This window comes from Haliotis rufescens, unplaced genomic scaffold, assembly GCF_023055435.1.
Source record: "Haliotis rufescens isolate VD_foot unplaced genomic scaffold, xgHalRufe1.0.p SCAF_13, whole genome shotgun sequence".
Taxonomy (NCBI): Eukaryota; Metazoa; Mollusca; class Gastropoda; order Lepetellida; family Haliotidae; genus Haliotis; species Haliotis rufescens.
The window spans coordinates 8,574,068-8,628,245 of NW_025963813.1; the positions used below are offsets into that span (position 1 = coordinate 8,574,068).

General features: G+C 40.5%; 3 protein-coding genes and 1 long non-coding RNA gene across 8 annotated transcripts; 1 reads left to right on the forward strand and 3 right to left on the reverse strand.

Moving 5' to 3' along the window:
• Positions 1-3,422: 3,422 nt before the first annotated feature.
• LOC124149278 (cytochrome P450 3A29-like) lies at positions 3,423-26,830 on the reverse strand. 3 transcript variants are annotated; one of them, XM_046520748.2, is made up of 14 exons: positions 26,599-26,830; positions 23,250-23,346; positions 20,569-20,618; positions 19,670-19,766; positions 17,681-17,797; positions 16,232-16,320; positions 14,918-15,069; positions 12,954-13,090; positions 10,792-10,894; positions 7,818-7,975; positions 6,826-6,914; positions 5,216-5,353; positions 3,851-4,007; positions 3,423-3,506 (listed from the first exon to the last, which is right to left on the reverse strand). In XM_046520748.2, the coding sequence occupies exons 1-14, from the start codon at positions 26,667-26,669 to the stop codon at positions 3,429-3,431; spliced, it is 1,533 nt and encodes a 510-aa protein (XP_046376704.2). In that variant the 5' UTR covers positions 26,670-26,830; the 3' UTR covers positions 3,423-3,428. The 3 variants fall into 3 exon arrangements, with proteins under 3 accessions (XP_046376704.2, XP_046376705.2, XP_048250100.1); XM_046520749.2 differs by lacking the exons at positions 23,250-23,346; positions 26,599-26,830 and adding an exon at positions 20,729-20,803; XM_048394143.1 differs by lacking the exons at positions 20,569-20,618; positions 26,599-26,830.
• A 7,027-nt stretch (positions 26,831-33,857) lies between these two features.
• Positions 33,858-37,937, reverse strand: LOC124149265. Its single transcript, XR_007220498.1, has 3 exons — positions 37,857-37,937; positions 35,893-35,943; positions 33,858-33,900 (listed from the first exon to the last, which is right to left on the reverse strand). It is a non-coding gene; the product is annotated as an uncharacterized LOC124149265 (long non-coding RNA).
• Positions 37,938-39,259: 1,322 nt separating this feature from the next.
• LOC124133729 lies at positions 39,260-45,652 on the forward strand. Its single transcript, XM_046498231.2, has 5 exons — positions 39,260-39,495; positions 40,508-40,832; positions 41,194-41,410; positions 41,751-42,013; positions 42,347-45,652. Exons 1-5 carry the CDS (start codon positions 39,395-39,397, stop codon positions 42,854-42,856), a joined length of 1,416 nt encoding a protein of 471 aa, XP_046354187.2. The 5' UTR covers positions 39,260-39,394; the 3' UTR covers positions 42,857-45,652.
• Positions 43,641-48,048, reverse strand: LOC124133758. 3 transcript variants are annotated; one of them, XR_007220329.1, is made up of 2 exons: positions 46,657-48,048; positions 43,641-46,389 (listed from the first exon to the last, which is right to left on the reverse strand). XR_007220329.1 is itself a non-coding variant. In XM_048394144.1 (2 exons), exons 1-2 carry the CDS (start codon positions 47,952-47,954, stop codon positions 45,227-45,229), a joined length of 1,365 nt encoding a protein of 454 aa, XP_048250101.1. In that variant the 5' UTR covers positions 47,955-48,048; the 3' UTR covers positions 43,641-45,226. The 3 variants fall into 3 exon arrangements, 1 of the variants encoding a protein (XP_048250101.1); XR_007220330.1 differs by having other exon boundaries at positions 46,633-48,048; XM_048394144.1 differs by having other exon boundaries at positions 47,753-48,048.
• Positions 48,049-54,178: the final 6,130 nt, after the last annotated feature.

Sequence of the window (54,178 nt, forward strand, 5' to 3'; positions counted from 1 at the left end):
TTGCCAGGTTGAAACGAGTGCCGTGAGGCTCGAGAAAGCTGCTTTCTAATAGGCTGATGTCGACTTCTTGTTAGTCGTTTCAGTGGGAGGTCAATGTTAGCGAAAGGTCGTTCTGACGTGGCCCTTAATGGGATGTCCTCAGATCTTTGTTTAGCGGCAGCGAGAACTTAGATCTGATTTTAGTGAGATTGCGATATAACTAACACTCTGTTATACATGGTATACCCTATGGGAATTGCACACTTTTGATACATACGGAAATGACAATTTTTCTTGGCTGTGGTTTGTGTACATATTGGAGAGAATACTGGTAAAGTAAGAGAATGTCCCAGTTGTGTATATTGTGTACATATATCATGAAATGGAGAAATATATGCTTTGTTTTTTATTGATCGATGGCTGTGTTTTTTGTTGAAACAGTTACATTCTGTGAAGTTGCAACATTACTACCAGTACTTGTCACTCAGTATTTTGTCTTTGTCACTGGTTCGTGTCCAAGATTGACAGAGACACTAACTCAGTAACCATGGTAACCATCAGAGACTTTATCTGGTAACTTTTAAATGCAAGTGTTATTCATATGAACAAAGATATGGAAGTCGAAATTGTAAATCAGTATTAAGCAATTGATTTTCATCAAATTTTGTGAACAGTTGACTTAAATATCAACATTTAATATTATAGGGAGCAACCTTTGTATTTTCAGGGGTGGTTCAATGTCGTTTCATGTTGAGGAGCTCAATTATTTATTCCAACATAAACTGGTGCTAATTATTTTTTTAATTCTTTGGACATTAGTCTGCAAGAAAAGGGTACTTCCTTTCTGTTCTACAACGGGAGCCACAATAAAAAATTGTTCGTGTAAAACAGTGGTTTGATTATTTTCTTAGAACACACACACATGAAAATTATATGGTTGCTCCCATATGAAGAGTGAGGAGGTTAGACTGTTGGCTTGTCAGACCATACACCTGGGTAGTCTGTGTGAAGACCGTTCATGGTTTCCCTCTGTTATTTTGTCGGGTCATTGCGAGGTGTGGTACAGGCGGGTAATGGCTCAAGGGGAGACAACTCGAACCTCTTGGCTACCCTACCGCCAATGATGAACATCTGTGTATGTACAAATGGGGGAGTATATGTGTTGTTTGTGGTGTATATGTACATGGAATAAAGTGTTATTATGTGAGGAGCCAGACTTCTTTTAACTTCTAATACTTATACCATGTATACTTTTTCATGGTATTCCCATTTCAAAATTTCATATTTGCCAGCTGATAACATTATTATAGCTCGCTTGATAGAAAATTAAGCCATTCTTAAATTTTGACTGGACATTATCTACAGTTAGGACTGAGCTGTTCGTGTCTGCATTTGTAACACAATAAAGATTATCTACACTGACAAGCTTTTATACAGCGGCAACACATCGATAGCCAAGATATCAGAACCCATCAGCCGATAGATGATACGGGAAAAGTATGGCCTTGTTATTATTAATATTTATATTTATATATGTAAATAAAACAACAAACAACATGAATATCAGTGTTTATATTGTTTATATATTATGAATACGTAACAACTTGTAATATGTGTGAAAAATCATACTAAAACACGCTTTTTGAAGGGGTTTGGCCTAAATGCAAATGTCCAATTGGGATTTTAAATTTTCCGGACCCCAGATCCAGACAGAAAAGAAAGTAGCCTTGGGATAATGGGCAGGCGTTTATTTTGCTTAGTGGTTAAAGCATTTGCTCGAGTTCAATTCCCCACATGGTCATATATGTGAACCCATTTCTGGTTCCCCGTGTGATATTGTTGGAATATTGCTTAAAGCAGCATAAAACCTCACTCACTCACTCACTGCAGTCACAAACACAACATAACTATAATTAGTCTACCCAAGGGACACCTGTAGGGCTATCTTTTTGTTTTTCTATTCGAAGAAATAAGCAAACTCCTAAACATGCTGAACATACACCGAACAAATGTATTTACCCCTCGTGATAACTTGTTTACTATTCATGTCAGTATTTGACACCGCAAATTGTGGCGCCTTGTGCGACAGAGAGCAATTAAACTAAGTCACAGAAATAATGATCGTGAAGCATATATTTCACAGCATAATTGCCGCTTCTATACATAGAATTTTCAGCAAAGCTTTTCAAACAAAAGAATGAATTATTGAATACACAATGCCATTTAGAAAGTTGTCAAATGTAACAAATATTATATTTGGGATAACACTTTCTTAGTAAAGTACAGATTCTAGTACTTTTTGGGGGGTTGAGTCCCATCCGGGATTCGAACCCACACCTGCCAGGGTGAGGCACCTAATCGCCAGCACACAAAGTCAGCGATCCAACCCACTCATCCACCGAGGAATAGTGGGTAAGTGAATTTGGTCTAAAATCGGTTTGAATAGAATTCATCTATTTCACTGTTGGTTGTGGGAGGACATCCCAAAGAGATGCAGTGTTTATTACCGACAAAAACCACGAGACTGCCTCTGAGGTCTAGCAGGAGAGCGTCCAGCCCGGAGAGCAGAAGGTCTAGAGTTTGATCGCCAGCTGCATCATACCAAAAGACATTAAAAGATGGTACTTGTTGTTACCCTGTCTGGTGTTTGGCATTTAGGGGCTAAAACAATGACTGGTCGGCTCGGAGTCCGTATACTGTGTCATGTTAAACTGCGACATGGTACCTATACCTAGCACTATAAATTGGCATCAGTCCGGACCAGTACCAGCAGCCACACACACACATGCTCGTTGCTATATAAGTGCAATAATCTTGGATGCGACGTTAAACCCCATTAATCATCCAAAACTGGCTCCCACAGGAGATATCGCTTGGATGAGATCAAGCGATATCTACACTGTAGATATCGCTGCAATGAAATTACATCACAATGCTTTGCAGACCATTGTGACATCACTGGTTACCATGACGTCACAATCAAATGACATCACTAATGGCTCTGCTACTGAAGCTGTTTGCAGTACTCTTTACACTGAAGACACTGCTAATTACTGTCTACAAATTGAAAAAGTTGAAAGAATGATTTTGGATGATAAATAAAATCTCTATTTCACCTCACCTCACCACGAGTAGGAGCAGGGTGTTGACAAAAATAAACAAATAATCAGGGCTATAAGTTTCCGGCTACTCAGCACAGGGCATTGTGGCACATAAGACAACAGAGGGAGCTATGATAAATAAAAAATGGATCCATATTTTGCATGAGGTTTTGAAAAATAAAACCATTTTTGTTGGCTGGACATGCCTCCCTACAGAGAAAGTCATCATGTGGTGAATCAGTGACTGCAAAGATGTTCTGTAATTACAATAATGTTCTTCACTTGGTCTTCTTGTTTACGCAAATCAAGAAAATGAATCTCAGTTATTGTTGAGTTCGCAGATCTCAATCAACGGAGTTGAACTTTCAGCTTGAGTGGTTTCTTTGGTGCGAAAACGCCTGTGACGACAAATTCTGTCAGCTCGTCCTGCAAATGACAAATTTTGGACAGTTATATTTGCCGAAAATATAAGGTGACGTACATGTTTTTCAGGTGAAATAAATCCAGTAAAATCCGAGGTATTTATTTATATTTGTATACTTATCCTGCATTAATCATTAATGCATTTACTGCTTGTTCTTGACAGATGATGCCCACGGCAAAAAGTTCAATGGAAGGTGTTTTTCTAAACATCACAAATTAAATTATAATTACCAATTCACCTTTAATCCTTAAAAGAAAATAGTTTAGGTTTAAGACCTGTCTTCTGATATCAAATATATCAACACGAGTAATAAAGTTTTAAAATAGTTTGTTCCAGCTGTTCTTACCGGTGTGTCCTCCAGTCTGACAAACTGGATCTTCCTCATCAGATGGATGAGAGCGACCTTCACCTCTATCAGGGCGAGCCTCATTCCGATACACTGTCGTGGTCCATGGCCAAATGGCTGATAGTGCATAGGGTTGATCTCAGACGTTTTTTCCCATCTGAAAAATATGTGTTCTGGTGGAATTAGGAACAATTTAATACAGATTGGAAGAGTGAAGTTGGGATTGATTTCAACCTCTATATTCTTTCTCGGCAGCGGTGCAGAGTATTCGTCAAGCTTGGTTTCACTGATACTACAGGTTCCAAATGCAACTTAAAGAGTGAGTGAGTGAGTTGGGTTTAACACCGCTTTTAACAGTATTCCAGTCATATCGCGGCGTGTCAGCTTAATGTGGGAGGAAAGCCTGAAGTGATGCAGATTTCAGACGTTTACCACTTTGGTGAAACCCACAAGCACGGGTATGGTGCTGACAAACCTAGAAACATAATTGGGGCGAACAGGATTCGAACCCACAATCATAGGTTTCTGGCGTGACCAAGGGACGCAACTCTGCACAGCGAATCGCAGCGCCTTAGATGACTGGTCTACCCATGCCCCCGCCACTTAAAGATGCAGACGGAAAGAGTAAGCATCTTTGAGAATAAACACATATTTAGCCTGTCTATATGTGGCGAAGCAATATTGATAGTAAGTTGTTTTACTGGGAAAACATAATTGGTCCAAAATTATATTGCCATTAAGCATTTACAGAGAAATGGACCGAACACTCATGTAATAAAGGACAAGCTTTTGTACAAGAACAAATAAGGGATCTATATTTTTACGAATAAAGTGCTTGTTTGTTGTTTAATGCCTCACTCTGCAATAATCCAGCTGTAGGCTAAAAAAAATAGTCTTGGTTCTCAGGCACCGCCCGCATCATCATAAAGTTTGCCGCACATTTCGTTTTTATTTCCCTTGTACATGTATTCCAGTATTTTACTCATCAAGGAATACATTTATGTAGGGAGGCCCTTTCCCAGATTGATTGTACACAACTGTTTATTGGTTACATACTACAGTTCGAACAACCAAAAAAGAAAAAGACACCACCCCCTGCACTATATTTTTAAAAACCATTGCCTGAGCACCAATTCTTTTATTTTTTTAAGCCTTATATCAGTCTGTTAATAATCGTGTATGGACCAGACAATTCAGTGATTGACATCATGAGCATGGATCCAGGCAATTGGGATATGATGACATGCAATGTACCGAGCCTGACCTCCTTATCCATTCAGACATCATGGGTAACTAGGGACTTATTCTTACCCAGAATCCCACGGGTGTATAAACGTAGTGATTGCTGCTACAACAATGGCCTACCTCTCAGGTTTGAATTTCTTTGGTTCTGGGTAAACCTCTGGGTTTCTGTGCATGACGACGATGGGGATGTTGATTAATGCCCCTTCAGGAAATGTCCATCCCTTGATTGTGGTTGTCTTGGACACGTAACGGTTAATTCTGATGTTAAGAAATCAAAATTCTTTGTCACAAGTCTTGTTTTGTTTGTTTGTTTTTTGTTTAAGGCCACACTCAGCAATATTCCAGCTATATGATGGCAGTCTGTTAATAATCAAGTCTGGACCAGACAATCCAGTGATTGACATTATGAGCATCGATCCACACAATTAGGATACGATGACATGCATCAACCAAGTCAGCGAGCCTGACCACCCGATCTCGTTAGTCGCCTGTTACAACAAGCATAGGCCCCTTTTACGGCAAGCATGGGTTGCTGAAGACCTATTCCACCCCGGATCGTCGTCACATGTCTTGAAAAAATGGGATATATTGGTAATATTACCATTGGGGCATGGTTATAGGTGAAAATATTTCCAGTAATTTTCCCTGGACATTATTCTGTTTGTTTGATTGTTTAACGCCACACTCAGCAATATTCCAGCTATATGACAGTGGTCTGTAAATGATCCAACCTGGACCAGACAATCCAGTGACTGACATCATCAACGTTTCTAGGTTTGTCAGCACCATACCCGTGCTCGTGGGTTTCACGAAAAGTGAAAAGCATGTGAGACCTGCATCACTTCGGGCTTTCCTCCAATATTAAGCTGAAACGATGTGATACAACTAGAATATTATTCAAAGCTGCGTTAAACCAACTCACTCACTCACTCATTATTTCATCATGTTTCTTTTGCTGCTGATAATGTAATGGGGCACAACATGACCCTAAAATAATAAAGTGTTATCTGATGTTATTAACCTGGGCCCGGTTCCACAAAGCGATCTTAGTGCAACGACTGTCATAAGCCTATGTTAAAGAATGTCATGTTGTCATCATCATCAAGCATTTTTGCATACAAGTACAGCTGGACCCTGTTCAACAAAGCGATCTTAGTGCAACGACTGTCATAAGCCTATGTTAAAGAATGTCATGCTGTCATCATCATCAAGCATTTATGCATACAAGTACAGCTGGACCCTGTTCAACAAAGCGATCTTAGTGCAACGACTGTCATAAGCCTATGTTAAAGAATGTCATGCTGTCATCATCATCAAGCATTTTTGCATACAAGTACAGCTGGACCCAAAGCTTTTCAACAAAGCGATCATACTGCAACGACTGTAGTAAGCCTATGTTAAAGAATGCGAGTTACGATCACCTTAGTGATACAATTGCCACGTGCAGTGGGTTTCAGATATACATATATATTAGGAAGGTGACTATATTGAGAAGAGGACACTGCAGTGGAAAGCAGCTTGTTTTCTGGTGTTACACTCGATATAGATCAAGGTGTGGAAAACCTAAAAGGTGACAAAAGTTGACTCACAATACTTCCTTGTTTCTTGAGCGTGATGTTTTGTATTCGCGTATCATAGTAATGTCTTGGAACTTAGATTTGCAGTGTTTCTGAGACTGTTCTCAGCCTAGGCCTTGAGATAATAAGAAACGAACTGTTCCATATACTTACCCTGGAACCACTGGGTAGAGTCTCAGGGTTTCGTTGATCACGTGATCCATGTACACCAATCCGTGGATATTGTCGTAATCAGGCTCGTTCTGAAAACAAAGAAACTGAACATGAACTACATGTATACTACTAAAAAAATGTTAAGTTCCGCCCGATTTCGGCATATTACTATAGCTGATCTGTCGTGCCATGCCATGACAGACTGACTATAGAAATATGAAAGAATCAAAAGGTCATAACTTTTTTTCAACACTGTACACCTATACCAATTGTCATCATTTTTACATTACATCACCAGATTTGTCACTTATGATGCATGGATAAATAACAGTAATACCATTGTCGATTTTCTTTAATAATTAACAATTTCTCAAAAGTGGAGTCTTGGCCATGACTTGTCTTCCTGGCTACTACGAATTATGTCCCTTCTAAGCCTCTCCTATGGACCAATAAAATTCCACCTCTCGTATCACTTGCATTTGCTTTGAACAAAATGGGGGCGCCCGGTCAGGACGATCTGATCGATGATCAAGCTCTATATTGTGATAAAACAATTACATCGCGAAATGCATCAAATCACGTGAGCACCGTGATTAAAGACATGAAAAGATGTGGAAAATATCTGTTGACGAGCTGGCGGTGCACATGCTTTGCAAATCCTGCAATAGACCGAAATCTACATGACAGTTTACGAACCGGATTTCGATTTCGTTGCGCGATTTTGATTGGACTATGCACAGACTCGTTAGTCCAGCCAAATTGTAACTCCATAATACCAGCCTAGTTCGGCAAGGTTGGAAACTGGACTTTTATAGTCAGTTAACTCTCTTGCCTCGGGAAGATGACTCTATGGATGCAATGACTAAAATTATTTCCCTTATAATGAATCCTAGGATTATGGTTCATGATAGCTCAGACAATGTTAATAAAATGTAGCTTTAAATTTTTTTTGCAGATATACTGGTAATTAAAAAGATATACTGAAAGCGTACATTTCCGAGTACTGAAGATATTTCCTCTGCAAGTTTGTCCTGCACACCGGGCTGTGTTGCCAGAATGTATGCAATATATTGCAGAGTGCTCGCCGTGGTTTCGTATCCAGCCAGGAAGAATACAAACGCCTGACCAATAACTTCATCCGTCGTCAGTGCTGGAGACAAATAATGTTATTGACATATCCATAGAGGTTATCACGCGAGTGTGTTTGGGGATGGTAAATATCCTGCATTAGGAATAAACATTGTATTTAGCGAGCCTTGGCGAGCTAAATACATAGTGTTTATTCCTAATACAGGATATTTACCATCCCCAAACACACAAGCGTGATAACCTCTTTATCATATAATGTCATTCTTTAGTTCTGTGCTTAAAAATCGCTTTCCCTCTCTCACAAACATAATCGAAACATTGCAAGTTTTCCTGCAATGCGCGCATTAATATTTATTACGTCAGAGGGTAAGTGACGTGTCAGTCGGACAGTGACAGTAGCCAATATAGTTCCAAATGAAATCTATTTCTTATACAGTGGCGAAGCGACATAAACGCAAAACAACAATTGTTTTTAATTGCCTTTTGCGGCAATCCATCGGTCTGTTCGCTAGAGTAACTGCCCTTTGTCAAAGGGAAGCTACTCTAACCCTAGTCTCTGAGACGTCACAGCCACAGACGTTGTTGACAGTCGGTCTGTCCTGTCATAACGTTAAGAAGTGTAGTCAGAAGTACACACAGCGACAAAACGCAACAAGGTAACAATTCACATATATTTCGGCCAAATCCAACTATTTTAATTTGTGGTGAAGGTTTCAAGCCGCAGAGGTCTACAAGCACAGATATGGCTACTGATCCCGCTTAGCTAGGCCTCGTGCCCTCGCAAAATTGTTTCGAAATTTATATCTCTTAAGTTGCCCAGACTTATAAAATGCCTTATCTACGTCACAGCTAGACACGGATTTTCAGTATATTAGACTGTTCTTTTGATAATGATAGCAATTATCCCTGTAGTTTATCCAGATTGCCGATGGTTAACTCTGACTCGATCCCCGAATGACGAGGGCGACGCCATGTTTGTTTATAAACAGTGAAAGTAGTCCCTACTTGACCTTTGATATTTGCATCTCTATCCGCATATGACCCCAACGGATATCGTTTTTATCCGTTGGCTTTATCCTGCCGAGAAACCTACCCGTTATATGATAAATGTAAATATTGGAACAGTTAGTGATTTCCCTTTATACATATATACATTTTATACATGAACCCTTATAGTGGAGTGGGGTTTGTGGGGGCTGGTGGTTCGTAAGTTCGCCACATGAAAAATAAACTGTCCGGCAAACGCCCATGTTTGATGGTGGCTATAAAAGAAACTAACAAGAAATGTTTTTTGATGGTGATGTATTGTATTCGGGTATCATCGTTATGTTTTGCACCTTATGTTTGCAGCTTTTCTGTGACTGTTTTCAGCCTAGTAATGTTTTGATAATGTTGATAAGTTTTTTGTTGGTCAAATCCAATTTTCCAGTGTGTATTTTCTTTTACCATGCAGTTTAATTCTCAGTGACTAACCATGTGTTTGTGACTGGTGTACCATTTGTTCCCGTGATTGTTCAGATGAACACTTGCCTTGCCGTTGCATGTGTTTGTGACTGGTACCACTGGTGGGCAGGATATGCTCACTTTTTCACAAACACGTGGTATCATCACTGTTTGACAGTGATTCATATGCTTATGGTGTCAGAATCGTACACTTGACTCTGACATCAGCAAATATCTCTAAGGATTATGGAAAAGGTTTTGTTGCTTGTATTTCATGAATACATCAGATCACACTATTAGCATTTCAAGCAAACCCTCCTAAAAAGTACCAGTCGTAATCTATCGAACCGTCATTCTGGCTATGTTTCTGACAGATCGCGATCTGAAAAATACTATCATGAAAGTGTATCCCGTGGATAAACCGACCCCTTTCTACAGAATCTTTTTACTGGTCCTCAAAATTTGGCTTATCTGTGGACATATACAGTAACATACAATGTAACCTCTTTAACCCTGACGTTATCATTTCCAGTTCAGATTAACAACTTTACCGATTAACCAGTCATGGATACATTGTTATGTCCCTTTGGAAAGGCTGCATAAAAATAAATGTTTACCAGGCACATGTTTCTCAAAAGTGAGGAGAGAGAAAGGACTTCAAAAAACATTTTTTTTATGAAAACAAAAGTGATGAGGGAGGAATATGCATTTTTTTCACCAAGAATACCAACAAACACAACCAGGCACAAACTGAAGTCAATTCTTTAATATAATGTCAGAGTTTGTTTTATATGAAGGTGGAAAACTTGAAAAATATTGTTTATTGGCATCAAAACATGAGTTAAAAAGATACGCCAATGCCCAAGATTCATTTCCAATTGTCTTATAGGGGAGGTGGAGTAGCCTAGTGGGCAAAGCATTCGCTTGTTGCGCCAGGGTTCGAATCCCCACATGGATACAATGTCTGAAGCACATTTCTGATGTCTGCCACTGTGATATTGCTTGAATATTGCTAAAGGCGGCATAAAACCATGGTCACTCACTCACACAATGCAAAGGGCTACAAACAGTAGTCATCAGGTGGTTGTGCTTGATTGGTTTGGTTTGTTGTTTTACGCCACACTCAGCAACATTCCAGCTATATGACGTGGTCTGTAAATAATCAAGTCTCGAACTGACAATCCAGTGATCGATATCATGAGCATCGATCGATTGGGATCGATGACATGCTTCAAACCAAGTCAGCGAGCCTTCCCACCCGATCCTGTTAGTCGCCTCTTACGACAGGTATAGTCGCCTTTTACAGGAAGCATGGGTTGCTGAAGGCTATTCTACCCTGGTGGTTGTGCTTGAGGACGAGTAAAGTTTCACCACTGTTCTCCTTACCAGCAGATATACACAAACAACTCTCACTCCATGCTGAATTATTCTTACTATTGGCTGATTTCTTTGTTGCTTCATCTAAAATCTTGGCGCCATCTTCATGTCCACCATCATCCTCTGCATTTAACATGAGCTCCAGAAAATCAACCCTCCTCTAAAAAAACAAATTCGACTGTTAGGATATTATATGCCTTACAAACAAAATCATAAGGTTCCAATTAATGCATGGGAAGACATTTTTACAAAATTTACCACGAACATGTTCGTGACTTTCATTTAATTCAATGTAGCTTGCTTGATATTTATTACTGATCCTATTAAAGTATCGTCGAGTGCCCTAGTTTTGAACAACACCTATTTTTTAACACCCGTATATGATATTGCAATCTCATTAAAATCAGATTCTAAGTTCTCGCTTCCGCAAAACAAAGATCTGAGGACATCCCATTACAGGTCATGTCAGAACGACCTTTTGCGAACTTTGACCGACCACAGAAACGAATAACCAGAATTTCGATATCAGCCAATGAGAAAGAAGCTTTCTCGAGCTTTACGGCATTTCAGAGTACGCTTGAAAAATATGTTGACACAGTTTTCGATTAAAATTTTCAAAACTGAACAAACGAACATTCTGGAATGTCTAATATATTGTTGCGATTGTATTGCAGAACTTCCCACGTACTGTGCAACGCCTCCTCCGTTCAAATGTTTATCCCGCGGAACCGAGAGATAGACGATAATTTTGACAAAATCAGTCCGTAACTGTCGTTCGGAATACCCCATGTTAACGTTTTCGAGGTTGCATGATTAGAAAACACATTCCGACTGTCACTTTCATGATCTGGTAAGTGACACTTTGATCACATGACTTCACATGACTACAATGTTGACGGGGGCCGAACACGTGCATTCTCAAGTTGCCAGCTTTGATGACGTCATACCTCTCTTTATAATGCGATCAATTTCATTAAAATCAGATCTTAGTTCTCGCTATCGCTAAACAAAGATCTGATGACATCCCATTAGGGGTCATGTCAGAACGACCTTTCATCCGACCAATCAGAGTGTCGTTTACCTGATCATGAAAGTGACAGTAGGAATGTGATTTCTTATCATGCAACCTCGAAAACTTTAACACGGGGTATTCCGAACGATAGTTACGGGCTTAACGACTGAATCCATACAATCTAGACCATGTATTAGCCATTCTAGAATGTTCTTTTATTAAGGTTTCAAAATTCTTGTTATTCATTTCAGTGGTCGGTCAAAGTTCGCGAAAGGTCGATCTGACGTGACCCGTAATGGGATGTCCTCAGATCTTTGTTTAGTGGCAGCAAGAACTCAGATCTGGTTTTAATGAGATTGCGCCTTTTATCGAGGAGGTTTTTTTCGGAATGTAGCTGAATTCTATTGTTGAAGCCGTCACCTACTGGTATGAAGCAGAGTTTTGAATCACTCCTCTCTCGAAATATCAGCAATGCCATCTTAACTGTTCCAAAACAGGGTACATCAGGATATATCAACAATTTCGTTCAGTGTGGACAGGGGTTGGGGCACATGTGGACTCAATAGTTTCTAGGCTGTCATAATGAAGCAGCATGTATTTGCTCACAACATTCACCTGGGATTTGTTCAACAACATGGGTATAATGTGTGAAGTAGGGCTGGGATGGGTAACTCGGGTACCCGGGTCGGGTGGGTACTGAGTAGGACCTGGGTACCCACAGGACTACCCAGACCCGGGGTTAGTCACGTGCTATACTGTTTAATGACAAAAAATATCTGGAACTCTATTGTTACACTACAAGTCACTAATGTCAACATTTCTTTCTGACTAGGCACCCATTCCTTCTGATTTCTCATATGATTGAATAAAGATATAACTTAATTCAACTTCAGTGTATGAATGACCAGATTGTTTAATACGTGTATATAAATACGTTTTGCCAGGGCTATGCTAAAAATGTTCCCAATCGGACATTTTGAGACATCTCCTGAGACCTACAGCGGGTACCGAGTAGGGTAGGGTAATAGGGTGGGATGGAGTGCGGGTACCCGGGTAGTAAATTTGGATTCGTCCCAGCCCTTGTGTGAAGCCCTTTATTGATGTCCCTCATTGTGATGTTGCTGAAATATTACAAGCAGCAGCCTAAAACCCAACCCACTCACTCACTGCCTGCTCATACTAACAAGATGTGGAAAGGCACACTGACCTCTCTCTCCTCTCTTGGTTCATCTCTCCTCTCTTTGATCATTTCTGTGACAGCTTGTGTAAAGAACTTCTTGGTTGACTTCGGGAAAGCACTGACCCCGAGCATCTTTGCCAGGGGAGTGAGTTCAGGGAACAGCACTGAAAGTATTTGGTTCATGTTGCAGACAAATTCAAATACAGGTGAGCTAGGAACTACTTTTCGTGAACACCGTCACTCAGTTATCCACTCATATAATTTTCATCACTCTCTTGCCTTTTGCGCCCAAAGATCGGCAGATATTTATCAACATTATTCTCTGGCGCTGCCGTTTTGAATGACATTGATTTCAGGTCTTTTGGATAATTTTCTTCTTTGCAGTAATTTGCAATCTAATTTCTATGTTAGTTTTGTTCTCTTCTGCATATCAAAAAAAATTTCTTTTACAATTATGTCAACAATCTTTTATTGACATATATTTTTTTTTTTAATCTTTTGTTTAAGAAGCAATTATAAATCATGATACATGGTGGTTCGTGATGTGTCTGATCAGAAATAAGTAAAATTTAAATATTTTTTACATTTGTAAACTTATCCTGCATTACGACATTTACTGAAGGAGAAAAACAAGGGTGAGGAGACTCCAAAAAAATTACTTTCTTTGTTGTGGCCAAACAGTAGGTCATGTGGAATAAAAACATACATGTGACTACAAAGCTTTCACGCAATGGATTCCAAACTGATTTTTAATTTAAATGTTTTAGACATGGTCCTCATTTCAAAACATCATTAAGAATGAAACAAAAAATATTTTACTGCAGTCAAGTCTACTACAAAGATCCCATTTTCTCCTATGGGCTTACTGAACTGTCTCAATATTGGTTTTGATTATTGTTCCATTATAATTAAAGCAAGAAAGATTCCATCTGTTTAAGGAACATCAAGTAAAAGTAGGAATAGGATATGGCGAATCGGTATTCCTAGTAAATTTGATTGCTGACAAAAAATGTACAACCAATGGAATTTCGTATTACAATACCGCACATAAGAGTCATGAACACGTTGGTTGGTTTTTTGGTTTGTTGTTTAACGCCGCACTCAGCAATATCCCAGCTATATGACGGCGGTCTGTAAATAATCGAGTCTGGACCAGACAATCCAGTGATTAATATCATGAGCATCGATCCACGCAATTGGGTTGCTGAAGACCTATTCTACCCCGGAATCTTCACGGATCTTCATGAACACGAGAGTATCACACCAAGGCATTGCATTATTGAGCAGTGACAGTTGATGATAATGATTGCCTCCCTTCATAATAGGGGCGGTCGGGTAGCCCAGTGGTTAAAGCGTTCGCTCGTCACGCCGAAGACCCTGGTTCGATTCCCGACATGGGTACATTGTGTGAAGCCCATTTCTGGTGTCCCCCGCCGTGATATTGCATGAATATAGCTAAAAGCGGCGTAAAACCATACTCACTCACTCACATATCTAGACATTTACAATTGCAGTTTAACAGCTTTGAATATTTAACAACATTTGAACCATTTTCAGTTCCGTTTTGTTCCACATGTTTGTGTGAATTCCTGACTTGCATGTCTTTGCATGTGTCTTTCCAATTCGGAGCAGGATACGCTAACAGTTTTTTAGAACACCTGGTATCATCACTATACTTGATAGTGATTCATGTGATATCATTGATTTGCAGTGGCCCATTCATATAATTTTCACTGCTATTTTGTTTTTAACGCCAAGTGTTTCGAAGGATCATCATGACTGGCCTTTCTCTGGAGTTCACGTGTTATATTTATATGTATAGTGTATGATAAAGTCCCCTTTTGAACATGTTTTCTCAACAATCTATATTATACTGTCGCAATACACAAGGATGAACATTGCAGATGTTAAGGTGTGAAATTGAAATAGTATTCATGATAGGCATGTCATGTGTGTTGGTTATATGAATAACAAATGTTTACGAAACCTACTTATAAAAAAAACGACTGGGTTGGCGAGAAAAGCGTTATCAAACACTTTCTTGGTTTCTCTAACAAAGCTGTTGTCAAAGTCGTTTTGTGAATCGATGTCAATCCCGAATCCAGTGTTGCCAATGGCGTCCATGGTGAATGCCCCGAAGTATCTGAAATAATAGTTTCACAAATAACATGAAACATAAACTTGAAACTGAAAATGTGAAAAGTGTGATGTGAATATCAAACTAAACAAATAATCCTGTTATGTCATGGGAAATTGTAGATAGTTTGTTTCTTTGTTTGTTGTTTAACACACACTCAGCAATAATCCAGCTATATGATGGCGGTCTGTAAATAATCGAGTTGGGTCCAGACAATCCAGTGATCTTGGTGGGTGGTAGAGTGAGTGAGTTGGGTTTAACGCCGCTTTTAACAGTATTCCAGCTATATCACGGCGTGTCAGCTTAATGTGGGAGGAAAGCCCGAAGTGATGCAGGTCTCAGACGTTTACCACTTCGGTGAAACCCACGAGCATGGGTATGGTGCTGACAAACCTAGAAACATGATCGGGGTGAACCTGGAGTCGAACCCACAATCATAGGTTTCTGGCGTGACCAAGGGACGCAATTCCGCACAGCGAATCGCGGTGCCTTTGCCAACCGGGCCCCCAAATCAAACAAGGAATGGTTATTTCATGGTGATGTGTTTGGTACGGGTCCCAAATTTGGTCCTAGTTGTGTTTTATGTTTGCAGCGTTTCAGCAACTGTTTTAAGTAACATTTTGAAAACTTTTGGTAATTTTTCGGTGAAATCCAGTTTTCAAGTGTTTACTGTATTTTGCTCGGCAGTTTATCATAAGTCAAACACTGTTTACCGTATTCGACGTGATAAGCATGCCCAGGGCGCTCTCAAAATTAGAAATAGGGGGCTCTTATCAGAATATTATTTTGGTGAAAGAAAACATAGTTGAAATATTAATTTCGAGGTTTATGCTGACAGCCTGAAATGTTTATGCACGACAGATTTTCCAGAATTTAATTGCCCATAATTAAGGGTGCATATTACACACGAGTGCGTATTGTACGCGAATAAATAAGTCTTGTGTACATTAATCAATCGGAAGGGGTTCTAATTGGGATTGTTCACTAGCCAATATATTAGCAAATAATGAGCGCTTATTACGTCGAATACGATACATCAACATCAACTTTTCAATAAGAGCAGATTATCCTTGGCGCCCTTAATGTATTTTGGCAGCTGTAGTTGCCACACGTTTATGTTTGATATTTTGGTGCTGACAGAAGCTTTTATGACTGACTAAGATCTTACTGTTTCAAATCAACTACTTCACCGCTTTCAGCAGCATGAACAAAGTTCTTTGTTAGTTTCTGGGCACAAAGATTTAATCCTCCGCACATCTGGAAAATACAGTACCATACATTTAGTCAAGGTATCAACATTGCTCACAAAATAGGTTCAGTTTGTCATCGGTTACTCCCTCGCGCCCATTGATAGACTGAAACGTAAAAGTGACGCTGACAAGATCGCCCACGCTCGCTCATCAACATTAATTGAAAATGTATTGATGGTTTGGAACAGAACTATTTCTATTTAGTCCACCACTTTGCCAATCAAACATTTAATAAATTATAGGAACAATAATATATGTGAAATGTGTATATATTGTTATAGGAGTTAAATATAAGCAGTAATTGTAATCAGAATACATTTAGTGAACAGGGGCACGGGTGACCCAGTCGTCTGAAGCACGGCAATTCGCTGTGCAGAGTTGCGTCCCTTGGGCACGCCAGAAACCTATGATTGTGGGTTCGAATCCTGGTTCGCCCAAATTATGTTTCTAGGTTTGTCAGCACCATACCCGTGCTCATGGGTTTCACCGAAGTGGTAAACGTCTGAGACCTGTATCACTTCAGGCTTTCCTCCCACATTAAACTGACACGCTGTGATATAACTGGAATACTGTTAAAAGCGTTGTTAAACACAACTCACTCACTCATGTAGTAAACCTTTCGTTACATCACGATCTATCTGTAAATGTCCATTAATGATTTTCACTTTAAATAAAAAAATAAGATTATTATATCATAGATATACCTGTCATCTATCTGAGTCAACGTTTGGGGGGCATGTTCACTATTGATAACTATGTTCATCCATCACTGAATGTTCGCGCTCGTAGCACTTTTAAGACATGACCTGTGTGTCACTATGCTGTTTACATCTATGAATAATATACCTACTGATTTCATTATTATTGTACAGGTTGATGCATTCCATGTTACCTTGTGATTATATTTATTCACTGTTTGTAATTATGATGTATTTTGAGTGATAACATCGATGTTTGTCAGGGACTATTTCTTGTGTACAATCTTGCATCGTGGCTATTTGTGGACAGTAAGTTGTGATTTGACCTAGATAAACAATGACCATGGTTATTGAAGATATCTGATAACTCACTTAACTCTAAAGTGTTTCAAAGTACATTTCACTTTGGATATTAATGATAATTACACTTGATAGCACTGAATAACTAATTTGATCTGTTTGACATTTCTAACATTACGGTGACCTGTCAATATTAAGCCTACTGTATGATTACGCTTGGCATTGTGGCTGTTTATAACTTGTATGTCCGTTTTACATCAAAGTCATAGCTAGATTTATGATGAAATATTTTCCCGCAGCCTGAACTAGATTTGCAATATTCAGACACATAGAGGACAACATATATGTTATTATATTCTTGAGAGATACCTTTTTGAGTTTGCCGGCACTGAAGGTGGGACTCGTGATTTTCCTAAGCCTCTTCCAGGTGGCAATCTTCGCGTTGAACAGATTGGTGGTGAGAGGGTAATCGTTGAGATCAAAGCCCTAGAAATATGTAAGATTGTTTTTCACGCATTGCTCATAATCAAGCTGTATGACGACGACCTGTAAATAATCAAATCTGGACCGGACGAACCGGTGATATTATGATATTATGAGTGAGTGAGTATGGTTTTACGCCGCTTATAGCAATATTCCAGCAATATCACGGCGGGGGACACCAGGGTCCACTTGCACAAAGCGATCTTAGCGCTAAGACTATTGTAAGCCTGTGTTAAAGTATGGGAGTTACGATCATCTTAGCGCTAAGATCGCTTTGTGCAACCGCCCCTGTGATATTATGAGCAACGACCAACGTTCACCGGGTACGATGACATGCAATTGACAGAGTCACCTTGCCTGATCACCCCATCCATAGCATAGGATACTTGGAACCAATATACCTGGCACACATACACAGACACACGTCACAGGAAACATGTCATGCTGAGGTAAGTATCAAAACAAGCATGGGTATTAAATAATGGTCAAGAGCTTTGGTAAATAGTGAATTTCCATTTTCCCATATAAACGTCTTTATACATGCAGGCTTATTATGTTTTTCTTTTACCATTGGAAAATTTCAGATAAAGTGACAGTGATGTTATCATTTTGGCCCACTCGGTAATTACAAGACATATATATATATATTTTGTAAATATATTTATTTATTTCCTGTTGCATATTACAAATAAACATACCATTATTCTATAACTAAACACAATAGACAGTATACACACAACACAAAACTAAACAGTTATCAACTAAACAATGAGTAAATTTGTTAAAGAGGTTCTTGGATCATATTGATGCACTGTATTTGGTCTGTAGTAATGTTGTGTGAGTTCTTATATACTTGTAATACTAATATAATATACTTCAGGTACCAATGGAGCATGACATTAAATGACTTCACTCATATTTTCTTACGGAAAGATTACTCCACATATAGTTCGTAAAATTGACGGAAGGATTTGCGAAAAGATATTTCATAGGTTAATAGAAATTGGGCAAACAATTTGATATCAAGCAATAATTATATGGACATGACATGTCGTGTGTTGTGTAACGTGATAGTCACCTGCATTAGTGAAACGAGTTTCAATATCGGTTCCTCCCAATGCTACCCGAAATGACGTCTGGGGTAGGGTCGAGTCGAATTCAACTGTACAATTACCATGGAAAATCTGTATGATACCATTGCTTGTGCCAAAAATAAACCCTCAATTTCACAAATGACCCATGAAGATCCGGGGTAGAATAGGTCTTCAGCAACCCATGCTTGCCGTAAAAGGCGACTATGCTTGTCGTAAGAAGCGACTAACGGGAACGGGTGGTCAGGCTCGCTGACTTGGTTGGTGCATGTCATCGATCCCAATTGCGTGGATCGATGCTCATGACGTCAATCATTGGATTATCTGGTTCAGACTCGATTATATACATACTGCATCTGGGATCAGAAATTGAGTATCATAAACACTGTGGTTTCAGAGGAGACATTGAAAAAGGAGTACCAGTATAAATTTAATGGCAAACGTAAAGGTAAATAATCACACAAACGTAACGTCTGTTCACATCCCACAACAGAGTATCAAACAGTATGATACACGAGGAAATGACTGAAAAAGGGCAACAAAGACGTTTATATAACAAGTAACCTGGCAATAATCCGTGGTTTATTTCATTGTCGAGCAGCAGCCATAACATACCCATATGATCAGAAACTGGTTTCTCAGACACTCGCTTCTGGAAGAAACGAATATATGTATCCCTCACCAGTGAAATCTTAAACAACTATTGTCTGTCCTGACACATGACCCACAGCAATTCCCTTTTTCAATGATGTAAGGTGTTAAATTTAATTCTAAAAATGCTTACCAATCGGTCCGTGAATGTTTGAAAATCTTTTATCAAAACCTCCTTTAAAATGTCAGGGTCAAAGACGGTTATCATCGGGATTCCGCCGAGCCATTCGCTGAAAAATATGTACAAACATTTGAACATGAAGTCTCGGATACATGTCGACATATCGGTACTTCGTTACAAGCTTTATAGTGCCTACCACTGCTCTTCCATAACCATAAAGGTACCTTCGAGATAATGGAGCTCTCTATCTACTCTCCTCAGCCATGACCTGGTGTATGTTCAGACACACCTTGCATTTGTCATAAATGCTTGAAATTTATCATTGAAAAGTTAACAGATTCCCTTGAGACACATATAGTCATGATAGAACACAATAATCTGAAAAATAGGACACACCTTTATAAACAGCGATGACTGGCAATTGGATCAAATGGATCAAGGCAAATGCCCAAAGAACTATTACTTTGTCAGCTTTTTAGTAAACCCATACTATCAAAAGACTAGCGCGACGATTATAACAATTATTTCAACTTTACATCGATGTGTTGATATCGGATCATGGACAATTGTGATAGCTCGACCAATAGTTAGACTTCTGAGACCCGTGAAGATTCCGGGTTAGAATAGGTCTTCAGGAACCCATGCTTGCCGTAAAAGACGACTAACGGGAATGTGGTGGTCAGGCTCGCTGACTTGGTTGATGCATATCATTGATCCCAATTGCGTGGATCGATGCTCATGATGTCAATCACTGGATTGTCTGGTCCAGACTCGATTATTTACAGACCGCCGTCATATAGCTGGAATATAGCGGAGTGCGGCGTTAAACAACAAACCAACCAACCAACCAAAGACTTCTGAAGTGTATGGTGATAGTTGATATTAAAAAAGAAAGATTGTTCTCTCATTACCCAAAAACGTCTCCATACTGTTTCCCCTTCTTGTTTTCAAAGTCAATCCCCTGCAACATAAACGCACACTGTGTATGAATCTCGAGTCTTGTTTTGTTCGCTCTGTGATTTCATACAAATCAGGAGATGGTTTATATATTATTAAACAGGTTGTTATTACCGATGAGCTACACAAGACTCACTGAAGACAGAACGAAAGATTCGAGAACGAGATTGCATCGGTTTACATGAGGACGTCATTTCTAAAGACTGCCCATTTCAAGCTCCTCACAGCGACAGCCCGTTCGCGGAGCTTTCTCTTGCATCCAAAACTGGATGATCAAGCGGCCTCAGAGTTTTTCCGTTTTTTATCAACTCGTGTTGACATATTTGACATCAAAAGACACGCGGGTGAGATACTCTATTTAATACCGACTCTCCTACCCAGAGTTCCATGCGACCAGTGTTATGCTAAGTCACCTCTGCGACGGAGAGTGCTTCATACCGAGAGTGTAAAGGTGTCACGCGCAAGGAAGGAGCTTTTTGCCACTTGATCCAAGGGACACTACTCTCGTTCACTACACGAAGTTCAAGGACGTAAGTAAGTAGAGTCCGTGAATGCTTTCGACATAATACTTAGTTTATAACCGATTCTTTCAACTTGTATGATGCAATGATGCTTACACTACTACAATACAAAAGTGATTGTCTGTACACTCTATTTCAAAAAAAATTGTTTGGGAGTTCTGCGATTGATCACAGGCAGCTGCAAAAACTGTTAACTTGCCTCCAGTAAAATATGTCAACAATACAGTTTTGAGGTGCATGCATAGTGAAAACAGTTATTATAGCAGACTAGAGCAGACGTTGCACAGTGCTAACGACACCCATTTTGGAATGACCAGCTGATGCCAAAAGTAGTACCGTCTTCACATGATGTTACAACGCACAATGTGTAATAAGGGTGCGTAATTATTGAACGGGTTTAACGCCACTTTTAACATTATTCCAGTTATATCACGGCTTGTCAGCCGTCAGCTTGATGTGGGAGGAAAGCCCGAAGTGATGCAGGTCTCAGACGTTTACCACTTCAGTGAAACCCACAAGCACGGGTATGGTGCTGACAAACCTAGAAACATAGTCGGGGCGATCCAGGATTCGAACCCACAATCATATGTTTCTGGCATGCCCAAGGGACGCAACTCTGCACAGCGAATCGCGGCGCTTTAGACGACCGGGGCCCCCTCTCTGAGAAATTAATGTGGTTATGAAACTTTTGAAGGATTGTTCATTCTTGTGACCAGAGACAGGTACATACTACACAAACACTCCCCTCAGACAACTTTGGTTGGTAAATGTTTGTTTATGGTTTAACGCTGCACTCAGCAATAATCCAGCTATATGACGGTGGTCTGTAAAAAAATCGTTCTAGACCAGACAATACAGTGATTGACTATGAGCGTCGATCCACACAATTGGGATACAATGACATGCATGTATAGGTTAGGATAACCCTCCAACAGGAAAGATGGTTGACATCCTCTTGTCATATTTCTTCCCAGGAAATAATACTCAACAAAACAAATAGTTTAAAGAAACTATTTCACTGATCGATTATTGGTGTGATGGTGCGCCATATTGTTTAACATGAATGGAACTGTAACCAAGGATACGTTAGATCATTGGGTAGGGTCAATCTCATTAAAATCAGATCTTAGTTCTCGCTACCGCTAAACAAAGATCTGAGGACATCCCATTTGGGGTCATGTCAGAACGACCTTTCATCCGACCAATCAGAGTGTCGCTTATCTGATCATGAAAGTGACAGTAGGAATGTGATTTCTTATCATGCAACCTCGAAAACTTTAACACGGGGTATTCCGAACGATAGTTACGGGCTTAACGACTGAATCCATACAATCTAGACCACGTATTAGCCGTTCTAGAATGTTCTTTTGTTCAGGTTTCAAATTTTTAATCGAGAATTTGTCAAAATTTGTTTCGAAGCGTAGTCGCCAATTTGAAATTAGTGCTGTAAAACACGAGAAAGCTGCCTTCTGATTGGCTAATGTCGACTTCTTGTCAGTCATTCCATTGGTCGGTCTGACGTGACCCGTAATGGTGTGTTCTCAGATCTTTGTTCGAGAACTAAGGTATGATTTTAATGAGATGAGGGGGGTAGGATAATTTGAACAACGCCATGATGTCAAGCCATTATAACGTCATTTAAAAAGTGTAATTTATCGCAGGATAAAGTATTGTCGACGCTCACGCTACACGCTCATGTTCATTATAATCAATGTTAATTATTGTAATGTCAGCAAAATTGTGTGAGTGAGGAAACGGGGTTTATGCCACTTTGAACAGTGTACCATTCCTCATCAGCTTATTGCGTGAGGAAAGCACAATGCAATGCAAGTCTCAAACTTTTACGACTTTGTTTAAACCCAAGACCACGGCGACGGTATTGATAATTCAAAAATTATGATCAGTGGGAACCATAGGTTTGTGATACAAGCTCCTTCCCAGCGCGTGACACCTCCGTTACACTCTCGGTATAAACAGCTCCGCGAACGAGCTATCGCTGCGAGGAGCTTGGTTTGTGATACACATAAGGGACGCAACTCTGCACAGCAAATCACGACTGACCTGCCCATACCCCATGGTCAGTGAGCATGAAAGTTCCTCCATACGACATTTACCTTCTTCAGTAAAGTTAGAAGGGACCCAAAGATGATATTTGGTTCTGGTCCAGGGATACCGGCATCCTTCAACAGGCGCTGTCTCCGCCTACCATACCTGGCGAAATAAAACACAACAATGAAACGAACAGATTACTTACAAACTGGCTAAACTGATTTCATTACAACTAATTTCATTGAAACAGATACGATATACACCTTTAAAAACATTGTTAGGGTTATAATACACACATAGGTTAAAGTTGTTGTGAATATAGAGATAGTAAACATTTGGATTATCAAAAAGAAAATTATAGAATATGGATGTCATTAATCACAATTAATTTGAGTGAGAGTGAGTTGTGTTTAACGCTGCTTTGAATAGTATTCCCGTTATATCACGGCGTGCCGGCTTGGTGTTGGAGGAAAGCCCGAAGTGATACAGGTCTCTGACGTATACCACTTCGGTGAAACCCACCAGCATAGATATGGCGCCGGCAAACATAGAAACATAATCGGGGGAAACAGGGATTCGAACCCACAATCTAAGGTTTCTTGCATGCCCAGGGGGAACGGGTGGCCCAGTCTTCTAAGGCGCTGCGATACGCTGTGCAGAATGGCGTCCCTTGGGCACGCCAGAAACCTATGATTGTGGGTTCGAATCCTGGTTCGCCCCGATTATGTTTCCAGGTTTGTCAGCACCATACCCGTGCTCGTAGGTTTCGGCGAATGTGCCTTAGAAAGGGCCACCCGTGTCCCCTCCTTGTGGAGGGCATACACAGTCACTGGTTGTATTGAATGCAGCAAAAGTCAAAGCTCACAGCGACTGTGTGGTTTGCAAACCTACGCCACTCATGGTACATATTCACTGAAAAAGAACTATTGTAAATGTGTGTTTTTATTTTCGGTAATAAATTACTTTATCAAAAACCCGGGGCGGTCGGGTAGCCTAGTGGTTAAAGCGTTCGCTTGTCACGCCGAAGACCCGGGTTCGATTCCCTACATGGGTACAATGTGCAAAAGCCCATTTCTGGAGCCGAAATATTTGATGTCATGTATCCCTGTAATAAATATGCATGAAGCTTGTGAATTGTATTTTTGTGTTCCTGTGATACTGTGTTACGAAAATAATGTGAAGTCAAAAAATTAATTTTCACCTAAGGTTCCTTTTGTCATGGTTGGTTACATATTTGAAAACAAATCCTTTGAGAGCACAAGAAATATATTGGTGTCAAACATCCAATAGAAAAAAAGAAAATGGGCGGTCGGGTAGCCTTGTGGTTAAAGCGTTCGATCGTCACGCCGAAGACCCTGGTTCGATTCCCGACATGGGCACAATGTTTGAAGCCCATTTCTGTGTCCCCCGACGTGATATTGCTGGAATATTGCTAAAAGCGGCGTAAAACCATACTCACTCATATACACTGAAAAAGAACAATTGTAAATGTGTGTTTTTATTATCGGTAATCAATTACTTTAATAGAATCCCGGGGCGGTCGGGTAGCCTAGTGGTTAAAGCGTTCGCTCGTCACGCCGGTCCCGGGTTCGATTTCCGACTTGGGTACAATGTTTGAAGCCCATTTCTGGTGTCCCCCGCCGTGATATTACTGGAATATTGCTAGAATCGGCGTAAAACCATACACACTCACTCACTTTAATATAATCCCAGGCAAAACAAGGTTGATTGTGGTTACAAATGAAACAAACAAGGAATATATTATTTCGACGGTGATGTATTTGATACGACTATCATAGTTGTGTTTTTGAGAAAGTTGAACCAATGTTATATTACGATATATGCCATATGTTAAGGATTGGTTGTAGTGTCTAATTACATAAATTATGAAGTAAGGGAATGTTCCAAACTAACCGAACACGTTCCATTATCTTAAGCTTCCATGTGTCACATTGATAACACGCTTCGGACAGCCTCCAGGACCGTTATCTTTTGTTGTACTGGTCAGAGGAGTTATGCGAACAGTGTATGGTGTATGACATTAGAACTAGATCACATATATTGTTGTATGTAGCATAACAATGACTCTGCTATGTATCATTCATTGCCAGTCGGAGGAACGGGTGGCCCAGGCGTCTAAGGCGCCGCGATTCGCTGTGCAGAGTTGCGTCCCTTAGGCACGCCAGAAACCTGTGATTGTGAGTTCGAATCCCAGTTCGCCCCGATTATGTTTCTAGGTTTGTCAGAAACATACCCGTGCTCGTGGGTTTCACCGAAGTGGTAAACGTCTGAGAACTGCATCACTTCGGGCTTTTCTACCACATTAAGCTGACACGCCGTGATATAACTGGAATACTGTTAAAAGTGGCGTTAATCCCATATCACTCATTGCCAGTCCTTCTACCCCATGTTCAGCTGATGTTCTTCACACATGTATAACTGATTGTTAACATTCCATAAATGATTGTGGAATACTCTATGATTGCCTGCCGACATAATAAACTCACACTGTGGCTGACAATTAAACTCACTGTTTATTCGCTCAGTTGTTTACTGTGTGGTTTGGTCATGAACTTGGGTACTTCTGATGTTTTGTTTGGTTTGTTTGTTGTTTAACGCCGCACTCAGCAATATTCCAGCTATATGACGGCGGTCTGTAAATAATCGATTCTGGACCAGACAATCCAGTGATTGATATCATAAGTATCGATCCACGCAATTGGGATCGATGACATTTATCAACCAAGTCAGCGACCCTGACCACCCGATCCCGTTAGTCGCCTTTTACGACAAGCATAGTCACCTTTTACGGCAAGCATGGGTTGCTGAAGACCTATTCTATCCCGGAATCTTCACGGGTCACTTCTGATGTAAGTTGATCACCCATCTCGCGGTTATAACTTAATTTGCAGCCAAGTAACGTTTTGATAACATTTGTATTTTTTGACAAATCCAATTTTCAAGGGTACTTTTTCTTTCACAGGCAGTATAATCAACTATAATGCCTCGACTTCAAAGCATTGTCTTAAATTATGGAAAAAAAACAAACTTTTAATTTAAAAAGGGATATTTTTTAAGGTTGATTTTGTAGATAATAATATCTAGATGTATGATAAATAATTTAAGTGACCTCAAGTGTTTTTTATTACTTTTGCTGATACTACTTAAGATTTTGCCAACGCCGAACTACTTTTTAAGTCGCAATTACAAGGGGTGGTGATACGTCCCCTGCGTGTCAGGTAGGGAGAATTTGCGTTTCAAGGTTTTACATTTGTAATGAATAAAAATCATTTTCCGGTGGAGATCTACACAAAGTATTTCATATATAGGATGAAATACGATGTTTCTCTCATCGAGTGACAGAGAGAAAACATGATATTTCACTCGACACATGCATATCCTCTAAATACTTACATATAAAGCAAAGTCACGAAGCCCCCAAATAGACCAAGTGTCAACGGTACAGTTCCACTGAACAGCTCCATGCCGAAGTCTGTGTGACAGAAAGTAACTTGCTGGCAACAGGTCAGCGGTTCGTTCAGCTTGTGTAGTTGTTCAACGTTGAACGCGGGTCATATATACGGTGTTGTCAGCTCATTCTTTCCCTGTCCCATGAGTTGTTTATTTCGCAACTGCTTGACCTATATATTTTATCAGTCAACTTATCAAAGCGTGCGTTATATGGGGACCGTCTCAACAGCAGCCGGTTGAGATTTACAACTATGTCAAGTGCTCGACCCAATCTCATTAAGAGATATTTTTGTTGTTACAGTGTATCCAACATCAGTATGTCAACTTTCTATCATGGGCATCAGTATGTTGATATATCATGGGCCTGATATATGTGGTATACCCCTTGATGGTTGACTGACTTCCCCTAACCTACGCTGGTGCTCAGAGTCAACTAAAATGACCGGATGAGGTGAGGTGAGGTGAAATGGGGTTTAACGTCGCGTCCAAGATTATTGCACTTATATAGCGATGTGCGTGTGTGTTTGTGTGGCTGCTTGTACTAGTCCGGACTGATGCCGATTTATAGTGCTAGCTCACTGAGATACCATGTCGCAGTTTAACATGAATACCCCACTCAGACACAGTATACTGACTCCGAGCCGACCAGTCCTTGTTTTAGCCCTTAATGCCGAGCGCCAGACAGGGTAACAACAAGTACAATCTTTTAACGTCTTTTGGTATGACGCGGTCGGGGATCGAACCCCGGACCTTCCGCTCTCCGGGCGGACGCTCTAGCACAAGACCACGGAGGCGTTCAAATGACCGGGTGCTCAAACTCTATGGGTTGTCCGAACTGTGTGATCCTATATGATGTCGCTGATCATTGCTCATGCTGTCAGTCACCGGTTTGTCGGGCCCAGACACGATTATTTCAGGCCTCGGTATTTAGCCGGAATACTGTTGAGTGTGGCACCCATAGGTTACATGATGAAATTGCTCCAGGTACATTAATGATGTAAGACATATGAGGAGTTGCTAAGTCTCCAATTTTTGGACCAGGAACGTGACATATTTGCAATTTGAGATAACGTTGCAATATTATGTGAGTTTTAAGCACTCCAGCTAACTGCTGGTTCACTAATCACAAATACAAATATATATAAGTAGTAAAGCAAAAAAACCACAAATGCCTTTTAGCTCACCTCACTGAAAGTCAAGTGACCGTATTTCACGGCCCGTTTTACGGCATCCGGGGTCCGTCGTAAACATCGTCTCCTCAGAAACCACTGGACCAATGATTTAAATGCTGTTTACCGCCGCATTCAAGTGTATTCAAGCTATATGATGATTATCTGTAAATACTCGAGTCTGAACCAGACAGTCCAGTGATTGACATCATGAGCATCGGTATACGCAATTGGGATACGATGACATGCATCAACCAAGTCAGCGAGCCTGACCACCCGATCCCGTTAGTGGCCTCTTACGACAAGCATAGCCGTCTCTTATGACAAGCATGAGTTTCTGAAGACCAATTCTAACCCGGATCTTCACGGGTCACTGGACAAATGAAGCTGAAACTTCACATACTTGTATCCGCCAGTGATGGCACCCAGATTTGTTCTAGAGGTTTGAATCTCATTTCAATATGGCCGCCAGGGCGACCATATGGAGAAACCTATTTATGGCCTTTTCTCAGCAATTCTTTTGACAAAATGTTATGAAATTTGTTAAGTTTTTAGCTATTTTATTTGACCTATATTTGACCCGTCTACTATGACAATATTCCCAAAATACATTTTCTATCACAGTAAACATCATCTCCTCAGGGTGTGGTCGGGTAGCCCAGTGGTTAAAGCGTTCGCTTGTCACGCCGAAGACCCGGGTTCGATTTTCGACATGGGTACTATGTGTGAAGCCCATTTCTGGTGTCCCCCGCCGTGATATTGCTGAAATATTGCTAAAAGTGGCGTAAAACCATACTCACTCACTCACTCACTCACTCACCAGAGTGCGAATGTCAGTGCGAATGTCAAGAATTTGTATCAATTTGCCCTTTTTAGGGGTTTTGCTATATGTAATCATTATAAGGACTAGTGGGCTAAAACTGTTTTTATCGCTGCTACGACCTGACTGACAACTTATCTACAGGTGCTTGCTCAGTGCGAACGGATGCCTACTTGGCACTGTTCCTGGATTCAAGAACGGAGCACGTGCCACACTCAAGACATTCGACTGATACAAATTCTTGACATTCGCACTGACTTAAGTAATAGGGCTAAATATTCATTGCTTCTGGTGGGTGAGTGAGTATGGTTTTACGCCGCTTGTAGCAATGTTCAAGCAATATCACGGCGGGGGACACCAGCAATGGGCTTCAAACAATGTACCCATGTCGGGAATCGAACCCGGGTCTTCGGTGTGACGAGCGAACGCTTTAACCACTGGGCTACCCGACCGCCCCTATTTCTTCTGGCCCGTATTTGAGCCATTGTATTACCCTTTTTATTGTAAACCTCATCCTGCGTGTTTCAATATTATTTGTTAAGCACTCATTTATCTTGTGGTTTTATGCCGATTTCACAATATATTTCTGTACGAAACTTGCTCAAAATGAAATGACATTCGGTACAGGTGTAGTCAGTGGAGGGACACGCTGACTTGGTTGATGCATGTCATCGATCCCATTTGCGTGGATCGATGTTCATGATGTCAATCACTGGATTGTCTGGTCCAGATTCGATTATTTACAGACCGCCGCCATATAGCTGGAATATTGCTGAGTGCGGCGTTAATAAACAAACAAACAAGCATGCATGATGGTATCTTGACTTTTAAAGTCCGTTAACTCTCTTGCCTCTGGAAGATGGTGTTTTCTTAATGACACTGTAACTTATACCTCGTTTACTTGCGCCTCTATACATATGTGTGTATATGTGCATATGTGTGTAAAAAGACATACGTGAGTATACTTGTCATGTAAACGTGTTTACTTATGTGTGTATATTTACACCAGGAGCAAATCTGCATCATGTCTGGAGTAGGTGAAATGTAAATATAAATTTGCACTGTGTGTATATGTTGCAATGTGAACGTTTATGTCAACGTAAGAGGATGATCTAAATAATATCTGTTATTTTGCCAACACCAAACAAATTGTCAACAGTTGCCAACTTTTATGCGTATATACATTGTTGAGCGGACAGTGTTTTCTGTAGGTTTCTTCTCATTCAACTTGGAAAACAGCCTGTTTTGTGTTGAAAGTCGTGAACAGATTGAGAACATGTGTGCCTTACACAATTTACATACTTTATTTACATACTAATGATGCTTTTCATGTGAACGCATAGTAATTTTACATATAAGCACGTATGTATGATTACACATGTGTAAAATTACTTACGTTAGTAAATGTTGTGCATGCATCTTCCGTTTAATAATCACTGACTGACACTGAGTTGCCATTTCAGTGCCGCTTCCAACTTGAAAAAAAATAACACAGGCAAAAGTATAGCTTTCAACGTTGGTAATCTCATCAACAGGGTGTGGGAAGACTTACCAGGTGCAGTTGGTCGACATTATTTTTATTTCTTGACTTTCGGATTTCAAACTCATTTTAAAAGTGGGGGGTAGGGTGGCCCAGTCGTCTAAGGCGCCGCGATTCCCTGTACAGAGTTGCGTCCCTTGGGCACGTCAGAAACCTATGATTGTGGGTTCGAATCGAGGTTCGCCCCGATTATGTTTCTAGGTTTGTCAGCACCATACCCGTGCTCGTGGGTTTCACCGAAATGGTAAACGTCTGAGACTTGCATCACTTTGGGCTTTCCTCCCACGCCGCGATATAACTGGAATACTGTTAAAAGCGGCGTTAAAACTGAGGTAGGGAAATTAAAAAAAAACAACAGAAAAACGCTCTCTCAGAATAGTTTTACTTACTTTTGGTCCTAAAAAGTCAGGGAGGTATTAAATAAAGGGAAGACACTCACTCAATTTTATTTTATCCCTGGCACACAACAACATGACAAGGTTCCTTGAATTGCATTCTTAATTTCGAATACGGGTGTACATGCATTTTGTATTGATACATGGTCTCATGATACAGAGTGTCTCCATCCAGTGAGCGACTCGTGACACTCTTCAAATGACTGTCAAGGAATTGGGAGAATGATTCATAACTGAAAGTCATGTTTTTATTGATGTATCACTGTATGACAAATGGACGTCATGTCCCTGCTCATCTGCTGGTAGTTGTTATAAATTGTCTATAACCCTGTTTTACCAAGAGCAACATTTTCACAAACTTCTACAAAACTCTCACTGATCTGTATCAAAACAATAAATGTTTCATAGGACACACAACAGAACATAACATACTCTATTAGAGGTGAGAAAACAATCAATATCATGACAGGCTCTATTGACTCAGTTCCTATACCATGACAGGCTCTATTGACTCAGTTCCTATACCATGACAAGCTCTATTAACTCAGTACCTATACCAATCTCATTAAAATCAGACCTTAGTTCTCGCTACCGCTAAACAAAGATCTGAAGACATCCCGTTAGGGGTCATAATTTACATACTTTATTTACACACCAAAGATGCTTTTCATGTGAACGCATAGTAATTTTACATATACGCACGTATGTATGGTTACACGTGTAAAATTACTTAAGTAAGTAAATATTGTGCATGTGAACGGGGTATTAGCGTCGATAGCCTAATCAGAACAGTTCACAAACCTGCCACATCTCATCAAGTTGCTGACATAACACGGAGTAGTCCAGACACCCGCCACTATATAATGTTAGATAAACTCATTGTACGTACACCTGTTTTCTAACTGGACACCTTCTTCAACTGAATCTACTGACTGTATGTGAGTGGGTATGGCTTAATGCGGCTTTTAGCAATATTCAAGCAATATCATGGCAGGGAACTTCGCACACTGTACCCACTTGGGGAATCGAACCCGGGTCTTCTGTGTGTTGAGCTTTATGGTGCCTTTACACAGGATGGCGACATTTGTGCCTCCCGTGTACGACTATAACATTTGCCAGGTCATCGTTGGAGGCTCAAAGGAGGCAGAATGGTTGCCTAGGTCGTTCCAATGTGGTACACAGGAGGTTCTGACATCGCCATGGACGCCATGGTCGCCGTGAATGTTTGAACAGGTGGGGGAGGTTGTTTAAAGGAGGCACAAACATTGCGGTTGTTGCAGAATGAAGGCACAGTGGTCGCCCAATGGTCGCCAGGTAATAGATGCGTTCTGCTGAAATACTTTCCCACTAATTTACCTGTAGTGCCTCCCCAGCCTGCCTGTAAATAGAGGTCTTGCACCTGCAGTTTTTCATTGTGATTGCAGGTGCTGATCAACTGGAGCAGGTACATAGAAACATGATTTTATAGCGACCATTGAGCGTCCAGGCAAGTTTTTGATCACTCAAAGGTCACAGCCCAGTGTGAAGGGGCCTTTAATCACTAGGCTTCTCAAACTCCCACAAACAACATGTACTGAACGATGCCAGAGACATTATGAAATGTCCATATTAATATCCCGCTTTCACAGAACATAACACAAGAAACAGTAAGCACTGTGACGTTACACTTTCGATTCCTGCATTTTCTTTGTCAATCAAATCAGGAATGCCTTCTCCGACAGCCCTGTCTAGTTCTACCTAAAATAATGTTGATTTTGACTGGATTTCCGTCATCGTGATATGCATAGAGAGACGCCATTTTGGTAGACTGGGCGACGATTAAGCTTGTCGCCACTGCGCTTTGCGTTAATACGCTTTGATGCCAGAAGACAAGGATCACAGGGAGAAATATCAGAGAGACTTCCGGTTGCTTTACACTCAACGAGAAAACGACATCTTTCCATTCTTATTTTCAAGTCGGTGACAAACGAACTGATACGTTAATTTTTATATTCAAACATAAAAAAAATCCCAAAAAAATCATGGCGCAACACTTTCCATATCCACAGAACCCCGCGTAATTATTCATATTATGCACATGACAATAGGTAAAGGTATTAAAAAGCGCGACATGTTCAACTTCCAGGTGTGTAATTCAGATGCCTCTGGATGAACCATTTTAAACCCACTGGGAATATAAGTTGTCATGTCTTGCACGTTCATGGGCTAAACCGATGGTTGCGTTCAGGTTTGGGTTTAAAGGCTGCTTTTTCCACGGCCTTCAATGAAGCACCTTTCATTGATTATAAAAGTCTTTGTCCATATATTTATGAATATCTTACAAATACTTGCCTACCTGTACACAGCTGAATAGTGGCACAAACTTTTATATACAACGGATGCTACCGACACATTCAGCTAGTCTAACATAATCACCTATTTCACAAACACCTTGTGTCAGTGACAATGCAAGCCCGTAGTTAACTTTTTTTGACAGGGGTGGCAAATGTTTGTACAAGTATCACTTGTCCCCAACTTGATTCAAATAAAACTGTTTTCTATATAAAAAAAAAAGCTTGATTGACCCGTGTGGGTATATATTTATGTGCCTAGTCGCTTCCTTGGTGGATTCAAGTTTGTATTCCCGAACACTCGTATTCCCACACACCCGTCAATAGCGGTGCTGTAACTCACTCTAAGCCTTATAAAAGATAAACGAATCAAGGAAACATTTGATGTAACATGAGTTGTTTTTATTCAGGATAATGAGAAAATGGACAAGGAGTGCTCAGACTTATGGCAAAAGACTTCAAAACATATCCTCTCCACAGTACCTTCACAACAACAAAAACTTTTTACACAGACTGATTAATAGATTTAATGAACATGGTGCAAATATTTATCTGAACCATCCCCATTTAAATTAAGAGTATGTGATTCACATGGAGAAAAGGGACCTTATGGGTGCTTGGATACACATTGTGCTGTGACGTCATGAAGACGTTTGACGTCAACTTATTTCAGTGAAGATCGCCATGGGTGCGGACTTTACAAAAATATCATATCTTTCTCTCGATAGTTAGTAATGTAAAAAAAACCATTATTTCAAAACCTTTCAGCATGCTTTCATTTGATCAGACATTACATATAGAAAACTGCAATTTTTACCTGAAAAGATCTAAGTCGGAAAATGAGCCCAAATATTTGATGTCATGTATCCCTGTAATAAATATTCATGAAGCTTGTGAATTGTATTTTTTGTTCCTGTGATACTGTGTTACGAAAATAATGTGAAGTTAACATATGTTACCTGCCTCTTCCCACATGTTGAATATCTTGAGCCTGAAAACAATCAAACTCCGATTAATTCCCCTTTATACTATAATGCCAAACCTAATAACATTAGTAGCTACGCGATAAATCGCAAAGAACAATGAAGAACGAAGCGGGTTTATTTCACAATACAACATAGTTCTATCGTGACGTCATTTCTTGAGATTCGATTATGCGCTCGCAACTTGATGATGTCATATATTTGACGACGCCATTTTTGAGAGGGAAGTGTCTGGTGAAACGTTCCCCATAGCAAACCAATTCCTCTTCTACATGATCGAATCTCACCACCACCCCTCTATAATAAATTGCCAGACCCTAAAGCCCACTGGAAATTCTGCTACTTTATTCTCACATGTCATAGAGGTGTAGACTTCACCTACTACGCTGAGAAGTGAGATGTAGTTATCTGGGCCCCGTTCCAAAAAGAGATCTTAGGGCTAAGTTGATTGTAACTCACTAAGTATGCGATCTTAAATTTTTGTTACGATCAGCCGCCCGTTCCACAAAGCAATCTTAACTAAGAGAGTTGTAAGTTAAGATCAAAATGCTAAGTTGCTCCGGACCAACTTAGGATTGCTAAAATCGATCTTAAATATTGTACCATAACAACAAAGATGGTGACTTTTATTATGGTGTGCAAGGAAATGCGTCGTCTGCTAAACATGACCAAGAGATGCCACTCTAAGGGAAACTTTCGTATCTTCTTGGCTGAAGATTCCGATCTTTGTTAAGATCGGCTACTTAAGAACTTGTAAAGTTACAATCGCCCTAAGATCGCTTTGTGGAACGGGCGTAAACTTTAGCTAAGACAAAAATAAAATCGACGTAGGTCTCTAAGATTGATTGTAGTTACGATCGCTGTGTTCATCTGTGAAGAGGGATAATAAAAGCTCTTAAATTTCTCAGACTTTTAACATTTCAAATGTAACACTGTTCATACCTTCGGCTTTATAACAAAGATGTCATGATGCTTGTTTGGTTGTTTGCTGTTTAAATCGGTGAGTGAATGATGTTTAACGCAGCAGTCGACAATACATTCGTGACCAACTCGTCCCATTCCGGGACAAGCCGCATTATGTAGGTTACGGAAACATGCGAGTGACGACGAATGACGAGAGAGCCTGACTTCCCTTCTCTTTGTTTGTTTGTTTGTTTGTTGTTTAATGCCGCACTCAATCTCATTAAAATCAGACCTCAGTTCTCGCTACCGTTAAACAAAGATTCCCATTAGGGGTCACGTCAGAACGACCTTTCACCCGAGCAATCAGAGCATCGCTTACCAGATTATGAAAGTGACAGTCGAAATGTGATTTCTAATCATGTAGCCTCGAAAAATTTAACTCCAAACGATAGTTACGGGTTTTACGACTGAATCCATACCATCTCGACCATCTATTAGCCATTCACGAATGTTCTTTTGTTCTGGTTTCAACTATTTAATCGAGAATTTGTCAAAATATGTTTCGAAGCGTCGTCGCCAATTTGAAATTAGTGCCGTAAAGCACGAGAAAGCCTTCTGATTGGTCATTCCATTGGTCGGTCAAAGTTCGCGCAAGGTCGGTCTGACGTGACCTGTAATGGGGTGTCCTCAGATCTTTGTTTAGCGGTAGCGAGAACTAAGATCTGATTTTAATGAGATTGATGCCGCAATATTCCAACAAAATGACGGCGGTCTGTAAATAATCGAGTCTGGACCAGTGGGGCCAGACAAGCCAGTGAATGACATCATGATCATCGATCTACGCATTTGGGATAAATAAATACCACAACATTTACTCACACCCTTATCCAAAGTCGTAATGCTAGTTGTTCGCTGCTCTCCTTTTTGAACGTGGATCCTTTAAGTGGTTGCATTTAAATAATGAAAGTCAACAATTTCATCTGATACCTATGACAACGCAGGTATTGTAACATCACTAAGCCCAGAACCCACAACAAGTTTTCAAGGTGTCAGCCTGCCAGGAAGGCACTATCTTGCAGATTGAAGGACACACTCACCCAAGCCATCATTCAAAATTGCATTTGTTGCTGGTGGCTCCCAGGGAGCAACTGAAATGAAACAATAAAAAAACATTTATTCAGAAAATACATTTTGTAATGTTATTATTAGTGTTGTAGTGTTACTGGGGGTGGTGGTGGGGCACACGCACGCACACTGCCCGGCATAGGCAAGGCAGAAACGGCGGCCAAGGGGTGGGGGTGGTGGTGGTGGTGGGGCACACACACGCACACTGCCCGACATAGGCAAGGCAGAAACGGCGGCCAAGGGGTGGGGGTGGTGGTGGTGGTGGGGCACACACACGCACACTGCCCGGCATAGGCAAGGCAGAAACGGCGGCCAAGGGGTGGGGGTGGTGGTGGTGGTGGAGCACACACACGCACACTGCCCGGCATAGGCAAGGCAGAAACGGCGGCCAAGGGGTGGGGGTGGTGGTGGTGGTGGGGCACACGCACGCACACTGCCCGGCATAGGCAAGGCAGAAACGGCGGCCAAGGGGTGGGGGTGGTGGTGGTGGTGGGGCACACGCACGCACACTGCCCGGCATAGGCAAGGCAGAAACGGCGGCCAAGGGGTGGGGGTGGTGGTGGTGGTGGGGCACACACACGCACACTGCCCGGCATAGGCAAGGCAGAAACGGCGGCCAAGGGGTGGGGGTGGTGGTGGTGGTGGTGGGGCACACGCACGCACACTGCCCGGCATAGGCAAGGCAGAAACGGCGGCCAAGGGGTGGGGGTGGTGGTGGGGGTGGGGCACACACACGCACACTGCCCGGCATAGGCAAGGCAGAAACGGCGGCCAAGGGGTGGGGGTGGTGGTGGTGGTGGTGGGGCACACACACGCACACTGCCCGGCATAGGCAAGGCAGAAACGGCGGCCAAGGGGTGGGGGTGGTGGTGGTGGTGGGGCACACACACGCACACTGCCCGACATAGGCAAGGCAGAAACGGCGGCCAAGGGGTGGGGGTGGTGGTGGTGGTGGTGGGGCACACACACGCACACTGCCCGGCATAGGCAAGGCAGAAACGGCGGCCAAGGGGTGGGGGTGGTGGTGGTGGTGGTGGGGCACACACACGCACACTGCCCGGCATAGGCAAGGCAGAAACGGCGGCCAAGGGGTGGGGGTGGTGGTGGTGGTGGGGCACACACACGCACACTGCCCGGCATAGGCAAGGCAGAAACGGCGGCCAAGGGGTGGGGGTGGTGGTGGTGGTGGGGCACACACACGCACACTGCCCGGCATAGGCAAGGCAGAAACGGCGGCCAAGGGGTGGGGGTGGTGGTGGTGGTGGTGGGGCACACACACGCACACTGCCCGGCATAGGCAAGGCAGAAACGGCGGCCAAGGGGTGGGGGTGGTGGTGGTGGTGGGGCACACACACGCACACTGCCCGGCATAGGCAAGGCAGAAACGGCGGCCAAGCAGGGCAATCACCGTGCACTGTTACCCGTCATGCGTTATCCGGACGAAAACCACAAATTGTCAACTGAAACTTCTTAACAGTTGCAGTGTGATTATTCGTGTTTGTATCAAAGGTTGAACAGATAAATTCAAAGCTGACACACGAACCACAGTCGTCTGGCTGGAATCAGTTAATCCAAGTGTTTCTTCAAAATGAATATAATCTCTGTGATGACCGGATTCGACTTCCAACATGGATAGAAATTCACTTTTATCGCGAAAAATCAGTTTCTGGGATAGCTAATTCGTTTGTTTACCTACCCTTCTCTGGCGTCAATCTTGGTATCAAACACTCTTTTAGAGTGAATCATAAAAAAAAACATGCTTATGACATAGTTGAATCATACAATGGACCGTACGTAGTTTTAGCAGAGAATTAATACAATTGTGACATTGATTTTGTCACTTTTAGTATTGCATTAATACCATAGCAAAAGATTAAAGGCCCCAAACAGCCACCCCTACCGAAGAGCATTTTTCTTTAACAGTGTGTCAACTTACTGTCTCCTCCACCTGAAAACGCCACTGGTATCAGTGTGACTAGCAGGGCTTCAAACAACATGTCCGGCTGCTTATTCCCACACATCTGATTGGAGTTAAACAGAAAACATTTGAATGTCAGTGTGACAAAGCCGAGACTCCCTAAGGGATAATCAGAGTAATTTCTTTTGTTGGACTGACTCTGTGACTCTGCATTGATCTTCATAGCGTTTGAATGCAATATCATGTAAATCAATCTAGCATCTCTTTAACGACGGTGGCTCTGATGCTTTATCTATTCTTGCATGGCAATTTTAAGTGGACACTTTGTACATTTCAAACGCCAAAGCCATTATATATAGATAAGACTATATACATATAGATCTGTCGCATTGTAAAACGGCGCTTTCAATCTTTTCCACTTCAATAATTCACACAAGGACGACGTGACATCTCTCATGTTTCTAGACTACTAACTAACATCTGTTAATATCATATGAAAGTATACACTTGACTAGGATAATTGTATTTATCATATAATGGGTAGGTTTCTCGGCAGGATAAAGCCCACTCTCCTACCCAGAGTTCCATGCGGCCGGCAGCAAGCTAGCATAGTACCTCTGCCACAGGCCAGCGCCATGTGACGATTCGTCACATCTTTCACAGTCCATTCAAGATATTGCATATGCTTTTCATCCGTTTCATGTTTGACAAGTCTACACATTTTCATAAACAAATGTCAAAGAATGGTTAACTTTCATTGAGAAAGTATGCAAATACGTAAAAATTTACTTGATTTTGGGTAGTTATCCTATGTTTACATTGGTTGTACGGCTCCACGTGCTGTCATCGAAGCCCAACGGAGAGCTAGCGACACGGTCACTTTGATGCATAAATATATATTGTCATGCAACTCACTGTCGCAGTTGTAGTAGCATATCTATATAGTTATGCAAAACAATATGTAAAGCGCCCCCAAATACTTGCATTAGTCTGTTCTATACTGATTTCTGAAAAAGCGCGTTTGTTTACAAACAAGAGAAAAGTCCGGTCACGTGATATGCAAATTAGCCAGTGGCAGTGGTGTTATGCTGAGTCACCACTGCGACGGAGTGTGGATAAAGCCAGAGACCATATATCGGTATATGGTCTCTGATAAAGCCAACGGATAAAAACGACATCCGTTGGGGTCATATGCGGATAGAGATGCAAATATCAAAGGTCAAGTAGGGACTACTTTCACTGTTTATAAACAAACATGGCATCGCCCTTGTCATTCGGGGATCGAGTCAGAATTAACCATCGGGAATCTGGATAAACTACAGGGATAATTGCTATCATTATCAAAAGAACAGTCTAATATACTGAAAATATGTGTCTAACTGTGTCGTAGCTAAGGCATTTTATAAATTTCGAAACAATGGGGAGTACCGCCGTACTAATCCGCCAGGGGCGTGCGTGTACTAGTGGTCATACTCTGTGACGGTTCCGCCATTAGAATGCGCTGCGAATCATTTAGCGCGAATTTCAAGTAGAGCCGTAGCCAAGTTTATGTGAACATGGCCAGCCAGTACCTGCTATGGTCCGTGCCAAAACTCAAATGTGCGCTCTTTCAACGAAAAGCTTCGACAGCTGGAAGGAAACTTGAACTGATCGAGAGGTATGTAACCCATTTTTTTAGTTATCAAGTATGCTTACATTCATAATCTGCGATATGCACCGCAATTTCTACTAGGCCCTTTTCTTGCCTGTCAAATAAGTGCCATCTCTGTCACTGTCAGGCCTACTGTGACTGACAAAATCAACTATCAATATATTTCAGTTGTTGCCTTCCATTAAACCATGACCTACTGTATAGTTACCCATAACCAAAGTACTAACTGTGGCTCCCGGTCTCAGATTATATAAATCCTCGATAAAAGGCGCAGTCTCCATTGCGTCGTCTGTTAACATTCACCGCACTCATGAGACGTCACCTGTTTTCGAACACCCGATTGCTTTTGTAGTTTAGCGGGGCTTTTTATGAATATGATCAGCAGTGTTTTGACACGTAGTTCTCAACAAAATTCGGTGCGACTTCCGCCCTTATCCGCCAACATTTTTTTTAAAAATAATTAAAAGTACTGAGCGTCAATGCATTGGACAGACATATTACTTTAGGATGGTGGTTTCGGGCGGAGGATTTTCCCATAATGCTTGTAAGTCGGCAGTAAAACACAGAAGGTTCATACAACTTTGAAACCTGTTGTATTCACAAAATATAGACGTTTTTCAAATTATAGTGTTATATTTTACTCTTCCTTTTCGTCATGATATGGGCACCAAAATTCTGAATGACTTATGATAGGTGTACAGTGCAGTGCTTACTGACATTTCTCTGTCCATGAAATGATTATTGAAACTTGGCGACTCTATGTCACATTAACAATTACCATATATTTATCCAGGTATTTTATAAAACAGGAAATGTGTAATAATTTGTCTTCTGGCTATATAGGCATGAGATTATCAAACACAGTTTAATCATACAGGTTTCATTGCTTATTCATGATGCATGTCATTTATGAGATATATTAGTCATAGTGATAATGATATGAATTATTTTCCTATAATATTATGCAAATCTGAAATAGTAGTTGCACAAGTTAAAATGTATTTAATTTTCATTTCAGACTTGAATCTTATGACAGAAATGATGATTTTGTTGGGCCATCTGTCTCCATCCCACGTCCAGAAGATACATCATGGCCAGTGTCAGGATTTCAACAGCTGATGCCTTCCCATCGTCAACTGCTGCCTCCCATTTCCAAAGAAACCATTGAGGGTTACTTCATCTACCGTATGGCAGGAGACAACCAAGCTGCACATGATATCAAGGCCATAGAGAAAGGTTATCTGATGTTTGAGGGGGACAGGGTGCTGGCATGCAGTGTTCACATACGTGCATCTACTGATGTATACTTAAGTGGCATCGTCAGTGCATCTATGAAAAACAAGGTAAAATATTTACACACCATAAAATCAAAATAAAAAATAAAACCTTTTTAAATTATAATGAAATTTGTACTCAAAGATGAAGCTAATCCGAAATACATTCTTGACATAAAACTGATTGAAAGTGAATTTATTAATGGGAAATTACATTGTACATACATCACATTATATGCATGACTTCTATGCTTGGGTTAATGTGGGTAGCCTAGTGGTCCAAGTGTTTACTCATCTTGCTGAAGGCCAGGTTCAATTCCCTAAAAGGGTTCAATGTGTGAAGCCCATTTCTGGTGTCTCTAGCTGTGAAAGAGCTGGAATATTGCTAAAAGTGGTGCATAACCATACATACTCACTCACTCTATCCTAGGTCACATACAATTACAAGGTGAAGGTAGAGAAGACCGGGGAGCCAGTCAACTCCCACTGCGAGTGTCCTGCAGGGAAAGGACCACATTCAACCTGTAAGCACATCGCTGCGGTGCTGTTGATGTTGGAGCATTTCATCTCAACTGGCAGTGTGCAAGTTGGAAAGAGCTGTACCGAAAACTTGCAGTTGTTCCACAAGCCCAAAAAATCGTACAAAGGTAGGTCATATTACAGCCAAGGAAATATCATACCCAGGCCTCAACTACAATGTTATGATGAGGAAGAGAATGTATGGATGTCAACTTCTATATTATGAGGTTAAGGGTGTTTCCTCATTATATAGAAGTTGACATCCATATATTCTCTTCCTTATGTGCATCACTTCTAAATGCCTTAGACACGTTATGATGGTTTATGATTTTGTATATAAAAGAGAAACTGTATATGACTAAATATTATGTGTTGGATATTGGAGTGGAAAAAGTTATTAAATATTTGTATAAGTGTTGTTTTGAACAGGATTATTATGGCAATGTAGTATCAAAATATTGTATTCAGGATCACCCGTAACAGCTGCAGAACTGCCGTCAAAAAGAAAATGGTCACAGCATATGCTGGACGATCCAAGGCCACAAAAATACAGACACATGAGTGGCTACAATGATCATGTGCGCAACATGATGACAAACTACTGCTCAAAGTCATCTCATGATATCGCCCTTAGATATGTTCACCCAAAAGCTGATGTCCAGACAGCTGCTGAGGACCATCACTACCTTAAACAGCCATTTACAGAGTACATGGTTGACATGGCACTGAAGGTACACAACACTGGAAATTCTGTTGTATAATACATGTAAAAAATCTTTAAAACCTAAAGTCTTTCAGATTTGATCTTTGTAATACACAGTTAAAATCATAGCTTGTGAGGAAACAGCAACATCTGAATGTTTGGGGTTGTGAGTAATTTGTAAAATGCAATTAACTAAGTTTGAAAATGCCTAATCATGATCAAGCAGATTAGTTCCCTTGTAAAAGAAATATAGACTTGTATATTAGGCATTTTTCAGATTACTGTCATGTAAAACAAACTATGTGAAAAAATATTGTTTGGGACATCTCTTTTATGTCTTGACTTTTGTTTTTCTTTACAGGTAACTGAGGAATCTGCGAAAGATATTGAGGCAGCAACGCAAGACCAGTCCCGGAGCCCAGTGTGGCACACAGAAAGAAAGTGGCGCCTCACAGCCTCAAGGTTTGGTGAAGTGACCAAAATGACCAACCGAAGAAATAAGGAGAAGTTATGTAAATCAATTGTGTCCACAAAAAATTTATCATGTAAGCCTGTAATTCATGGAAAGCAGTATGAAAAAAGAGCACTTTCAAAATTTGAATCCATGTACAATATCAAAACAAAAAAGGCAGGTCTATTTGTTTCCTGTTCTGAACCCTATCTGGGTGCTACGCCAGATGCCATTATTGATGCTGATATCTTGGTTGAGGTGAAATGTCCATATGCTGGAAGAAATGATCACATTAAACCTGGTAAACATTTTCCATATCTTCATTACAATGTAAACAATCAGATTTGTTTAAATCCCAGCAGTCACTACTACTGTCAGGTACAGGGACAGATGTACTTAGCAAAGCGTCAATTTTGCTAATTTGTTGTTTACACATTCTGTGACATGTTTGTAGAAAAGGTCAGTGTTGATAAAGATTTCTGTCAGTACTCATTAATTCCCAAACTTGAACTGTTCTATACCAAACATCTAAGACCATACATTGCTTCTACATTGTAAATCATGTTTTTTCCCTTGGATACATCATTAAGGCATTTATGAGTCCAAGCTTGTGTACCGGTATGTACCAATGGTAATAACAGTATGTTTGATTCCCATTGGGAGTTTGTGTTTGTGTATTAAGCACAATCAGGTTGTCTTATTCCTGAAATTAACTCAAAATCTAAAAATGTCATACAGTTATATCCAGATCTAATAGAAATATTCCTTGGACTTTTTGTTGATGATGGTCTTTTCTCTTATTCGGTAATTGGTCTCAAGCGTCAAATCAACATTTTGGAAACTTATTGTGACAAATGGTGACTGTTCGTCAGTCTTTATAACTAAAGTATCATTTTATGCTTGGGTGTAGTAAACTCTGTATCACTTAAGAAAAAAAATATCCAAATAAGTTCACATATTTTCCAAATATCAATTTGTTTCACATGCTCATGTCAACATCAAATGTTATATTAATACAAATTATTATATTGTGCATACATCATGCATATTCTGTGCCTTGATCTATATTTGCAATGAATAAGCAATTTGAATTGTAAATCATACACATGTCCAATATGATTTAGCTACCATTAAGACAGTTTAGTGTGAAGTTGAAGATTCATGAAGATTCCATTTGAAGAATATACACAGTACTCAACTAATGTTTCATATATACACACATGTTTATTCAGACACTCAAGAGAAAGATTTTGGGTTTCCTCTAGATTTCACTGAACAGGTTTACAACCTGTTACCACAAGGTACATACACATTGTAAGAGCATCAGTGGAGCGGTACATTGTGCTCAGGGGTAACTACAGTACACAGAGTTAGAAATAATAAACTGCTGTGGTTTGAGACTATTACAAGTCATTGGCAAAGTTAAAATATTGTGGTTTTGGTTTCCCAATCAATTGTTTGACTAAATATGGTAATACCACCAAACAAAATGACAGCATGTCACCTTTATCTTTCATTTCAAAGCTTACCATATGCATAAATAACTAATGAAAAGAAGCAATTTCTTTGACACATGAGAGATTCACATTTTAATATGACATGCGTGTGTCACAAGTTACACTCCATACACTTTTTGGGTCGTGGGGAGATTTTCACACTCAGTTGAAAGCCAGAAGCCATTACAAATGTAAGGTTAGCCTTGTATGAATGTTTTCAGTGGGATAAGCCTCAAATAACTGAAATATTGTGAGCCCATCGCTGTTAAAAACGGTCTCTTTGACTACAAATGACATATGTTTGATTGAAATGATTCAACCTTTGAAAAATGTTGGTGCAAATAATGAAGTAATTTTCAGACAATGTAGGACTATATATATCACACAAGTGAATGTCAATAGTATTGATTATGTACATCATATTAGGTATTGTTAGACTTTACCTTACAAATTGAATTTTCAACACCACTAGTCACATTTTAAAGCCTTAATGAATTCAGTTCAGCTCCATAAATGTGAAAATGTAGGTAACTTTAATACTTTATATACATATTGTCATTTAGTTGGTTGGTTTGTTTGTTGTTTTACGCCGCAATCAGCAATATTCCAGCTATATGACAGCGGTCTGTAAATCATCGAGTCTGGATCAGACAATCCAGTGATTGACATCATGAGCATCAATCCACGCAATTGGGATAGATGACATGCATCAACCAAGTGAGCGAGCCTGACCACCCGATCCCGTCAGTCGCCTTTTACGGCAGTATGGGTTGCTGAAGACCGATCCTACCCCGGAATCTTCCCGGGTCTACTGTCATTTAGATTTTGTTGAAGATGAGTATCATATTAGGTTCATATGCCCAAGTTACTCTGTGAATAAAATTACCTTTTCATAGCTTTAACAACACTCATTCAATGGTCAATTAGCTAAATACAAGAACTGTACATCTCCTTAAATCTGTTGCTCTGTATATGAAACATGTTTTCAAATTACGAGCTCTCACATGACCACTTATTATTACGAAAAACTGTACTATAGGCCATGTGACCATACCGATTATATTACTACTGTATAAGGCAGTTGGGTGGCCTTATGGCTAAAGTGTTTGCTTGTCACGCCGAAGACCCGGGTTCAATTCCCGACATGGGTAACATTGGTGAAGCTCATTTCTGGGGTCCTCCGCCATGATATTGCTAAAAGAGGTGTAAAACAATTCTCAATCACTCACACTACTGAATAAAATTCTACTACTACTACAAATTTCAGTCACAGATATCACAAAGAAGAGATGCTTCAAGCAAATTCATTTACAATGGAATTTCTGAAATTTGAAATAGCAAAACAAACATAAACAATCCGCGATCCAAGTACTACTTTACTTGGTGGGAGATGTTTTTTCAGAATTTTGAAAGTTTTACTCAGACCAATTATACGTTCAACATGGATTCTTTTAGAAGCAATTCTTCTATCCTTAACAACATCTTCTGGTTCTAACTGTGACTTGCCTTTTAACATAGTTGGGGTGTTTACTTGAACATCTTGGGCTGCAAATAAGTCTTGAACCATAATGCCCCTGTCAGCCATAATGCTATCCTGTTTTTCAAACATACCATGTGATGGGTTAAGTAAAGGAGACTGTTCTATGATCTGTCTGTCACTTGCAGACCCCCCAAAAGATTCACTAATAAATGAGACTGCCCCCCTGGGTGTGCAACCGATCATGGTTTTCAATGTGTTTTGATGTTTATAGCTGGACCATGTCATGCTCTGAGCATCAACATGAGATGGCTTCTTTATTGGTATCTCTGTTGCATCCAAAATGACTCTAGTGTTTTTAAACTTCTTACCGAAATCTGTTGGCATGTGATCATCAACAGTTGCTCTTGATGGCCATATCTGTAGTTCCTTCAGTTGGAAATATAAGAAATTGATCCATGTTATTACAATTTGGGAAACAGTGGATGATGATATGCCAAACAAGAAACTTAATTCAATGTCATCCTTGGCCTGTCTTAATTTCATTAGAGTCAAAAACAGTTGGTCTTTTGGGTGCAAGAGTTCACATTGATAGTTCAGTTCAAAAACTGCTGGACCAAGCGAGTGAAAGAAAAACATGAAATGGTCATAATCTTGGAAACCAGCAAAGTACAAAACAGCTTTGGGATTATTTATGTAGGTTTCTATGGAACAACTTCCTAACAAACTGCACTGAGTAGACTGAGAGTCACTTTGACATGTTTCAAGAGGCTCATTCAAGCTACTTGGGCTTGTGATAGCACAATCCTCTCCAATGCCGATTTCCACCTCCGACGACACATTCAATATAGCTATGTTGGCTTCTTCTTCACGGAGTTGATGTGCCCTCTTTGGTCGAGTTGGTAGTGCTGATGTACTGGTGCATGATGTATGTGGGAAGATGGAGGGAACCGCAGCTGCCCGGAGACGACTTCGTTCACCTTATGTTAAATACACTTAACGTAAGTTACAGAAAAATGAAAGGTTTCAATTTATTGAAATGAAAACAAATGCATATTGAGGTGATTTTCCTCTTAAGAATTAAGAAGATAAGCAAGTAGCTTTTAATTTTTTATAAGTCTTATTAATTATATGAAAATGCAGGTGAAAATATAACAACAATGAAGTAATGTTACATGTCGAACGACCTCAAATTCCTCTAGTGATTTACTTATAGAGTTTACCAATAATAGAAAATTGTACAAAACTGAGTTTCCCAGGCCTCGTTGAGTAATTCTTCTGTCGGAAGCTTCAGGCTTGTCATCGTTTGTATGGCTCCTTAAAAACAGGAATTTAACACAAAGCAACAAGAACAAACATTAACAAGGAATCAACCAAAATAATAATATCTAAATTCACTTGCAAACATGGCATAAATCAACAATACACAAGTTGAAGACACATTCATGGTTGTTTTTTATGATATTCATTATCAAAATGTGTGTGTACGCTATACAGAGCTACAGATTAGCTGCACATTTGTGTAAAATATTAAAAACCCAATTACACACTGATTATCTTGTGTACAAAAACGCATGCATTTAAGGAAAAACTCAAATGTTTGAAAACAGCACGCGTTAATAGCAATCGTAAAACAGGGCTAATTTCCGAAACACAATTATGAGCTAATTTACTATCTGAGTCAAGCCTATATATTAAGTACAGTTATATACATCTAATGATAAATGTTTACTAATTTTGGGAAAATCCGAATAGAGTCATGAATGGATGATTGAAATAATATTGGTTACCCTATGAAAAATGTTATACTTATAACCCATTTAAAATAGAAACCCTAGAGTTAAAACTCATTTACTCAAAAAAAGTTATCTGGACCTCTGATTATAGAAATATCTTTACATTGCTTTATGCAAGCAGAAACTTAATCATATTTACTAAGGTGAATGGGTCTGTGAATGAACAGCTGTTGAACAGTAGCATGAGGATATTGGCTATTCAAAATTAATAAATCACATTTTGACATGTATATTTTTGTCTATGAATAAATTTACTTCGTTGTTATAGTTAATAAAAGAAAGATTGTTTCCATAATAACATACATAAATAAATATACAATCAAATGTTTAGGCCTATTCATTAATGTTTGGGTCTGTGAATGAACAGCTGATAAACAGGGCCCAGTTACCAGTATCATGAGGATATTGGCTATTCGATATTTGTTATAGGCTAATATATTCTGCTTTTGCGCTTTTCTTTGCCAACATACAAAAAAACAGTAAGAAAACCATGCACAAATAATTATTTATCATTCTCAACAGACAAAATAATACTGTTTTTACGAACCTAATAGTGTATCCACGAAATCATCATCAGTGAAGTGAGCCCTACAGACTACGTCGCCTGTCCCTGGCTTCCACAGATTCTTTGTTGGAACATCAACTCTTCTTACCGCCACGCGCCACTTTTGTTGCAGGTCGGGGTCTGAAGGGTATTTATGTCCTCCAATCTTATTTTTACAACCCGGAACAGAGCAGTATCTTGGCATAGCTGATAACGGTCGAGTGAATCTTCGATACGAGCCACTTTGAAAGCTGACTTCCGGTTGTGACTTATAACCACTAGTACATTTGCGCCACCTAGCGAGCAACTTGGGGCGGTGTCTCCCATTTGGCGAGGGCACGAGGCCTAGCCAAGCGGGATCAGTAGCCATATCTGTGCTTGTAGACCTCTGCGGCTTGAAACCTCCTCCACAAATAAAAATAGTTGGATTTGGCGGAAATATGTTTGAATTGTTACCTTGTTTCGTTTTGTCGCTGTGTGTACATCTGACTACACTTCTTATTGTAATGACAGGACAGACCGACTGTCAACAACGTCTGACCGTGGCCGTGACGTCTCATAGACTAGGGTTAGAGTAGCTTCCCTTTGACAAAGGGCAGTTACTCTAGCTCGCTAAATACAATGTTTATTCCTAATGCAGGATATTTACCATCCCCAAACACACTCGCGTGATAACCTCTATATATCATAATCCGTTGATGACATATCCTTCACGGGCGTTTAAAGAAACGTAATCTCATAACACCTTAGCTACGCATTGGCGGTAAATTGTGCTCAAGCATATTGAAACTTAACTTGTTTGATAGGCATTACTTAGAAGTTGGCGGATGACAAGATAGACACAATTTTATGGATAACAACTTCTTTAATACTGTAAAAAGCGACGTTTCGGTATAGATCCTTATACCGTTGTCAAGCAAGACTGAATGAGGGACATAGTGCAGAATATATATAGCAAGTGGAGGATTAACAGTAGAGGATTAACAGTAACAGAAGCAGTCCACATTCGCCGCCACAACCCATCAATCAACAGAGATCAAGGCTATTTCATCCCATCCGCCTACTATGAACTCATCAAACAATAATCACCTGTTTATTGGCTTCATGCCCCATTGGCTTCTAGCTATGTGTTTTCTGTCCATCGTGTTGTGATAGCATCATCCTTGTTGTCACACCTACCTATGTTATCCCACTCATGTATGCCCTTGCTGTAAAGCCAATGCTGTAGTTTTAAGAAAAGGTGGTATTGTTGCAAAACATGAAAATCGGTTTCTTGGTTCGTCTGCCTTGAGTGTAGTCACTTACTATAAATATCTAGGTCTTATGTTCTCCTCTAAACAAAACTGCAAACAATCAAATATCTTCACCCCTAAACTTAAAATACCCAAAATAGACACAACACTAGCTAGCCAAATAAATAAACAAACCGACCCAAACATAGCTAAAACTACCACACTAGCATACATACACGGAAATTGGCCAAATTGGTGCCACATTTACACGGACGGATCCTCAGATCCGACCTCCAAACACACAGGTTTCGGAGTCCATACCACACAACCAACTAAAACCACACAATCCTTTCGACTCCCAAACAACCAATCAATATTCACGGCAGAACTAATGGGCATGGCCTCAGCCCTCCATAATCAAGAATCCAAAAAACACAAAAAAATCCTAATACTTACCGACTCCCTAAGTGAACTGCAAGCCCTCCAAAACAAAAATACCAAAAACCGACCTAAATTAATAAATCAAATACTTAAAAGCTCCAACGACCTAAGGCAGGCAAACAAATAACCTTCTTGTGGATACCCGCCCACGTAGGAATATACGGTAATGAAAACGCCGATAAAGCAGCTAAACTATCCCTCAAAATCCCAGAAATAAGCTTAAACTTACCCATCTCAAAATCAGAAATTAAAAGTGAAAACAAGCAAAAAATCACAAAAAATGGCATAACCTATACCTAAACTCAAATAGCCAAATCAAAAAAGTGCTCAGCAAACCACTAACCAAACCAAAAATTCTCCATCCATCCAAAAAAATCGACAGAGTAATCACTAAACTCCAAACAGGACACACCAACCTAAATAACCACCTAAAATTTAAAAAAACAAACACTACAGGTAACTGCCCACACTGCAAACAACCAGAAACCCCAGAACACGCACTCATCCACTGCACACACTACCTAACACATCGAACCGCATTACAAACCACCCTCAATCTAAACAAGGCTCTAACTCTAGAAGCAATACTAAACCCACAAAATAAACTAGAAAACTTCAAGGCCTTAGGCGTATTCTTAATAAAAACGGAACTAATAAAACGCATCTAAAAACACAATAACCTACCAAATCAAAATCACATAAACAAACAAACATCCACCATACCCAGCTCCCTTAGTTCTCCTCCCCAATCCCATCGGCATCTATTCCAAATCTCAAAATTCCCAATTTCTATATAAGCAACCCCTAAAACCCCCATCTTGGGTTGCACAGACCACCTTCGCCCCTTTCGGAAACACATTAAATGGCCTGACCGGGCCCGTGTGCGAAATACGCATCAGTCGGAAAGCGCACGTTAAATCTCCAAAGTAAGTAAGTAAGTAAGTTCTCCTCTAGATTGTCATGGTCTTTGGCTTGTAAGCAATTAGCTGCTCAGGCGTCGAAAGCCATTATGCCTCTTTATAATTTATTCAGGAAAAATAGTTGTGTGTCTTGTGCCATTGTCCATGACCTTTCGATCTCCGGGCAGATGCACTTGACCACAGAAAATAAGAGACTGATTCCATTGTTAAATTTTCAAAAATACGATTTTATGTCAAAATGTCTTCATGAGTTCTTGTGTAATTGGATTTCTGCTCTCCGGAATTTCGCGTTATGAATAAAGGTAGGTCTGCACAATGGTTGCCTACATTTGGAGGAGTTAGATACAGGCTGTCCATTAAGTCCATGTATGTTTACTATATGCTTAGAAGCCATCAATATAAAATTAAGTGAGTGAGTGAGTATGGTTTTACGCCGCTTTTAGCAATATTCCTTGCACAAATAGGTGTTGTTTATCTGCACAGCAAAGTGCTCCTCCTTAGACGACTGTCACACCTGGTAGACAGATACAACACACCGTCCTAGAAGCCAATCTTTTATCAAACTAGGGTTTGTTTGGTAGTCAAGTGGTTAAAGCGTTGGCTTGTCGCGCCGAAAACCCGGGTTCGATTCCCGCCATGTATGGGTACAATGTGTGAAGCCTATTTCTGGTGTCCCCCGCCATGATATTGCTGGAATTTTGCTAAAAGCGGCGTAAAACCATACTCACTCACACTCACTTTTAACAAACTGCCGGTAAGGAGTGCCTGCTCAAAGGTGTGACCTTGCAATTGTTTACGTCTTGCGATCAGTGGCATGACTGAAGTTGGAGACAACAAACTAATGGCTTAAGAAAACATAGCGAAATTGTTGTAATCGATCATGTCGAACAAGCTGAAGGAACGTTGTCAAATATTGATCCAATTCTTTGTTCTTTTCACAGTGTTTGAACAGATATCTTGATGAAACAAAATTTCAAAACGAAGTTTGAAAGAAACCTGTGACGCTCGGCAAATCATAGGGATTAAAGATATAAACTTCAAATTGAACTCTCCTCAAAAAGAAGTTTCTTTCTGTATGCACCGGGACAAGTACAGTCAAGTCTCGTTAATCCGACACTCGGCTTTATCCGACACAAATGATGGGAACCGATTGATTCAGTGCTATTTAGTCCCGTTAATCCGACATTCTCGCACTCCGACTCCGACACACCTAATTTGCAACGAATTGCCGAAATCACTCATTAATCAGTCTCGTTAATCCGACACAGTGATAAGCGTACCCCGTGGTCATCTGACACGCACTGGCTGCAGAGATTAACTTAACAATTAACAGGAAAAGCTATTCAAACCTGTATGTACAAAGCTATACAAATGTTGTTTACAAATTGAAGCCAGATAAATGTGCATGAAGCCAGTTTAAAATACGAACAGGTATATAAAACATGGTCGACTCACCATCCTCAGATCCGACCTCCAAACACACAGGTTTCGGAGTCCATACCACACAACCAACTAAAACCACACAATCCTTTCGACTCCCAAACAACCAATCAATATTCACGGCAGAACTAATGGGCATGGCCTCAGCCCTCCATAATCAAGAATCCAAAAAACACAAAAACATCCTAATACTTACCGACTCCCTAAGTGGACTGCAAGCCCTCCAAAACAAAAATACCAAAAACCGACCTAAATTAATAAATCAAATACTTAAAAGCTCCAACGACCTAACTAAGGCAGGCAAACAAATAACCTTCTTGTGGATACCCGCCCACGTAGGAATATACGGTAATGAAAACGCCGATAAAGCAGCTAACTATCCCTCAAAATCCCAGAAATAAGCTTAAACTTACCCATCTCAAAATCAGAAATTAAAAGTGAAAACAAGCAAAAAATCACAAAAAATGGCATAACCTATATCTAAACTCAAATAGCCAAATCAAAAAAGTGCTCAGCAAACCACTAACCAAACCAAAAATTCTCCATCCATCCAAAAAATCGACAGAGTAATCACTAAACTCCAAACAGGACACGCCAACCTAAATAACCACCTAAATTTTATTTAAAAACACACTACAGGTAACTGCCCACACTGCAAACAACCAGAAACCCCAGAACACGCACTCATCCACTGCACACACTACCTAACACATCGACCCGCATTACAAACCACCCTCAATGTGAACAAGGCTCTAACTCTAGAAGCAATACTAAACCCACAAAATAAACTAGAAAACTTCAAGGCCTTAGGCGTATTCTTAATAAAAACGGAACTAATAAAACGCATCTAAAAACACAATAACCTACCAAATCAAAATCACATAAACAAACAAATTTAAACATCCACCATACCCAGCTCCCTTAGTTCTCCTCCCCAATCCCATCGGCATCTATTCCAAATCTCAAAATTCCCAAATTCTATATAAGCAACCCCTAAAACCCCCCTCTTGGGTTGCACAGACCACTTTCGCCCCTTTCGGAAACACATTAAATGGCCTGGCCGGGCCCGTGTGCGAAATACGCATCAGTCGGAAAGCGCACGTTAAATCTCCAAAGTAAGTAAGTAAGTAAACCATCGGTGTTTTTCAAATTGAGAAAAAGGACTTTGTTGTTGAAATGGGACACATGGGTCACGGGATGCTTTTGTGCTAAGACTCTACAACGCATTTAATATCTACAGTAAACTACGGTTATAACGAACTCATAGGGACCACTAATTTTAGTTCGTTATATCCGTCAGTTCGTTATAAGCGTGTTCGTTATAACCGTAGTTTACTGTATACTGAAATGTGGACCGCTTCCACACAGGTTCACGCACGTCGCTATATGAGTGCAATAATCTTGGACGCAACGTTAAACCCCATTTCACCTCACCTCACCGAACATAATCGGGAAGAATGTATGTTTCTAAACTCTGGTGAACATTGTCCCCGATCAACAGCCGTCATCGCCACTGAAAGGGTTGCATGGACATACTGCAACGGGGATGGCAATGGAGAGTGAAAGGTTATCAGTTCACAGACGAGACATGTTAAGAAGCTTTGGCGTCAGAAGGGTGGTTTGGGGTGTTGGCGTCAGAAGGGTGGGTGGGGGCGTCATAAGGGTTTTTTGGGGTGTTGGTGACAGAAGGGTGGTTTGGGGTGTTGGTGACAAAAGGGTTGGTGTTGGTCTCAGATGGATGGTTGTTGGTGACAGAAGGGTGGTTTGGGGTGTTGGTGTCAGAAGGGTGGGTGTTGGTGTCAGAAGGGTGGGTGTTGGTATCAGAAGGATGGTTTTGGGTGTTGGTGTCAGAAGGGTGGGTGTTGGTGTCAGAAGGGTGGTTTGGGGTGTTGGTGTCAGAAGGGTGGGTGTTGGTATCAGAAGGGTGGTTTTGGGTGTTGGTGTCAGAAGGGTGGGTGTTGGTGACAGAAGGGTGGGTGTTGGTGTCAGAAGGGTGGTTTGGGGTGTTGGTGACAGAAGGGTGGGTGTTGGTGTCAGAAGGGTGGGTGTTGGTGACAGAAGGGTGGTTGTTGGTGTCAGAAGGGTGGGTGTTGGTGTCAGAAGGGAGGGTGTTGGTGTCAGAAGGGTGGTTTGGGGTGTTGGTGTCAGAAGGGTGGGTGTTGGTGTCAGAAAGGTGGGTGTTGGTATCAGAAGGATGGTTTTGGGTGTTGGTGTCAGAAGGGTGGGTGTTGGTGTCAGAAGGGTGGTTTGGGGTGTTGGTGTCAGAAGGGTGGGTGTTTTTTATCAGAAGGGCGGGTGTTGGTGACAGAAGGGTGGGTGTTGGTGTCAGAAGGGTGGTTTGGGGTGTTGGTGTCAGAAGGGTGGGTGTTGGTATCAGAAGGGTGGTTTTGGGTGTT

Coding starts and splice junctions, on each gene's coding strand:
- LOC124149278 (XM_046520748.2), bottom strand. CDS start 26,669: ATGGAGCTGTTCAGTGGAACTGTACCGTTGACACTTGGTCTATTTGGG. Junction 17,798..19,669: donor AAACATTCACGGACCGATTG/GTAAGCATTTTT, acceptor ACATATTTCTAG/GGCTTTGATCTCAACGATTA. Junction 3,507..3,850: donor TCAGACTGGAGGACACACCG/GTAAGAACAGCT, acceptor TGTCATTTGCAG/GACGAGCTGACAGAATTTGT.
- LOC124133729 (XM_046498231.2), top strand. CDS start 39,395: ATGGCCAGCCAGTACCTGCTATGGTCCGTGCCAAAACTCAAATGTGCG. Junction 39,496..40,507: donor AAACTTGAACTGATCGAGAG/GTATGTAACCCA, acceptor TTTTCATTTCAG/ACTTGAATCTTATGACAGAA. Junction 41,411..41,750: donor GCCCAAAAAATCGTACAAAG/GTAGGTCATATT, acceptor TATTGTATTCAG/GATCACCCGTAACAGCTGCA.
- LOC124133758 (XM_048394144.1), bottom strand. CDS start 47,954: ATGCCAAGATACTGCTCTGTTCCGGGTTGTAAAAATAAGATTGGAGGA. Junction 46,390..47,752: donor TTTCGTGGATACACTATTAG/GTTCGTAAAAAC, acceptor ATTTAACATAAG/GTGAACGAAGTCGTCTCCGG.